The sequence below is a fragment of the Narcine bancroftii genome, chromosome 7, assembly GCF_036971445.1.
Source record: "Narcine bancroftii isolate sNarBan1 chromosome 7, sNarBan1.hap1, whole genome shotgun sequence".
Lineage (NCBI taxonomy): Eukaryota > Metazoa > Chordata > Chondrichthyes > Torpediniformes > Narcinidae > Narcine > Narcine bancroftii.
In genome coordinates, this window is record NC_091475.1 from 100,024,422 (window position 1) to 100,096,510 (window position 72,089).

The window sequence follows — 72,089 nt, forward strand, 5'->3', positions numbered from 1 at the left end:
GGCAACAACGCAGAGTGAAAAACACAATGAGTGTTCCACAGAGACAATGCAAATCTCCATGTGAACCTGATCACTGAATCTCTTCTTATGTCTGACATGAAATCCAACCAGATTACAGCTGATTCAGAAAAGGATATAGTTTTACAGAAGGTCTTCAAGAACCTGAATGAAGGATGATCTAGAGGTGGATGTCAGCAATATTGCAACATCAGAGCAGAGCTGAGTGTTATCAATGAGTTTCTACTCAACAGAGCAGAATTGCCATTCCTCAAATACTGCAATAGATATGCGGAAAAGATTGGATGAGGAGAGACAAAACTTCTGTTTATTGGTCAAGGATAAATGCTGACATTGACAGAATGGTTTCAAGCTGTAAAAACTACCTAAATATCATGCAAGGCAGCCAAAGGAAACCATGATCATAATTGACTTACCAGAGGTACCATGGCAGAAAGTTGGGACTGATCTGCTCCACCTGGATAGAAATAATTACCAACTTGTTATTGACTATCAAATTAAGCTTCCCAACCTGTCTGCTGCTTGTGTGATCAAATATATGAAATCAATCTTTGCAAGACATGGAATTCCTCAAATCATAGAGAATTTCAGAACTTTGCAGAAGAGTATGATTTTCAACATGAGACTTCAAGTACTCTGCATCCCCAGTCAAATGGTAAAGCAGAGAAAGTAGTTCACGTAGTTAAATAACTGCTCAAGAAAACACATCAGATTCTTATCTAGCTCTGTTGAGTTACTGAGCTTTACTACTTGAACATGGCATGTCACCTACTGAACTCCTGATGGGATGTAGTCACTCTGCAGAAACAAGAACAGAGATGTCAAATGGAATCAAAAGCATCTGCAAAGGAGACAAAAAGCAAACTATGACAAGTCAACAAGAAGCTTTGGGCTACTGGCACAGCACGGCACAGTAAAACTCAGAGATTCCAACAGTTGGGACAAGAGGCCACTGTTCTGCAGGAAGTAAATCCAAGATCCTACACTGTCAGAACAGAGGAAGATCAAATACTGAGGAGGAATTGAAAGAGATTGCTAAAAATGCAAGAACAGACAAATGCAGAAGATCCAATTTGTACTGCAACAGAGAAAACACCACCTGTACTAGGCAGTAGTGGACCAATGGAGATGCCACATGCACCTGTGTTGAGATGATCCACATGCATTTTCAAAGCACCAGACAGGCTGAATCTCTAAAAGAAAAAGAACTGTAGACTTAAACAATTTGTGCTGCTGATATTTGTGTTTATGTTTGTGTTTAACTTTAAATTGAAATGAATACCATATTACCATGTAACATTGCTAGATTGAACATCTTAAGAAAAGGGGATGTGGTGATTGGGAGTTAGTGATCCTGCAGATCACTAGAGTGGGTTGAAGATATATGTTCCCTGACAGATTAGATGCAAAATGGATGCCCTGCAAGGCCATGAGCTGTTCACAAAATATGATTAATTCAAAAGAACCCAATAAAATAAACCACATCACAGATCCCTTCCATCCTGCACACAACATCCTTCAGATGCTCCTGTTGAGAAAGATATACAGGAGTACCAGAACCTGCACCACAGGCTGAGGAATATGGGCAGTAAGAATGCTGAACATCCAAAGGAACTGCTGACACTAACCACCTGAGACTCTCAAATTAATGAAGCAATATTTATTTGTATATATGAATACTTTTTCTGCCTATGTATTTTATCTCTATATGTGTGTTATGTCTCATTGTATGTCTGTGTGTTTTGCACTGAGAACCGGAGAATTCGGTTTCATCGGGTTGTACTTGTGCAATTAGATCACAATAAACTTGACTTGATGACAGTCCTTAAAGATTCACTCGTTATCAATGTCTATACCTGAGTGATATACAAAAAAGTTACCTGGGTTTCAGAATCTAGATTACAAAGAAAGATTGAGCAGATTAGGTCTTTATTCCTTGGACCATAGAGGGTTGAGGGGGATTTGATAGAGGTATTTAAGATTATGAGGGGGTTAGATATAGTTGATGTAGATAGGCTTTGTCACTTGAGGGTAGGAGAAATTGAAACAAGAGGTCATGAGTTAAGAGTTAAGGGGTGAAAGTTTAGAAATAACATGAGGGGGAACTTTATTCAGAGAGTAGTGGCTGTATTGAATGTGCTTCTGGGAGAAGTAGTGGTGGCAGGGTCCATTTTGTCATTTAAGGAAAAATTGGATAGGCATATGGATGGAATGGGGAATGGAGGGTTATGGGCAAGGTGCAAGAAGGAGAGTACATAGTTCGGTGTGGACTAGAAGGGCCGAGATAGCCTGTTTCTGTGCTGTAAATGTTATGTGGTTATATAGTTATATGTTTTCTTTCTGTATTTCTGATCCAACCCTGAATTTCCTTTTTAATAACAATTCCTTAATCTCCATTTTACCATCAATCAATTGAAGTATGATTATGTTATTTCAATTGTAGCAGGGTAATGTCTGGTTTGTTCAAAAGAATGCAGTAAGCGGAGGATAGTGATAAATAAATTATGTGAAAAAAATAATCTCACCACTTACAGCTATATGGGTGAAAAGCTTAATTGAAGAGAGAAATGTTCAATAATCTCCATTCTGTATATGTTGGCTGAGGGTTAAATATTGCCAAAGCCAGGAGAGAACATACAATAAATTTTGAGATCTTTTACATCTACCAGAAGGATGGAGGACTTGATTTCAAGACTCTTTTGAAAGACAGTTTTGACAGTGCAATATATCTCTATAGCACATTGGGATGTTAGGCTAGGTTTTATGCTCAGGTATCTGAAGTAGGGTATCAGTTCTTTTAAGTGGAAAATTATTGTTGAAAGGACAAATGCCTTGGTGGCCTTTTTTTTTTACTATGAATCTAATCCATTTCTGATAAACTGAATAAAACTGTGCCAACTTTCTATTGCCAAAATGTCTTACAGTAAAAGACTGCTTGAGACTGAAAAAAATATAAGCAATAGCCTTGCCACTTCCTGCTGGATTAGCTTTCAGTACTTTCAGAGGCTAACATTAACTATTCTTGGTGAATTTATGATTCAATCTACTTGGTTCTGGAATAAAGAAAGGAAATTGTTCATTGATTACCCTTAAATTTTGCTATTTAAAAAATTGGATAGATGATAACATTTACATGTTAAAATAAAACAGAGATTTCCCAAACTTTTATCATTTTTTAAATTAAAATCAGGTCTCACAGTGACTTAAATGTTAATATATAATATTATGACAACAGGAATCCTGCCACCCCTTCTAATATGTGCCAATTAACCATAGATTATAAATGCCCCACCTCACTCTTGAAATTTGCAATCGGACAAAAAGGATTGCTAAAATGCAGATAGAAACCCGATCTAATTAGGAATAAAAGATCCTGAAACATTTCACTCTGATTTAATTAAGTGACAAAAGCTATTTCTGGAGACTAATTTGACAATCGGTTCCATGTCTAAAGTTTAGGTAGCGGAAGAATAAAATTTATTACAAGATTAAATAAATATAGAGGGAGGAAGAATAGTTAGTGGGCTCTTAATGGAGCATTGCAGCCAACTAACCTTAGCATTCTATATGGTGAAAAGAACATTTGGTGTAGGAATCAGATTTAACAACTTTTACAATGGTCCATAAAAAAGAGCACCTTTTAGAGGAGAGCAATGGAGAGAGCTGGACAGTGGCGACTCTACAACAGAATGCCTTCAGTGCAAAGAGCAAAGAAAATAGTCATCAATGAACAGCGATCTAAAAGTAGGTGAATCATTGCCATCATTTTGTTCTTCAATTAACACTGGGTCATGCCAGTCTTTATGAAGCTTTGTACCCCATAACTGCTGATTTGGCACCCAGACCTTGGTAAAGTCAATTATCTATGAAAGGGAAATGCTGTTTCAAATATTTATTGGAATTCTTTGAAAAAGAAACAAATGTATATTTATAAAGGAATAGGTTGATATACTATACTCAATTTTCCAGAAGGCATTTAATAACATGCCACATCGAAGGTTAGTGTGGTATTACAAGCCCAGAGGACCACAAAACCCAGCAACAATAGATGTTTACCAAAATAAATGGTTTCTTAAACAAAAGTTGTTTTTCTATCTTTAAACATAAAAGCAGGATCACACTTTAACTTATACTATTGACTTAACTAACCTAACAACCCCTTTCTAATTCTATGCGCTCGTGTATGTAATGTGTGTGTAAGTTCAGAAATGTTGTTTGATTCACAGTCCAATCTCACTTCTCATTCCTCCAAGTTCACTGGTTGGAGGCAATTCGTATACTGGGCACACAATTTAGCATTTATAAAGTTCACCAGACTTTAGTGTTTGAAATGTAAATAGTTACCACTCAGGAAGGTTCTTATAGGTTTTCAGAGAGAGATTCGTTGCACACTGACACCCACAACTGATTTATTTCCATCAGCTACTTCAGTGTCTTGCTGAAGAAACTTGCCCTCTCAGGGTTCTCTAGATGATAATCTCTTTCTTTCAGGTCACCAGAAACTGCCTTTTTGTTTCTCTTATTCCAAATGATACATTAGACAGCCAGTCCTCTTCTCTTGCATGAACCACAAGGGCTTTGACCAGGCTGAACTAACCACTCACAACCTATCTTACAAATAGGGTTTTCCACAAACTTGCCAGCTTGTCCTGTTCCAGTTCTGGTTGCTCCTGCTGACTGTAAAACTGTAGAACTTATCTCTGTCTGTCTGTCTGTCTGTCCGTCTGTCTGTCTGTCTCTCTCTCTCTCTCTCAGCCTGTTTGACTCGCTCTGATTGGAAAACCACAGGACCCTCTTAGATCAGTAAGTTCCCCTCCAGACTATCTGCAGCTCGAACAAGCTCTTTCATCTGTTGCCTTTTTGTAAACAACAGTCCATTAGTGACGTCTCTTGGGCACTCTCCAAAGCTTTTGCAAAGGCTCTGATGCTAGCATTAGCAGAGTTCCAGTATTTTAAATAAGATCTGTTTTAAAGTGTTTGTGTATGATCTACACTAACAAACCCTGCCCAGTTTATCTCCCAAAAACATATCTATATTCTGTCACAGTGGGTGAAGGAAATAATTTATTGGCTTCAATTAATGACTGGCCAACCAACAGAAAGCAAAGAGTAGCTATAAATAGGTATTGTTCCAGGGTTAGCAACATATAACATATAACATGCAGTGTTCTACAGTGATCATTGCTAGGGCTTGAATATTTTACATTTCATATAAATACCTTGGCTGGTTGCTAAAGACATACAAAATCAATAAGAAAATCGTGAAGCAGTTAAATGGGTCCTGACCAACTCTTGAAACAATAGATACAATAGACTCATTGGGTGGCACGGCTACCGTTGTTGTTAGTGGAGCGCTATTACAGTGGCAGAGACCCAGGTTCGAATCCAGTGCTGTCTGAAAGGAGTTTGAATGCTTTCCCCTTCACCAGTATGGGTTTTCTCCAGGTGTTCCGGTTTCCTCCTACCCCCAAAACATATGTGTATGGTAGGTTAATTTGGTGGAATTGGGCAGCATGCAATTCAATGGCCGGAATGGGCTTTTACAGTGTAAAATTGAAGTAAAAAATACCCTGAGAGGGCAAAGATTTTGTGGGGAACTAGTTTTAAAAATAATTAAAATAGAAATTAACTTTTATTTTCCCTCACAGATTCAATTCTCTTTCTCAAAGGGCAGTTGGAAGCCAAGTGTTCGAACTTTTTAAAAACAGAGATGAATTGATATTGGTGTGAGAGGTTGTATGGGTAGGCAGAAATATGTTGAAATTACCATCAGATTGACCATGATTTCATTGAATGGTCCACTCCTGCTCTTGATTCATCACTTTTTATCTGTCAAAATAGCAACATTCATAATAGAAAATCTTAGTTTTGAAGTTATTCAAGAGTTCAACTGAGCTGTATTAAAAATAGGATGAATCTTGGAGACAATTTTGAAATTTCCTCATCTTATAACAGTAACAACTTACTTTTTGCTGTCTCAAGGAATTAAATTAGTCAAATAGCTTGGCCAAATTATTGAGCAGTAGCTTTATGGATAAGACAGAAGTGTATCGGCATGGAAATCACAATGCAGTAATAACCAATAACATTTTTTTAGTGATGTTGGTTGAGAATTAAATATTTGCAAATGCAACAGCATTGACATCTTGCTGTAGAAGGAATGGCTTGGAGAAATATCAATAGAAATAAGGGAGAAACAATAGTAACATGGTATCAAATATGTCAGCCAGGACAGTAGATTTTGGGTTTGTATGCATTCTGCCTAATATATCTGTGTTTACTGAACTCAAACAATCCTTTAATCCAAAATATAAGATTAGAATCTTAATTTTTAAATCATGCCTTTCTGAACATATTCATGAGAGAAGAAATTAAAAGTAAACTATGTAACTTAGAATGTTCCACAAATGAATCTAACGACTCATATAATTAGCTAGGCAGATCAGAAGTGCTTGAAATCAATAAATTGGCATTTGAGACAGAGATAAAATCTAAATGGAACTGACAGACATCAAGAGGATCAATGTACACAGGAGTGGTTTCACTTGTCTGGAACAGCTCCATGTGAGACGTAATTTCAAAAAGGATCACGAAATAAATCTAAATAACCAGCAACATGTTAGTCTTATATTGTCAATTACATATTAATAGAATCAACAAAGCTGAACAATTTTTTAAATAAAAGCATAATTATGGTTCTAAACTCTTGTGTTGTACCAAGTTGATGATTCCATAAGTCAAACTACATTCTCTTGTGAGTAAATAATATTCAAAGTAGATATTGGAAGGTGTTGTAAGATGACATGCCTAATCTCATGGGGGAAAAAAAAGTACTAAGTTCTATCTTAAGATTATTGCACATACATGAAAAAATGCAAACAGTTAAGAAATAAATTTAGAACTAAGGTGAAGCTGCACTTTTTCAAACAGGTTCAATGTCAAAGTTGGATAATGGAAACTTATTCAAGTCGATCAAGAGTAAAGAGAAAACCACTAAAAGAAGTGATACGGATTGTCAACACCATAAAACTAAATATGGTAGGAGTCATATTATAGAGGGGGAAATTAAAAAGAGGACAAGTAGCATTAAACTTGTATTGAGTCTTGTTTATGTCTCAGAATCCAATGCACAGTCTGGTGTCCATTTCATAAAAGGATATAGAGAGTAGGAAGGATAAGAAGATCATCAAAGATAATATCAGGATTGAGAATGTTATACTTATGAAATTTTATTACGGATATAGAAGGTGTCCTGGCCAATTGCATCACTGCTTGGAAGGGGAACTGTATTTACCAACTTCCCTCCATTGACTCCATCTACACTTCCCATTCCCTTGGAAAAGGAGCCATATATTAAAAGCCTCATCCCACCTGGCCATACTCTCTGCTCCTCCTGACCATTGAACAGAAGGTACATGAACCTAAAAACAAGAGCCACCAGACTGAAGTTCCTCTCCCACCATTATCAGACTCTTGATTGGATCTCTGGTTTGTAAAAGATGATCTCTGGATCTCACAAACACTACTTCATTTGATCTTTGCACTTTTTAACTGTATTTCTTTATGTCACATGATACTCAATGCTCTTGTTTTATATTTTCATTACCTGTTGTACTTAAGAATGAGTTGACTTACCTGGAGAGTATACAAAACCAATAAATTATTGTTCTATTCTGAACTATGAATTTGCTGTTAAATATTCTGATTCGTTACAAAAAAAACAAGAATTTCTGTGTTTACATTTTTCCATTGTAACAAATACAACCTACATTTACACGTTGAGATGGCTCATCATGGAGAACTCGGGACAGTACTGAATAAGAAGCCTGCGAAGTTCAACAAAGGGATGGAGCAAACAAGAAAGATTGAAGATGCTGGAAAACTAGAGCCACACACAAAATGATGGAGGATTTCATTGGGTCAAGCAGCATCCATGGAATGGAATAGATAATGTTTCAGACTGAAAGCCTTCATCAGGGCTGGGAAGTTTAGCAATATGAGATCTGCTCTCAAAAGTAAACTACAAAGCCTCTCTTACAGATTATGACACAAGAATCTTTCTAATCTGTCACAGTTGTCACTTAAACTCCTTGTGTCAAGCACCTTGCAAAGATTTTACTGGCTTCAAACATGGTCATCATCCATTCATTTTTGGATGGAGCCATCTGGTTTCAAATGTTTTGGCAGGTTGTTTCCATCATGTAAACTAATATGCTCTGTTATGTCTTAAAATTTCATAGCTTGAAAATGACTGGGATTGCTACAGAGAGAAAATGTGGCAGATGAAAATATCAACATTTTCTATTAACTTTTGCTTGTTATTGGAGAACATTTGGAAAAGTGTGCACTTGAAGGCATTTTGGATATCGTTGCTAAAACTGAATAGCATTTATAAAAAAATAAAAACACCATGAAAAACAGGGAAGGCAGGAAACCCCAATAAATTATAAGAGAAAGATTTAGCATTGAAGTGCTTGAATTAAGATGGTTATGATATCTCCTTCATATATTTAGTAAATATTACAATTTGTTAGTGAATAGCAGATGTGATACAGGACGAGGTGTATTGCACAAGAATTCTGGAGAAACTCAGCAGGTCACTCTGCAACAATGGAAATCAAAAGGCAGTCAACATTTTGGGCCTAGGGGCATGGCAAAATGGCGTAGAGTCTAGACGTGTAATTTCGACCTCTCTGGCTAGATTTTTAAGAACCCGTTTTTAACTCTTTGTTTTCAGGTTTAAATTTTTTAAAACTTAGTTTAAAGTATCGAGGAATTTTTATGGCTATTAATTGTAAAAAGATTAAACCTCAAGTACAGAAGCAACTACATTTTTGGACTGTTGAAGATTTAGAGCATAAACAGTCTGCTACAACTTCAGGTTTGCTTTCTTTCAAGTCTAAACCACAGAGATTGCCTGTGGGAGCTGAAAAAATGACTACTACTCACCAGGAGAAGGACATCGCTGGAATTACCTGTTCACAGGAGGAAGGTGCGTGTGCCCCCAATGTGGATCCTGATTCTGGCAGCCTGCCAACTTTAATGGAGGGGGCACGCAAGAAGACGACTCCATTGCTTGAAATGCCCCAGGAAGTGTTCCAACCTGAATATCTTGATCTTTTCCGTGAGTTTTTGAAGCAATAACGGCTTGTGGAGGGAGAACAGTGTCGGCCCCCTGAGGAAGTCGGGGTGCCGTCGCTGGGAGTCCAGACTCACAGTAAAACTGTTAAACTGCCTGTTGTTGAGATGCAGCAGGAGCTGCAGTTATCTGGTTCTGCCACTATGCAAGAGAAAGCAGGGCTGAGCTTTTCTGAATTACAATGTAAACAGCTAAGCCTTATCATTCAGCCAATGCTGAATGAAATGTCTCAAAGGCTCAATTTGGAACTGGATACAGTTAAAATACATGTGGAAGCATCTTGTGAGGAGTTTAAACAATTTCAGGCTGATTCTTTGAAATGTCAACAACAAGTGGCTTCTAATACAGAAAAAGTGTTGGAGGTGGAAAAATCTGTTAAAGAATTGCGAGAACATGAGAGGGAGTTAGAGAGGAAAGTAAATTATTTGGAGAATCAAAGTAGAAGGAATAATGTGAAGATTGTTGGTTTGCCAGAAGGTATGGAAGAACAAGACCCTCTTCGTTTTTTTACCGAATGGATTCCACAAATACTGGGGCAGGAATTTTTCTCTGGAGGTCTGGTATTAGAAAGAGCTCATAGAGCCTTAAGAAGAAGACCTTTGCCTGGTCAACCACCGAGACCCGTGATAATTCGATGTTTGAATTATTTGGACAGAGAAACAATAATTCATTTAGCAGTGCAAAATGCGAGACAGTGACAAGCTCTGTTACTGATTCAGAATAGTAGAGATTTTTTCTATCCTGATTTGAGTTAAGCATCGGCATCGATTTAATCCAGTTAAAGAAGTTTTGGGTGTAAAAGTTATAAGTCTACTTTTTGCTATCAGGCAGTGTTGAAGGTGTTTTGTGGAGACTTTCAATCTCGGTTTTTTGAGAATGAGTGTGAAGCAATGAGTTTTGCTGACTCATTGCCAGATGTAAGAGTACAAAGACGTAGCCCACCATTGTCTCCTGAAGAAAACTCTGGTTGTTCTGGAAATGGAAGAAATGGCAGAAATGGGAGAAATGGGAATGGAAAGAGTCCGTTTCCTTCAAATGGGGTTGCCGAGTCTGGAATTTCTTGGATGAAATGAAGAACTTTCTTATTTTTATTTTCTTTTTATGTCATTATGATATCTTGTTGTTATTCTTTGTTTGCCTGGGGAGGGAGAAATTTGCTCTATGTTCTACTAGTCATTAGCCACTGGTGGGTGATCCACACCCAACTTTTGTTTAGGGATTACTACCTTTTGGCAGTTTTTTGGTTTTTTTTTTCTTTTTCTTTTTTTTATTTTCATTTTATTTAGACTTTAATTTATGGTTTCTTTTTCTCCTATTGGAGGGCCTATTTATGTTGATCTGAGTCTTTATATATTGATATTATTAGTTTTTAGTAATATTAGTGGATATGTCAAAGTTGAAGTTTGCTACTTTTAATGTTCAGGGTTTAAACAGTCCGAATGAGCGTAAGCGTATTTTTATCAAGTTCGATCTTTGGTAAAACGTGTTCGGTAGAGATATGATTTTATCTGAAATGATTAAATTTGAGATTTTTGGCATAATGAGATGAAATATTGTTTAATAATGGAAAAATTACATATGTTTTGCAGATAACTATAGTTTTTTTATTAATAGGTGGTTATATTCAGAATATTTACATTTTGATTTATATTGACTAGATTTTAACATGTATGCTTTTCTTTTCTTTATTTTATTTCTTTTTTCTTTATGGCTCTCCTTAGGAGAGTTGGATGAAGGGGGGGGGGAGGGTTTCTTTCCTTTTTTTCTTTCTTTAAAAAAAATATATAAAATATAACATTCATGCTTTGCTTATTGTTCTATATGTTACTTATTATCTGTATTTTGAATGAATAAATAAAGTTAAAAAAAACACATTTTGGGCCTGAGTCCCTTTTAATTTGTGCTGAAAATCAAGCCGATGGCTGAAGGTAGATGGGAAGGGAGAGGAGCACATGCTAACAGCTGACAGATCAATATAGAAGGGAGGAGGAAGAAAGGCAAGAAGTTGAGAGGTAACGGGGAGGGAGAAGAGACCTAGAAAAGAGTGCTCTTTGATAAGAGCGGGGAGTTGAAGGGCATTAGTGGGGGTCAGGAAAAGTGCAAAAATTGGGGATTAATCAAGATTGGAGGTCTATATTGATAGTGTTTTATTTAAGACTGCCAAGATGGAATGCAAGGTGTTTTTCCTCCAATATATAAGCAGCCTCATTGTAGGCCACACGTGAATATTAAGCCATGAACAGACATGTCACTGTAGCAATGGTTGGCCACTGGAAGTTCCTTGTTGTTGCAGCAAACAAAGAGAAGTTACTCGACAAAGCAATCTGCGATCCTGCATCCTGTCTTCCCAGTACAGAGGAGGCTGCATCAGAAGCACTGGATGTAGTAAATGACCTCTATAAATTCACAGGTGAAGGGATACTTCACTTGAAAGTTCTGCTTGGGGTCCTGAATGAGGAAAGGTGTAGGTGCAAATAATTTACCACTTATTGCAGTTGATGGGATAGATTAGAGAAATTAAATTTTTAATAGGCGAATTCCAATAACAGGTAAATTTAATGGAGATACTTTTGTTACAATTCAAGTTTTTGAAAACATTTCTTACAAATGAGGAGATTTTATGAATTAGCAACATTTGTGAGAAAGGATCAAATACTACCATATGCCAGCTCCCAGAGATGTAATCCTAAATTCTATTCCCTCTCTCCCTGTTTCCCTATCCGACATGCCTATTCATTTCCTCTGATTCTTTTGCCAATTAACCACACTGGGGCAATTGTCAACACACTTTTAAGACCCTGAATAAAATGAGACAACGCAGATTAAATCCACTCAGAGGACATGAAAAGATAGAAGAAATTGTTTAATTTGGCATCACTTTCAACACAGTTATTATGGCCAAAGGCTTCTTATTCAGTACTGTCCTGTATTCTCCTTGATGAGGCATCTCAACGTGGAACTGCAGTTTGCACTTGTTACAATAGAAAAATGTAAACACAGAAATTCTTGTTTTCTTTGTGACGAATCGGAATATTTAACAGCAACTTCATAGTTCAGAATAGAACAATAATTTATTGGTTTTGCGTACTTTCCAGGCAAGTCAACTCATTCTTAAGTACAACAGGTAATGAAAATATAAAACAAGAGCATTGAGTATCATATGACATAAAGAAATACAGTTAAAAAGTGCAAAGGTCAAATGAAGTAGGATTTGTGAGATCCAGAGATCATCTTTTTACAAACCAGAGGTCCATTCAAGAGTCTGATAATGGTGGGAGAGAACCTTAAATCTGGTGGATCATGTTTTTAGGTTCATGTACCTTCTGCTCAATGGTAAGGAGGAGTAGAGAGTATGACCAGGTGGGTTGAGGCTTTTAATATACTGGCTGCTTTTCCAAGGGAATGGGAAGTGTAGATGGAGTCGATGGAGGGAAGTTGGTAAATACAGTTCCCTGTCCAAGCAGTGATGCAATTGGCCAGGACACCTTCTATATCTGTAATAAAATTTCATAAGTATAACATTCTCAATCCTGATATTATCTTTGATGATCTTTTTATCCTTTTATTTCTAATAAAGAGAAACTAAGAAAGCATGTTTCCTATAAAAGGATGGATGATTAAAGAGAGAGAAAAAATGTGATTACATCAAGTGTGCCTAGTTGTAGAAATGAAGAAATAGTCCTAGCTCCAAATGTAATACCATATTGGCTATCAATTTAGACACCAGCTTCAGCTTCAGTGTGCTCTTAACTTTGGATTTTTTGTTTTATCTGGAATATCAGGCGTTTACTTCTGCAGCTGTTTATCTCTTGGTGCCTTGATTTTCTAGCAATGCCTTTCACTATGTTTAAATGTACACCTGCAGGAAACCCTTAAACATGTTAGCTGTTTAGCTCTAGGAAAGATTTGAGAGATATTAAGTAGACATTTCAACATGTGGGACTGTTCTAAATTAGGAGGGAAAAGATCAGAACAAATTTAAATTGAGATTCGCAAAAATAACTTTTGTGATTAGAGCAGCTGAGGGACAGTAAACTTATGAAAGAGAAAGGTATATGAGGATATAGTGAAGCAAAACATCACAATATCACAAGATATAGGAGCAGAAGTAGGCCCATTGGCACATGGAGTCTGCTCTGGCATTCTAATCATGAGCTGATCCATCCTCCATCAGTCAACCTTGTGTGGGATATGCTCAGTACCATCCATTATTTTGAAGGTTTTTATGGCATTGATTCAAGATACCAGACTGCACTGAACAGGCCTATGCAGAACATGCCCAGACCATCAATTCTAACCTCATGGCTCTTTCTGTTTCAGAAGTGGCACAGTAGTAAAAATGCTCTATTGGTGTAGAATTCTGCAAAGATGCTTTCATCAATTTCTTTATGGATATTTTCTCAGGGGAAAAATGTCAGACTATCATTATTATTAAATTTGTATTATTTAAATTGTACATTACAATTGTAATGTTGGAAATACAACTGCAAATTTATGAACAGAAATAGACCAAAAACAATGAAGTGACAGCAGCCAGAATTATAGAGGAATAAAATTTGGCCAAAATTCCGGAGAAAGATCATCTACATGGATAATGTCAGGGGACCGTTTAGGTTCACGGGAAAGCTTACATTCTTGTGCTCATTCTGCACCTTGACTGTTTCTTATTGTGTTCAATTATTTCAGGAAACTACCTTCTACCTACTGTCTGTTGTTTGTGACCAAGACTGCATCTAGAAAGCTTCATCTTTAATTCCAAATGCACCAGGCCTTTTGTCCATTCTTTCAGTAACAATATCCAGAGCTTGGCAGTAATTACAAATCAAAGGAACAATGATTGATACAGTGCATATGTATCAATGGGTATCATTCAAGGATTTAAATGGTCCCTTGATTCAATTAAAAACTGCCAACTTCATTGTTCGCCACTTCTTTAGTCATTACAAAGATAGATTTCACTTGGAATGTAATAGTCATATCATGTACATAATCAGCACGAAACTGGTAGTTTTATTTTACTATGGCTGCTCCATTGATTTCTCAGTAAGGTTCCACAATCCAAAGCCATGTTGGCCAACAGAGAACTATTTATACATTTATATATTCTTAGCAAGATACCTGGCATTGCTCGGGAAATAAAACATTCAGTTATTGACTACATGGTTGAAACCAAATACCCAAAACAACAACATGGTAATTCTGCATAAATATATATTTTTCCTCAAACACAAGATTTATATTCTTTGTGACAGAAAATGACGCTGCCCTTTGGCTGGTGGCATTTGTTCGCATTGCTTGGAGCCTTGCTTGTTCTTCCATGAGCAGATTCTTGTCGTCTGCTCATGGAATGCCTGGTGGCATCCACACTGAGGCAGGCTTGGTGTTGTGACTCAGTTTCCTACTGCCTGCTCCTTGTTTGTCTGGAGGCCTGAGCACTGAGGCAGGCTTGGTGTTCTTACTCAGTTTCCTGCTGCCTGCTCCTTGTTTGTCTGGAGGCCTGAGCACTGAGGCAGGCTTGGTGTTCTTACTCAGTTTCCTGCAGTCTGCTCCTTGTTTGTCAAGAGTCATCATCAGTGAAGCAAGACAGAGGCTCCTCTGCTGTCTCTTGCTTTCTCCACCATGTTACTTCACTTTTTTGTGCCCATATAGCAGTGAATTTGGCCACTTGTTTTAATTCTAAATGTACATTGATGCACAGCACCATAACTAATTGAGATGTCCCTGGTGCAAGTTCAGTTGTATAATAAACAGTAATGCAAATCAGTGCAAGCCGGTCAAAAAAACACTTTTAAACTTCATATAACCTTAAAGGTTAAGTTCAGTATGGTCATAACATTCAGCATCAAATGTTACCCCTACTGAACCTCCTTCGGCATTTCTAAAGTGCTCCATATTGATTTGAATGGAAAACAGACAAACAGACATACATGCCAAATAAATATTAGATAGAGTATAAAGTTGGCTTAAGTCTGATGAAGGATTGTTGACCTTAAATATTAACACTGTTTTTCTTTCCACAGACACTGCCCGACTTGCTGAGGATTTTCCTCAATTTGGTTAAAATTTAACCATTAAACCAATAAATGTGTGGGAAGGAAAATCAGGCTGAAGACTGCTACATATTTGTGGATTCCTATTTTCTGGAGATTTATTTCCATTGATGGAAAATGCCACTGTCAGCTAAATCCTATGCTTACAGTGGTAAGTGATTTTGCATCATTGCCTCATAGTTTAATTCAGCAGCCTATAATTCTGAGGCAGCGATCCATGTAATTTTGTATATAGAAACTAATATTCCCAAATACTTGGTGTTTATGGGCAGAACTGTCAGCCATCCTTTGTGTTTGCCAAATTGCTCTATATTTAGCTCTTGGCTGTTCAGGAGTCCAGGTCATTTCCAAGTTTTTCTGCTTCTTCCCTTGGCTTTAGCCAATGCTCAGTTCTGCCATTCCAACTTTTAATCAGAAGATTGATGGCTCATATGTCATTCTGCATGATATACTGTTGGAGTGGGAGACTTTGTTTTGTAGTTGAAATGTTAAATTGAGATATCAGTTGCCCTCTTAGTGAGTGCAAAATACCCGACTGTACTGATGGACGATGACAAAGTCTGTTATCCTGGACAATAGCCAACATCTAACAGGTATCTGTTCATTTATTTAATTGCTGTTTGTTGAACCTTGCTGTTCACAAATTGATGAGCAAATTCCCTTTATTCAATTCTGCACACTTCAGATATCTTAATATTGTGAACAATAATACATTTAAATCTCTTTTTTGGGGTGATATATAGAAAACAAAAGATATCCATGGTTAAAAAGAATATGTCCATCTACTACAAGAAAAGATAGACTCCTACCAAATTCCTTGGTGACCTGATAGAATGCATTCATGGGTGTATGGGGACTTTGGTTAAGGGTGGCAGAGGGGTTGATTTACCTGGAATTTTACACAGGAACCGATTTCGCATAAAAAGTATTTTTTTTTATCAATCAACAATACACAGTCAGCCCAAATCACACAACATGCAACTTAAGAAAATATTATTTCCTGTCTTTCTTATCAGCAAAATTATAAATTATTTGGTCAACATTTATGCCAACAAACATATTGGCATATTTTGCTCAATATTTAGTATTGTTTAGTCACATTTGATCCATTGTACTCCTCAGATATGTCTTCATTTGTCTGAGGCTGCTGAAGGAGTGCTCTGTAGAACACGATGTAGCAGGAATAGTTGCCATGATACCAGCGATTTTGTTGAAGACTGGCCGTATGCCATGAAAATCGTTCTTGTAAACAGTTTCAACAACAGCAGCTGCTGTTGCCTGTAAACCTGATGGATGTGTATGGTTCATGACAAACTTTGGGTAGATTGCTTTTTCTGCCATTAGGAGATCCAGATCAGCACCATAATGTGATGCAACAAGTCAATACTCCTCATCCGATACATCAGAATTTATATTAATGTAGCCGAGTGCAGAAAGTATGACTTGGTCATTACCATTAAATCATGATTCCATTTCCACAATTTACTTCCCTGTTGTCTGCACCTATTGCTGAAATCTCTCTCTCTCTCTCTCACACACACACACACACACACACACACACACACACACACACACACACACGCACACACACACGCACACAGACAGACAGACAGACAGACACACACACACACACACAGACACAGACACACACACACAGACACACACACACACACACACACACACAGACAGACACAGACACACACACACACACAGACACACACACACACACACGCACACAGACAGACAGACAGACACACACACACACACACACGCACGCACACACACACACAGACAGACACACACACACAGACAGACAGACACAGACACACACACACACACACGCACACGCACACAGACAGACAGACAGACACAGACACACACACACACACACACAGACACACACACACACACACACAGACAGACAGACAGACACACACACGCACACAGACAGACAGACAGACAAAGACACACACACACACGCACACAGACAGACAGACAGACACAGACACACACACACACACACACACACACACACACACACACACACACACACACACACACACACACCACTCATGGACATCATATTCACAGTGGCATTTTACTGTGCAGTCTGCCTAGAAATATTTTGCTTCAGCAGATAACTGGGCAGACTTGCACATCTCAGGGATACGTCTTTGTTCTGAGAAAGTCATGGTGCAGAAGTACTGGAGCTCCCCCCTAAGGAGGTGGCAGTACAAACCATGAATTTTACCTTTGCCAGTTCTGAGGTTTTGGTTCTATGGACCCCAGGTGTATGGCCGAACAGAGAGCCACCTGCATCCAAACACAACATACTTCCTGCCCTGACAAGAATAAGGAGCCATAGACTGCCCCTTCCTGGCCTGACATTGAACATTCAAGCCTGCTCTTTGTGACAAAAGCCTGGGTGATCCAGTCACAATGCCACCCCAGTGTTCAACTAACCCTTTACCTGAGTCCTGTTGGGGCAGGAGATGGTGAGCCACGGAATGCCAGGGAAGAGAACAAGTGACATGGTGGGTGTGAGATGCTGTGCAGCTGGCTGCAGAGGGAGGCATTTCACTACACCAGCAGCCAGCTAGGAAGCCATGAGAGCCAACAAAAGCACATCTGGATCTGGACACCAGTGAAGGGGGAAATTGCCTGAGTTCAGAGTCCCAGTTGTTTAGGAAGAGGAGACCAGAAGTTTGCATTTCCACTTGAAGTCGTGAGTTTACCCATGCTAGATGTCCCGTGTCCCTGCTGAATGTGTCCGGATGCTTCCCCACTTCTACCCAGAGCTCCAACCCTAGCTGCTCTCCATTTGCATAACTAAACAAACTTGACAGTGAACTTGGAGAAATAAAAGCACTGGGTTGATTCTCGTACTACTGAAAAAAAATTAATGGGGACAAATTTAGGAAGGTTGTTTATCAAGAATTTTGGTTGACTATTAGCTGGAAATTAATTTGCCATCATTGTTAATTTCTTTATCTTTTTGCTTTCTCTATCTGATTTTATTTTCTTCTTGCTTTGCCCAAATTTTCCCCACTATTTTGCCTGAATTTGAGAGGGCAGTTGCAACATCCCACCCCTCCCCCCCCCCCCCCCCCCCCCGCCTACCTGTGGCAAGGAGGGGTGTTAGACATTTTCTGGTAAATAACTGTGGGTGATGCAATAATGGTTCCCCTACCTCTTAATATTCAACATAGTAGTGATCAAATAATTACTACAGTGCAGCTTGTGAACAACCAATCAGAACCATCAATTCAAATTACCTCTCACAACAGTGTTAAATGCCATTTATACAACTTCCCAAGGCAGAACTCTTCTGCGGTGATTCACTGAAAGAAATTACTTCGTACAAAACTACAGAAAAATGGAACAACCATTGGAAAAATGTGGAGAAAAATACTACAGGGATTTTTGTATATATATAATTCTGACAGATTAATATCTTTTGAAAAGAGAAACCTGGAAGATTTATTAAACATGCAAGCAGGTCTGAGCCCCTGAGTCACTAGTTATACAAAGGAAATAAAACAGGGACTAGAAAAAATTATGTCTGCTGTCCATTCAGTTTAATGGGTAGCTAGTCAGCATTCCTTTAATGTCTGATGTGCATTGTCGCATTTTCTCATGTTTGCCTTTGTGGAACTTCTCACGGGAATATGAATATTTAGAATAAATGTGAGTTTAATTTGTCTTGTATTCCACAGTACGATGGACTCACTTTTCTACTTGCTGGAGGCATCCATGGTAATGTAGATTTAATAGCAAGTTTTTGCACCTTTGAGCACATTTTGTAATTTATTTTAGCCTTTATCATCTCATCTTGTGGGTGTACATCAATATGTATATGAACTAACAAAATCATTTTCAGTGTCCTGCCAACAATAAAGTATGTATGTACTGCTCATTAGTTAAATTTGAGTGCCAATTTCTGCTCATTTTCCTTTTTGATGTCTGCAATTTACAGCATGGGATTTCAAGGTCCTGAATTTCCTCCAGTCATTTGTTGTTAATGCTTTTTGGTTGTTTTTATAGTTGTTTTATTTTTACAAAGTACCTGTTCAGTGGCAGGTATGAATTGTACAATGTATATGACAATAAACTCATTATCATTAGATTGCAATAAAAATATATTTCTGTTGTCCATAATTTGGAGAGGTATTTACCCATATACTTCAAGGCTCTACTGCATGCTTTTTGAAGTAGAAGCAAGAAAGTAAGAACTTTGATAATAACAGCAGGAGGAGGCCATATAGCCCTTCAATCATCTGTTGGTCTTCAGTAAAACAACATCTGAGCCTTCTCCTTTCCACACTCACATACAATCCATATTTCTTTGATTTCTTTATGTCGAATGATTTGTAAATCTCAGCCTTTAATAGAACAAATTTTCTGGAACAATCAATTCTGAAGGTATATAAAGCAAGGTTGTAAACTTAACAACTAAAAAGAACAAATGTTCTCAAAATATTTACCAACCAAAACAAAAGAAAAATTCCTTTGGTGCTCCAGGAAAGGGGTCCAGCTTGCCAACCATGCCCCCTCATTTAGGAATATGCAATTATGCTTGGTATCTCACTTGGCAAGAGTAATGTACTCCTTGTGATTTTTGCTGCATTCTTATCAAGGGATTTGAGGCTTCCATCTATGAATCAACCAGTCCCACAGTAATGGAGGAAATGGTGTGTGCCAACTGAGAAAACCAAAGCAAAAGACAACATAGCTGAATGCCATTAAATTGAGGAAAAACAGCTTTTGATGCAGAACTTTGCTATTGGAGTGGGCGGGTGCTGTAATCTAAGATTCTGAGTCAGATGCCTTTTTATGTTACCTGTGAGGAATTGTTGTGAATGATTTTAAAAAAGGAAATAAAATGGTAAGTGCCAGGTAGTGCATGGAAATACATGTCCCATGTGTTAGTTTGTAAATTTGCTTTTTGAAGTTTTTTAACGTTATCTAGAATTAATCTTAAGAAATGGGAATACCAAATTTTACCCTTCCCTCTCACTGGTTATGTGAGATGTATATGGAGGTCAGTTCTTCAGTGAGATTGAAAACTATTCTGTGGCCTTCTCCTTCCATGCGTTAATCCTTGCCTTTTTTTCATTATTTGTAATGTTATACCTAAATATACTCCTAAATAATAATGGGGAAAGTTATTCCTCTTTTTCTGAGTGGGAAGAGGCAGTACTGTTTTTTTTTAAAGATTTCTAACTTCATTCTGATGCTTTTGATGTGCACTTGCATTAGGTGCAATACTAGTCAATGCTACTCATTTTCTGCACATTTATTCTGTCACATCTCGTTGTCTTTGTTCATGCTCCTGGCCTCTCCCAGAAAAAGATCCAGTTTTTGGGTCTGGAGTGGCAGTACATGGTGTGATGTCGGCTGCTGTCCCTCAGAGGGCCTGGCCCCAGGACAGATTTTCCCCTTTTCCACTGGTGCCCTGTCCCAGGAATTAGTTGGTAATTTACTGGGACAGGGTCCAGTGCAAAAGGAACACTGTTCGAACACTGGCATCAAAAGACGTAATTTCATGCTGGGATTAATTACCTCTAATCCCTACTCATATCCCTAGTGTTTGTTGACACCAGTGTGCTGATAAAACCAGTGGAAAAGGGACAGCAGAAAGTCATTCGTTTCCAGTTGAAGATAGAAGACTCTGATCCCTGGTAGTGTCCCAGTTACGGGTGGCCTAGTAGAAACAGCACAATGGGCTTCCTATCCCGGGACACTGCACAGCCAATTGACTGGGATGCCAGTGGAAAAGGGACTATTGAAAATCTTTGGCTTGTGGCGGCCCGCAATTGCTGGCACATCGCGTGGCAGCAGATGCGGACAGAGATCGCTAAAGCGACTTTCAGGACAACAAATCAGCGGGGGTAGAAGCTGGGACAGCATCAGACCAATAGACCTAAAATGGCATTGGTGAAGCTGCCCAGCTAACTCAGCAGAAACAGGCTGGGGAAGAAGGGCATTCATATGCATGGCTGTTCCAGTCGGCACAGGTACTACCACCCTCTTGTGCAACGTGGCCATCAGGCAGGTCTGACCTATTGTCCCAACGGCATAGAGGTGACGAGTATTTGACTTCATCCACTGGCTGGCACACTCATCCATCAGCACTATGGTCTGGCTGGTGGCCAGCAAGTACATGTGGCATGAATTGCAGAAACAAGTTCGGGAGTGGGCCAAGGCGTGTACTCAGTGCCAAACTGCCAAAGTTCAGCGACACACCAAGGTCCCCCCACAGCATTTCAAGAGAACAGAACGCAGGTTTGACCACATTCCCCTGGCCGACACATCCTCCAGGTTCTGTGACAAAGCACTCCTCTCATCCTGGATTGCAAGATTCGGACTGCCGCAGCACATCACTTCTGACCGAGGCGCACAGTTCACCTCCAGATTGTGGACTGACATTGCCAACCTGCGGGGCGCTCATATGACGGAATATCACCAGCAAGCCAACAGCATAGTGGTGCATTTCCACAGGCACTTCAAGACTGTCCTCATGACCAGACTCAAGGGCCCCAACTGGGTGGATGAGCTACCATGGGCACTACTGGGTATCTGAACAGTGCCAAAAGAAGACCTCCATGCATCTCCACTGAACTCGTCTACAGAGTCCCACTCATGGTTCCCGCGGATTTCGTTCCACAGGCCAGAGGACAGCAGGAGGAGACAACCTGGACAGGCTGTGCGAAAAGGTCGGTAACCTGGCTCTGATCACACCCTCCAGACATGGACAAGCCAAGTCCAACATCCCCAAAGAACTCAAGGACTATAAGTACATTTTGTACGCTGAGGACCACACTGTTCACTACTGCAGAAGCCATACAAAGGTCCCTTTCTGGAACAATGGAGCCACCTTCGAGCTGGACATCAGTGGTAAACCAAAGGTCTTCACTACAGATAGACTCAAGCCTGCCCACACAGACCCAGCAGAACCCAAGGAGCCACCAATACCTCAACGCAGAGGCAAATCACAAAAGACTTTAGGGATTATACCTATGGACACTATAGACTGTAACACCAGTTCTGGGTGGGGCCATGTGGCGGCCCACAATCGGGGAGATCGGGCCGGCACATCGCACGGCAGCAGATGTGGACAGAGATCGCTAAATCGACTCCCAGGACAATGAACCGGCGGAGGTAGAAGCTGGGACAGCATCAGACCAACAGCATTAAAATGGCGTTGGTCAAACTGCCCAGCTAACTCAGCGGAAACAGGATGGGGAAGGAGGGCCTTCATATGCATGGATGTTCCCGCCCGCTATTGTTATTCATATGGATGACTCAGTCAATCAGCAAAGACGGTGGGAACTTGAACAGCATAAAAGCAGCCTTTCCAGCCCTAATAAAGTAGTGAGCTTAACCTGCCACACTGTGTGTGTGTGTGTGTGTGTTTCTTTGTAGCGGTCGGCTACAGGCTGATGTCAAAGCTAGGGATAGAAGTTTATCTCCTCAAAACTGTCAGAAGTTTGTAACTGCTTTTAAATGTTATTCAAATTCAGAGACATTCTAAAAATTGCAAGAAATAATACATAAAAATTAAATAAAATTAAAATCACCTCTTTAAAAATAAAATGAATTAAAATACCAAAATAATTGAATACATTAAAATATAACCAGTGAAAAATGAAACACTTTCACTTTTCATTAAAATCCTTGGATGGGACAGTCCCTTTCATAGAATGTGAAAGGGTAGAATGCCCTACAATGTTTACACTAATCATAATGCTCAAATTAAAATAAAACTTTGTTGTTTGCACATAAAGCACATCCCTCCATTCACTGCATATTCCTGTGTCTATCTGAAATCTGCTTGAATGCTACTATTGTAACTGCTTTCTCTCTACCCCTGGCAGCCTGTTCCCCCAGGCACCCACCCCTCTCTGTGGAGAAAAAAATCATCCTGCATATGTCCTATAAACACCCTCCCCCACCCAAATGGAAAGAGCATGGCAACCCTGCACCAGGTTTGCTTAGCCTACCAGTGGACAATCAGACTCCTCAGGATGACATTTGCTCCCTCATTCTCAGAAACCTTCTGCTGAAAGTATTCAATTGTATTGAGGATGTGGTACTTGGTGACTTCTACAAGTATGAGAAGTGAGAAAAGTGTAAGGGTATGCTACCTTCCCAGTAGCATCTGAGAAGACTGCCTCTGTGGAATCTTGAGCCTAAACTTCTTGGGATCCAGTTAGATCAGTGGTTTTTAAACTGCTCCCTCAACTCACATTCCACTTTAGGTAATCCCTATGCCATCGGTGCTCTGTTATTGGTAAGGGATTGCTTAAGGTAGTTGGTGAGTAGGAAGCAAAAGTTGAGAACTACTGCTGTAGACCCAATTGTTACTGAAATATTTTGCTTGATAAAAATTGTCATTGGTCCATTTCCTTTGGAGTTATAAAACCGCGCACATAACAAGTCAAACAGTGGTTTTCAAACCTTTTTCTTTCCACTCACATACCACCTAAAACAATCCCTCACTAATCTCAGGGCCCCTATGGCATAGGGATTTCTTAAGGAGGAATGTGAGTTTAGAGCACGGTTTGAAAAGCACTGATTTAGATCATGTCAACCGCCCTTTTCCTCAATTAACCATCTGCTGTAAGACCTGGCATAAAACCTGGTTTACTAAGCAGCAGTAATCCTTCCTTCCTGTCCTATTTGTTTCAGACACTTTGAGGCAGTTGAAATACACTACCTGAAAAATCCTTCAGATTAACAACCTCCAGAATTGCTAGTTTTCTTCAGTAGATTCTGAGATCACTGAGAATTACATAAAATATTAACTGTGACATTTGATTCTTTTAATCTATTTTGTGTCAATGCCTTGGGTCCTCTGCAAATTTTCTTTCACCAAACAATCTTGGTGAAACTGACTCTCTAGGTGGGAGGCAACATTCATGGATGAAGTTTGAGAGGCTTTAGAGAGCAATGAATAGCATAGAATGCAGAGCATCCTTCAGACAGGATAAACACTCTGGGCTTTTAAGATCTGATAGCTGGTAATAGTTTACCCATCCGGAAAATCATTTGGGACACAGATTCAGGCCTCAGTGGAATTGTCACATTTGGTATTTCCCAGACAGCACCATATTGTGTTTTATGTTTCTTCCTCAAATCATTGCGCCAGTCAATGATAAGAAGCAAGAAAAAATCAATCAAATCAAATTGAGCAACTGGACTCCTCAAGTTCAAGTTTATTTATCACCCAATTGTACAAGTACAATCCAAAGAAACAGAGTTCTCCAGTCCTCGATGCAACACACCATAAACAAACATACAGAAAGAACATGCATACAGACAAACGATACATATGTACAACACAAATATTAAAATAAATAAATTTTATTGTTAAATATACAGTTGAGTTACAGAGGGGTTGAATGAGCAGTTCATTAGTCATTCAACTGTCTCACTGCCCTGTTGGAAGAACCTGTTTCTCACTCTGAAGGTTCTGGCCCTGATGCTGCTGTATCTCTTTCCTGATGGGAGTACTTGAAAAATACGGTGTGTGTGTGTGTGTGTGTGTGTGTGTGTGTGTGTGTGTGTGTGTGTGTGTGTGTGTGTGTGTGTGTGTGTGTGTGTGTGTGTGTGTGTGTGTGTGTGTGTGTGTGTGTGTGTGTTGGTAGGGGTCCTCACGGATTTTGTGAACCCTCGAAGACACCAATCCTGGTAAATCCCATCTATGGGATTAGGGAGACTCCAGTCATTCTATGACTCTATCTGCCGCTCTTATGGTCCTGTGGATTGATCTCCAATCTGATGCTCTACTCCAACCTAGTGTTAAGGGGGCCAAAGCTGAAAAAAGGTTGACAATTCCAGGTATAGACTCCTATTATAGTGATCATTGCCTTCCTGTTTCATATTTCCACCCACACTGACTCAGTAGACAATACCTCCACAATGTTCTTCCTTTCTGTTTCTGTGATACTATTCCTGATTAGTAATGCTTCTCCCCTCCCTTCATTTATTTCCTTTCCTATCCCTTTTGAAACATCTAAACCTCATTGCCTGCATCAATCAAACCTGTCCTTGTGTCAGCAATTATCTCAGCATTGTAGTTCCATGCAGTGATCCATGATCTGGGTTCATATTTTATTCCACATTCTATTTATATTGAAGTAAATACACTTCAATTCTTCCAATTTTCATTTATGTCCCCTCCATTGCTTGTTCTTCCTCACAATCTTACTGCATGTTGCATCAACCTTTCCTCCATCCCAAACAGCCATAGTAAACCTTTCCACCAGGATACTGGTTCCTTTCTAATTCAGGTGTAACCCTTCCTTTATGTGCAGATCTTACCTTCCCCATAAGAGATCTGATCCTGAAATGGAAACCCTGCTCCTGTACCAATTTTACAATCATGCATTCATCTGCCATATCATCTTATTCTTGCCATCTCTGGCATGTGTCACAGGCAGCAATCCTGAGATTATTACCCTTTAGATCCTGTCTTTCAGCTTCCTGTATCCAGAGACCTGCACCCTGCAGCTTTGACCTGGGCTTAATTTATTCCTTGCAACACATAAGACATTTAAATAATGCAGGATTTGGTACATGTAGTACAATACCATCCCCACACCAGTATCCAAAGCAGTGTATTTATCTTTGAGGGGATCAGCCACTTGTGTACCCTGAATTACCTGCCTGCTTACTTTGCCATTCCCTCTACTGACAGTCACCCATCTACCTGCCATTGCAGCTTCAATTTGACTGCCACCCTGTAATTCTATGAACTGCTCATTCTCCCATACAAGCTGAAGGTCATTGAGCTACAACTTCATTTCCCGAACCCAGTCTGCAAGGAACCATAACTCGAAGAACCTAGAGAAATATGGCAATCAAGGAGCTGGCAAGTCTCCCAGAATACACACCTGACAAGATGAATGCTCCACTAACCTTTTTGTCCACTCTGACTATTCTACTTTGGCAAAGAATAAATAATAATTATATCTCACCAGAGTCTTACCTTAGTATCTATCTCTTCTTGCTGAAGCCTCTTGACCTAAAGACTCAACTCACCATTCCAACTCTGGCCAACTTACACAATGGCCCCTCCCAGGATGACTACTCTGCTTAGACCTTTCACCTCATTAAACTGCCTCACTCTCCAACTCCTGTTCACTGAAAAAGCAGATCATGTACTTCAAGAATTGGGTAGAGCTCACTCCTTCTTGCACATCAATGGCGATCTTATGGGACAGCATATATCTTCAAGTTCTTGGAAGTAAACCTTTCTAATGGCCTAACTTGGACTATCTACATTGTTGCATTTGTAATGAAGGTCCACCAATATCTCTAATTTCTAAGGTGACTGAGGAATTTTGGCATAACCTCCATGTTTCTCAACAACTTCTACCAGTGCACCATCAGAAGCATCCTAACTTCATGCATCATAAAATGGACCGAAATTACTTTGTTCCAAATCTGAAAAAGCTGCAGAAGATGAAGAATGTAGCTCCGAGCATCACACAAATCTTCCTGGTCTCTGAAATGATTCTCGTTCTTGTTTTTAATAATGATGTTGGATTAGTTGGAGACACTTTGTTTGCTTTTGCAGAGTTTGTATTTTGTGTACATGGCAATAAATTGGATCAGTCAGCTTCATTTACACTTCCTGCTGCTTGGAAAGGCAGCCAACATACTGAAAGGCCCATTCCATCCCAGCCACCATCTCTTCTCCTTTCTCTCATCAGGGAGAAGGTTTAAGAGTATGAACAGATTCAATGACAGTTTCTTTCCAGGGGCCGTCAGCCTCCTGAATGAACCTCACATTAGTGATTGCATGATGCCCTTGGTATGTACTAATTACACACTATCATATGCTCTTGCATTTCTAGTTGCACTGCAGTTGAATTGCTGGGCTGCTCACAAAACAAACCCTTCTTACTGTCTTGGTTCTTCTTTTCTTTGGCTTGGCTTCGCGGACGAAGATTTATGGAGGGGGTAAAAAGTCCACGTCAGCTGCAGGCTCGTTTGTGGCTGACCAGTCCGATGCGGGACAGGCAGACACGATTGCAGCGGTTGCAAGGGAAAATTGGTTGGTTGGGGTTGGGTGTTGGGTTTTTCCTCCTTTGCCTTTTGTCAGTGAGGTGGGCTCTGCGGTCTTCTTCAAAGGAGGCTGCTGCCCGCCAAACTGTGAGGCGCCAAGATGCACGGTTTGAGGCATTATCAGCCCACTGGCGGTGGTCAATGTGGCAGGCACCAAGAGATTTCTTTAGGCAGTCCTTGTACCTTTTCTTTGGTGCACCTCTGTCACGGTGGCCAGTGGAGAGCTCGCCATATAATACGATCTTGGGAAGGCGATGGTCCTCCATTCTGGAGACGTGACCCATCCAGCGCAGCTGGATCTTCAGCAGCGTGGACTCGATGCTGTCGACCTCTGCCATCTCGAGTACCTCGACGTTAGGGGTGTGAGCGCTCCAATGGATGTTGAGGATGGAGCGGAGACAACGCTGGTGGAAGCGTTCTAGGAGCCGTAGGTGGTGCCGGTAGAGGACCCATGATTCGGAGCCGAACAGGAGTGTGGGTATGACAACGGCTCTGTATACACTTATCTTTGTGAGGTTTTTCAGTTGGTTGTTTTTCCAGACTCTTTTGTGTAGTCTTCCAAAGGCGCTATTTGCCTTGGCGAGTCTGTTGTCTATCTCATTGTCGATCCTTGCATCTGATGAAATGGTGCAGCCGAGATAGGTAAACTGGTTGACCGTTTTGAGTTTTGTGTGCCCGATGGAGATGTGGGGGGGCTGGTAGTCATGGTGGGGAGCTGGCTGATGGAGGACCTCAGTTTTCTTCAGGCTGACTTCCAGGCCAAACATTTTGGCAGTTTCCGCAAAGCAGGACGTCAAGCGCTGAAGAGCTGGCTCTGAATGGGCAACTAAAGCGGCATCATCTGCAAAGAGTAGTTCACGGACAAGTTTCTCTTGTGTCTTGGTGTGAGCTTGCAGGCGCCTCAGATTGAAGAGACTGCCATCCGTGCGGTACCGGACGTAAACAGCGTCTTCATTGTTGGGGTCTTTCATGGCTTGGTTCAGCATCATGCTGAAGAAGATTGAAAAGAGGGTTGGTGCGAGAACACAGCCTTGCTTCACGCCATTGTTAATGGAGAAGGGTTCAGAGAGCTCATTGCTGTATCTGACCCGACCTTGTTGGTTTTCGTGCAGTTGGATAATCATGTTGAGGAACTTTGGGGGACATCCGATGCGCTCTAGTATTTGCCAAAGCCCTTTCCTGCTCACGGTGTCGAAGGCTTTGGTGAGGTCAACAAAGGTGATGTAGAGTCCTTTGTTTTGTTCTCTACACTTTTCTTGGAGCTGTCTGAGGGCAAAGACCATGTCAGTGGTTCCTCTGTTAGCGCGAAAGCCGCACTGTGATTCTGGGAGAATATTCTCAGCGACACTAGGTATTATTCTATTTAGTAGAATCCTAGCGAAGATTTTGCCTGCAATGGAGAGCAACGTGATTCCCCTGTAGTTTGAGCAGTCTGATTTCTCGCCTTTGTTTTTGTACAGGGTGATGATGGTGGCATCACGAAGATCCTGAGGCAGTTTACCTTGGTCCCAACAAAGCTTGAAAAACTCATGCAGTTTGGCATGCAGAGTTTTGCCGCCAGCCTTCCAGACTTCTGGGGGGATTCCATCCATACCTGCTGCTTTGCCACTTTTCAGTTGTTCGATTGCCTTATATGTCTCATCCAGGGTGGGAACCTCATCCAGCTCTAGCCTTAGGGGCTGTTGAGGGAGCTGGAGCAGGGCGGAATCTTGGACTGAGCGGTTGGTACTGAAAAGAGATTGGAAGTGTTCTGACCATCGGTTGAGGATGGAGATCTTGTCGCTGAGGAGGACTTTGCCGTCTGAGCTGCGCAGCGGGCTTTGGACTTGGGGTGAGGGGCCGTACACAGCCTTTAGAGCCTCGTAGAAACCCCTGAAGTCGCCAATGTCCGCGCTGAGCTGTGTTCGTTTGGCGAGGCTAGTCCACCACTCATTTTGGATCTCCCGGAGTTTGCGCTGAAGATGGCTGCATGCGCGACGGAAGGCTTGATTCTTCTCTGGACAGGACGGCTTTGTAAGGTGAGCCTGGTGGGCAGCTCGCTTCTTTGCCAGCAGCTCCTGGATTTCCTGGCTGTTTTCGTCAAACCAGTCCTTGTTTTTCCTGGAGGAGAAGCCCAGTACCTCTTCAGTGGATTGCAGTATGGTAGTCTTCAACTGATCCCAGAGGGTTTCAGGGGACGGGTCCGTGAGGCGGGTTGCAACGTCGAGCTTTGCTTTGAGGTTTGCCTGGAAGTTTCCTCTCGCTTCGTCTGACTGCAGTTTTCCAACATTGAATCTCTTTCTGGGGGCTTTATTGTTCCTGGGCTTTGGCTTGAAGTGAAGGTTGAGCTTGCAGCGAACCAGTCGGTGGTCAGTGTGGCATTCCGCGCTAGGCATGACCCTGGTGTGGAGCACATCTTGTTTGTCACTTTCTCGCACCAGGATGTAGTCCAGGAGGTGCCAGTGTTTGGATCGGGGATGCATCCAGGTGGTCTTAAGGCTGTCCCTCTGCTGAAAAAGGGTGTTTGTAATGACAAGCTGCTGTTCTGCGCAGAGCTCCAACAGGAGGCGCCCATTGTCGTTGCACTTGCCGACGCCATGCTTGCCCAGGATTCCTGGCCAGGTTTCTGAGTCTTTGCCGACACGAGCGTTGAAGTCGCCCAGGATGACAACCTTGTCGGCTGTAGGGGTACGTTGGATGAGGTTGCGCAGGTCGGTGTAGAACTTGTTCTTTTCTGCTGGTTCCGCCTGGAGGGTTGGAGCATAGACACTGATGAGATTGATGTGACGCTTGTTTTGAAGTGGGAGTCGCATGGACATGATTCGGTCCGAGAGGCCTGTCGGAAGGTTTTCGAGTTTGGAGGCAATGAAGCTCTTGACCATGAAGCCTACACCAGATAGGCATCGTTCATCCGAAGGCTTGCCAGACCAGCAGAGTGTGTAGCCCGCGCCGCGTTCTTGGAAGCTGCCTACATCTGCCAGGCGGACTTCACTGAGAGCGGCTATGTCGATGTCAAGTCTGAGGAGTTCATGTGCAATGAGGGCAGACCGACGTTCAGGTCGATGGCTGTCAGTCTTATCTAGCATGGTTCTGATGTTCCAGCATGCTAGCTTGAGTTTGTGAGCATCTTTTGAGGGGGAGGACGTGGAGGGGGAGGACGTGGAGGGGGAGGACGTGGAGGGGGAGGACGTGGAGGGGGAGGACGTGGACCTGTCCTCGGGCCTGCGCAAAGGAGCTTTTAGGTGGAGTGCAGTGCGCGCAGTACTGGCCCCACCCTTTACACCCATGGTTCGTGTGCCGTGGCCAAGCAAGCTGGGACGTGGCAGCGAGGTCCTTGGGTCGTAGGTTTTATATCGGAGTGGCCTTCTCCTATGCAGGTTTCTTACCCGGGCTGGAGGGGCCTGCCTCCCCTCCTAGGTCGGTCCATACTGCCCGGACCGGGGCCTCCGTCTGCCTCACTCGACCAAGGCCGGGGCCGCCGTCTCCCCCTTGCTCCTGCCCGTATCGGGGCCGCCGCCGTCTACCCTTCGCCCGGACCGGGGCCGGGGCCGCTGCTGCTCTCCCTGTGCCCGGACTGGGGCCGCCGCCTCCCACTCCCTGTCCGGACCGGGGCCTCCGCCTGCCTCACTCGACCGAGGCCGGGGCCGCCGTCTCCCCCTTGCTCCTGCCCGTATCGGGGCCGCCGCCGTCTACCCTTCGCCCGGACCGGGGCCGGGGCCGCCGCTGCTCTCCCTGTGCCCGGACTGGGGCCGCCGCCTCCCCCTTGCTCCTGCCCGTATCGGGGCCGCCCCGTATCGGGGCCGCCGCCGCCGCCGCCGAAACCTGATTACAGCATTTGAAGAATAGAATTCGACGACATCTTTGTAAAAACACTTTGCCCTTGAGCAGCACATACTGCGTGGGCCAATTTTTTCATCTTTGCACATTCTGCAATAAATGCTGTTCCCACTCCTAATGATCCTATCCCATTAATAAATAAATAGAGAAAACCAAGTCCCTATACTTTCTCTTGTAATTTGTTCTCTTTTTGAAAGTAATCTGTAAGGCCAAAAATAAAAGAAGTTACTGGGTGATTATAAATGATTCCAATATCATTTTTATTTTGTGTTTTGTGAGTGACATTAATTTGTCTTGGTGTGCTGACCTCACATTATAGTATGAGTTTAGTTTACTGTGTAACAGGCATATGCAATAATCCCAGCACCTCTCAGCCCGAACCACATGCTCAGCCTTATAGAATATCAATTAGGCTGGAACATATTGCAAGGTTGTAATACATTCATGAAGATTCAGATGGGATTGAAAGCAGGAAAAGCAAATCTAAAATGGTTTGTGAATATCAGATTGAGTTGTAGCTCAGATTTCCTGGCTTCAAGCTAGAGCAGAAACTAACTGCTCTTGCAACTGAGAAGTCTTAAGTTTTTCTGTATCCTCAAATCAGTTTGAATTATTTTGTGTTATATGTGCAGTGTTCCCATGAAATGGTTTGATATGCATTATATAATGGAGAAATAATGGACAGCAGTTTTCTGCACTGCATCCCTGTGTATTAAGTGTGAATGGTATTGTACTACATGTACCAAATCCTGCATTATTTAAATGTCTTATGTGTTGCAAGGAATAAATTAAGCCAATGGGGATAACACCATTTTATTTTGAATTGCATGTGCAATCTGTAAATCCAGATTGACCTGTCATCTGCCACTATTCACCACATAGGCTTTTCTCATTTGTTTGTGCCTGTTGGCAGAATGATGAGGTACAGCTGCATACCGAATAAAGGACTGAAACCCTGACTCTCTGTGAGCCACATTTCTGGCAGCAATGATGTTGGTACTCTCTGAGGCTGATCTTGCTAAGAATCCTGTTGATGGGAATGAGTCATACACTACTTAAAACATTAGTTCCTGTCTCCCATGTATTGGGATATCTGATCAGCTAAATAAGAGCCTATTCTGGCTTTCATTCTCCTACAATGGTTTTAAATCGGCTTTGTTTTTGTTAAGAGTGGGTGAATAATACATTTTCAATGGAATGAAGGCCCCTCTTTTCCAAGTGCCCAGCTGTGACTTATATTGAATACATGCAATAAATAAGCTTACATTTATATTTACATTTTGGTCTGGAGAAATGGGAATTTCTTCAGTAGCTTCTCTCTGACTCTTTGTTCCCTTTCTTGTGAAAAATAAATAAAATCCTTTTGCATGAACATGAAACCCCAGCTTGGAATTGATTCCAAACTTATTTGGAGGTTACCTTTGGAATATCGTGTGCCGTTCTGGTTGCCCCATTACACAAAGGATGTAAAGGTCAGAGAAGCGACTTAGCAGGACCAGAGTAGATGAGCTGTAAGGAGAGATTGGACAACTTGATTTGTTTTCTCTGGTGCTTTGGAGGTAACCTGATAGAATTATAAAATTATGAGAGGTATCAATAAAATAGAGCCATAATCTTTTTCACAGGGACATGCATTTAAGGTGAGGAAGGCAAAGTTTGGAAGAAATGTGTTGACCAGGTCTTTTACACAGAGAATAGGAGATGCTTGGAATGGACTGTCAGAGGTAATAGTAGAAGCAAATAAAATGGTAGCATTTAAGAGGTTTTTAGATAGATACACAAATATGCAAGGAATAGAGAGGTGTGGATCATGTGCAGACAGAAGAGATTTGGTTTAATTTTACATTGTGTAAGGCACAGATATCATGGGCTGAAGGTTAGTTCCTGTGCTGTACTGTTCTGTGTTCTATGTTTCTGTTTCTGAGCCCTGATGTATGATTATATGGATTCAGGAAATAATCAGTAACAGGACAAGTAATTATTACAGGAACAATGGATGAGATGAATAATGCAAATATTCTTAGATATTTAGAGTTTAACTCTTGATTGACCATCCTCCACTTTCTCCCAATAGGTGTAATTTTCCATCTTCTGTTGATAAGCCATGTGTTGCTAATCTTTTCATGGTCAGTCAGTGAAGTTTATAATTCCAGTGAGATGAAGGGGTTCATTGTGTTTGTTCTCTAGATGAAATAATAAACCCTGCAAACCTAAAAATAACAAAAATCCTCTGAAGTAAGTTGCCTTTTTAGATGAGACACTGAACTGAGATCCCATAAGTAGAAAAACTGCCTGACACCATCTTCAAGAAAGGCATCCTCAATAATTAATGGTCATTGGTAACAACAGCAGCTTCTCTCATTATTGTCACACTGATTATTTTTTGCAGGATTTTGCCATGTGCAAATTATCTGGTGTAGTATTTGGCCACACTTCTAAAGTAGCCCTCAGCAACAGCTTGAGGTCTTTATAAGTACAAATGCAGCATATAACTGAAAGCCTTTCTTTTTTTCAAATTGAATGACCTTCCAATTCAGAGTCAAGAACTCCCTTTGTTTAAATTGCTAAATAATTAAATGCATTGATTTTAAAATCGGTGGCTCCGGGTTGTTTTTTTATCCCGAATCATATTTGAAATATAGTTGTAGAACCTGCCAAATTTGCTCAATAAACCTCAAGTGTAAATATTGGAAATAATTTCCTAAACCATGTGGCATGCAGTTTGTATTCACTCAGACTGTTTCTCTTCAATGTTTTTTTGGCTCAGACTCAACCTCCTTGGCGACACACTGCATGGGATTTGGATGACTTAAAGTACTGACGTCCTTTACGGCATGCTGCTCGCTTCATTTTTCCTGCCAGGGTATCAGTTCCAGATTACAATCTTACTGGAGCTTTCGTAGGTCTTGACATTGCTCAAACTGTCTGGTAATTGACAGATGAAATCACTGATGTGACTTCCCATGAGCAAAGTATTCCTTTGAACAGCTGCCAATGGAATAAACTATTTCCCCTCGGAGTCTGGGTATTACACAGCTGCTTCTGGGTCTATTTTTTGGCAACTCATCTGACCTGTCATACGGAAGGTTATGTCAACAGACCAGTCCATTAGAGCAAAGGAATAATTTAGGAGTCAAGTTGCCATGAGGTTAGTTATTCACAGTTATGAGGTTAGATATTCACAGTTATGAGGTTAGTTATTCACAGTTACGAGGTTAGTTATTCACAGTTATGAGGTTAGTTATTCACAGTTACGAGGTTAGTTATTCACAGTTACGAGGTTAGTTATTCACAGTTACGAGGTTAGTTATTCACAGTTACGAGGTTAGTTATTCACAGTTACGAGGCTGGTTATTCACAGTTACGAGGCTAGTTATTCGCAGTTATGAGGTTAGTTATTCACAGTTACGAGGCTAGTTATTCACATTTACGAGGTTAGTTATTCACAGTTACGAGGTTAGTTATTCACAGTTACGAGGTTAGTTATTCACAGTTACGAGGTTAGTTATTCACAGTTACGAGGTTAGTTATTCACAGTTATGAAATTAGTTATTCACAGTTATGAGGTTAGTTATTCACAGTTATGAGGTTAGTTATGCCAGACATGGGTGTAAAAGTGGCCTGGCAGTTTCTTCCTTTGAATCATTTTCATTCAACTCCTACCTGCACCATGGTCAGAGGAAGGGCAGATGGAAAATTTTAATATCGTGATCACATACTCAGTGTATTAATATGTAAATGATTAATTAACTTTTTGAAAAATTGTAATTTTCACATTAATTTATGTTAAGCCTTCAGTGGCTGACTAAATTAGAAAAGATCTTGATTTTAAATAAAATCTGGTATTCGATCATCAGTTCAGTATCTTCATGGTGTCACGAAGATCAAAGCACTTGAACCCTGAAAGAAAAAGGTTCTATTGCAGAATTTACGTAACACCCATGTTTTCAAATGCCATCAACAGGAATTATTGTATGGAAATTTTGAATGTAGAATGAAATAATATTAAATTAGAGAACCTTGCAGTGCTGCCTGACTGATTTTTAATTTGTGTTTTATTTTAATTTTTCCAAATAACTATTGCCAAGCATGTCCATAATGTGTATTTATTCGGAAAAGTGACTTAAATAGGACTGTCAAAATCTTCTAAACAGCCTTACAACATTCTAGTCACCAGTTTTGTTTCCTTAAAAAAAGTGAGTATTATTACAATTAATAGATTGTAATGAGTGTTCTTTGTAAGCTTTGAAATAGGGACTAAACTTGATTGACATGAACAGATCTGGGGGTCTGTTCATTAAATGGTATTTTAGTGTCCACTTTGCTTATGGCTAAATAACTAAAATGCCTTTGGATGTCAATATGATTCATTAATTGTCTAAAAAATTATGATTATGCCAGTCTGGTGCTTGATAAATTCAGAATCTTGATATTATAACATCAAATACATTATCTTGCACTATTGATCAAAAGTAGAGGCTTGAAGTACTTTGTCTCAAGGATGCTTGGAAATGTTTATTTTTTTTATGTAGAAAAATTCCTTTGAAATCACAGAAGCATTGAAATAATTAAACTGTTGTAAACTTATAATGAAGAGATGAGTTACCAAGTCTCAGCCCATGACCCAGGTCCACAAGAAGGTGAACAAGAAAATCTGCACATGCTGGGGTCTTGTGAGTACTCAAGAGAGCTGGAGAAACTTAACAGGTCACCCAAGTATCTATAGGAAGTCAAACACAATCAATGTCTTGGGGCTCCTGACTATTTTAATCCATACCCTACATTCAGGATCCAGAGGGTATTAATCTTTTCCCCTAGTTACATGGAATTATGCTAAGGACACATTGAAGAAATGGGTTTCTGCTGTAGAACTTATATCTTTGATCTTTTCCCTCCAGCATTGTACTGCTGAGCCATTCATTGTGTGGTGTGGTTTGCCCTGACTGCACTTCCTCAGGAAATCCACTTTCAAACTGTTCAGAAATAAAAGGTGGTTGGAGACCAAAATGTCATCAGAGGTAACCTCAAATACCTACTTGGTATTTTAAAAAAAATCTGCTGCCTATCACACAGCTTCTCTCAGACTGTACTCCTTTAATATAAGAGATGACCGCAGATAATTAACTGATCCTAGACTCCAGAATACCTTAAGTTCAAACATTTCATCACTGACCTCCGTGAATTCAGCAGGCAAATGCTAAAGAGCTGAGGATCCCTCCTTATATTTATCTGTCCTTATTAAAATCTTTGCATATTGGTTATTTGCAATATTTTTTCATTATATAGTCTGGCAGATTGGCTCAGGATGTTTTCTTGTGTTAAAACTGCTTTTCAAGAAGTGGCTGTCATTGTTAGAGGACGAGTGGACATTTTGTTTATGTCTTTGGAGTTATGTTATTCATGCTGCTATTGAAGTCCTCACACTTACCCTCATTTTTATACTCTGACATGATGCCTTTTTAAAGCATCTGTTCATTTTATCCTCTGTGTTTCTTGGTTATGTTGAAGGTTAATCTTTGTTTCACTTATTTAACTAAAAATACTCGCTGAGCAATTTGTTCCACACAAAACCATTTAGCTTAATGATTATTAATTCCATAATTATTCATGTTGTGCCAAGAATAATTCCACTAATTATTACTATACATCTTACTTCATGCTTTTGATTTTCATTATACCCTTCTCAAAACATTTAATTTTCAAGTTCAAATTGTTTCTTTGGACTGCTAAGTTCAATTTAGCATTTGGTTTTCATTAATGAAATATGATTTAGGCTATTAAAAAACAGTTGCAAAATTTTCAATGAACAACTGTTACTTAGACATGCCCTTGTCTATTTGATTTCAGTGATAATTTGAGCTGTTGAAGGATGAGAGTGAAATGTTCCATGCACTTCATAAGGCACCTGGGATTTGAATGAGCAGGATTCTATCCAATCAGGCCAGAGGGATATTGAAGTAACAACATATGATGGAAATTTGTAAAAACAAGTCAAAATTATGAAATGCTCAAAAAGTTTAGAATATCCCTGGAGTAAGAAACAGTTAACATTTCATTAGGATTAGGAAAAGTTGCAAAATGAACCTGAAATAATTCAAGATTCAATATTCTTTTATTGTTATTGAATAAAATAGAAAATGCAATATTACATAAAATTTCCTTTAGACTGCCATAAGGCAAAGTGTTTCCATTGGTATTGCCTGGCGACCCTTACAGTAAGAGAAAGAAAAACAAAAGAGAGTCTCTTTAGAGTCGCTGACTCCAGCCGAGCTCCAGATCTAAGTCTACATTATGATCAGGAAGCCTTCAGCGCCTGAGGCCCTTTGGGAGGCCTTCTTGCCCTCAGTACCCTGGTTTCTAGTCTGCTGCTGTGATCACTGACTTGTCAAGTCATCTCCATCTGAACGGGGGATGTTGTCCCCATTTCTAGTCCCCTGTGCCAGTCCACTGCTCCCAACCCCTTGAGGCTGCTGCCAGCACAGGCCCTGCTATCTTGGGAACAGACCCTGTGATTGCAGGATTTTAAATAAAAGCCTGTATAGGACCACCAGCAAAAGAACTGGGTGGTTGGACCCTACCAAGCAGCACTGTCTCTCTGCTCCCCACTCTCTCCAGGTCTGCACCATCAGCAGTTCTGTCATTACAGAGAAATGGAGAAACTGCAGAGAAGTGAAGGAATGACAGATAGAAGAAATGAGAAGAACCATGGAAACCCTTTGGTCCAACTCAACCATATTGAGCAGTTCTCATTTACCTTCATTTTGCCCATATTCCTCTAAATATTTCCTATTTGTGAACTTGTCCGTATGTTTTTAATGTTGGAATAGTAATTCTTTGGCAGAATCATGCCATATTCCCAGCATGTTCTTTGTGAAAAAAATGGCCTCTCATGTCCTTTTTTAGTCTTTCCCTTCTCACCTTAAACCAATGCACTCTAGTTTCAAAATCCCCTACCCTGGGGGAACAAAAAAGTATTTATTTATCTTGCCCCTCATTGATGGTATAGACTTCTCCAAGGTTTCTATGCTCCCGGGAGAAAAAAGTCTAAGCCTCTCCTATCTCTCCTTACATCTCAAACCAACCAGTCATGGTCATATCCTTATGAGTTTCTTTCTGCACCCTTTCCAGTCAGCTGACTTTCTTCATATAGATAAATGACAAGAACATCACAAAATGTTTCACGTGTGGTCTCATCAATATCTTCCACAACTGTACCATAACATCTCAACTCTTGTACCCAATTGATGAAGACAAGCATGCCATATGTTTTATTCCCCACTCTGTTTACTTGTGTTGCTATTTTCAGGGAACTGTTGCTCGTACACCTGGACCTCTCTGTTCTACAGAGGCTTGTTATTTTCTGTCTATAACCTGCACGGGTTTAACATTCCAAAATGCATCACTTCAACACTTCCGTCTGTCATTCCTTTGCCCACTTCCCCAATTGATCTAGATCCTGTTGTTACCTCAGACCATCTTCTTCACTATCCACCACAACAACAATTTTTGTGTCATCTGAGATAGTGGAGACCAAGAAACCAGTGATGGCTTTTTTTCCTTCTGAAGGGTGAGAATAAAATCATTTCTAGGCAAGGTGTGAAAGGGATGAGCTGAATAGAATCTGAAATATCAGTAGATAATCCATAAGGAAGATCTTAATCTCCCAATTAATTGTTCCACCCATTCATCCTCTTATTTGCTTTTCAATTTTTCTAATAAATTGTTTTATAACTTAAAGGACAATATCTGATCTTCCAACCAGGCTCACTGCAGTCTCAAGGACTCAAAAATGAATTCACTAATTTCAGATAATTGGCTATGCTATTTTATTTCCAATATTCAATTTTTTTCTCACTCTTTGAATTAATCTCATATTTTCTCCTCATGAGACCTTCTCTAGATATACATTTCTCCCACCGTCATCCAGCTCCACTTGTCATTTAATCTTTCCCGAGTTTCACCTTTTCACAAACTTATTTTTGTTTCTTCCCATTTCTTCACAACTTAAAACCTATTTCATTTTAAACATTCCCTCAGTTCTAATGAGAAGGCATTGGGGTTAATGTTGAGTATTTTCAGATATTCTGTCATGGTCATATCCTTATGAGTTTTTTTTCTGCACCCTGGAAAAGGTGCAGAATTCACTGTCCACTGAAGCAGTGGAGACTACCTCAGTAAATATATTTAAGACAAGGATGGACAGATTTTTACATTATAGAAGAATTGAGGGAAATGGAGAAAAGGCATGTGGGTGGAGATGAACCTATCATCAGACCTGCCATGATCTCATTGAATTACCATCAAAATGGTGGTGCTGCCACTGGTGCCAACCCGTGGAGATGAGGGACCGCAACTCCATGGGGTCCAACTGCCCAGTCCAATTGCTGTTGGCGCTGTACAAGTTTTAAATGGCATCTTAAGATCCCTTATCCACAGAGTCTGGCATAAGATGATGGTGCCTATGATTGGCAGCGGCCACAAGGGGTTTCAGTCTCTGGGCGAGTGGAGGACTGGTATAGGGCACCAGAAAATGGAGACACCACCCCACTCCTGTTTGAGCGGCAACAGAGGAGATTACTCACAGAATGGTTACCAGTGACTGGCTCTGAGGCTGATGAACACACAGGAGGTGAGTTATTGGGTCTCAAGATGAGGTAGAGGTTGATGAATCTGTAGAATTTGCTGTCCACTGAAGCAGTGGAGACTACCTCAGTAAATATATTTAAGACAAGGATGGACAGATTTTTACATTCTAGGAGAATTGAAGGATATGGAGAAAAGGCACGTGGTTGGAGATGAACCTATCATCAGACTTGCCATGATCTCATTGAATGTCAGAGCTGGCTCGACAGGATGGATGGCCTACTCCTGCTCCTATTTCTTATGTTTTTATGTACCCAGGGAACCGGGATACGAGTAAACATAGAAACATAGAAGCTAGGAGCAGGAGTAGGTCATTCGACCCTTCGAGCCTGCTCCGCCATTCAACGAGATCATGGCTGATCTTAAAGTTCAGTACCCCGTCCCCGCCTTCTCTGCGTAACCTTTAATACCCTTATACTGAAGAAATAGATCTAATTCCCTCTTAAATATATTTAATGAACCTCTGGAGGCTTCCTGATCATGTCAGAAGTGTGCAACTGGAGCTCGGGTTGTTGCTGGTTCGGACTGAAGGCTGTATGGCTGTGGATGCTGCAGGAGCACTGGCAGTGGAGCCATGGACATTAAGTGACTGTAGGGGATTCTCATTTGCTTTTCTTTCTCTGGCTCTCAGGAGCACTGGGCAAAATATTTTCTGTTAGCAAATCTTTGCCTTAACCTCAAGGAAATTTTATGTATGATCACATTTTCTGTTTTATTAAATGACAATAAAATAATGTCCTGCATCGGACTTGTCAGCCACAAACGAGCCTGCAGCTGACGTGGACATTACCCCTCCATAAATCTTCGTCCGCGAAGCCAAGCCAAAGAGAAAAGAAGAAGAAAATAATCTTGAATATTGAATTCTAATTTGGAATAATACATTCAAATCAATTTCAGAGAGAAAAACACCAGAAGAAAGAATAGATCAAAAAATAATGAAAGTAACAGAAAGAATTTTTAAAAAGTAAAAATAAAGGTTTATTTAGAAAACTCAAAACTGGAAATGGGGTAATCCACTGCCAGATAAAGGTAACTGGCCATCATATCAGTTGGAATCCTTTTATATGGGTATATAGACTTGAAGATGCTTGATTTAACATTTTGTGGTGAAGTAACTTTGCTCCAACAGTGCAATTGTCGCACTGGTCAGTGCACGGCACAAGTTGCTGCTGCTTTTAGCAAAGCTAATTGTAGAATATTGGAAGTTCTCAGGAACCTTTGGATTTCTACATTTATTTGCACATACGGTCTCACCTGAAGTTGAAGCGATATTTACACTGGAATAAAAATGACTGCCATGAACTGCATTCTACGTTGACTCAACTTTTCAGCCTGGTATGCAGAGAATTTGCCATTTGTCAAATCATTTTCAATCCAATAAAACATGCTCCAATATATCTTACAGGTCTGTTTGGAGAAGGTCTGCTAATTCACACTTTGAGGACAAGGCGTTATTCTAATGAGGCTGATCTAGAGCTGTAGAAACCATTCAGCAACTTATGATGTCTCATTTACCTGCCGCAATTTGGTCATTAATTTGGCAACATAATAGAGTTCCACACAAGTTTATTCTTTCTAAATATTAAGTACAAATTAGTATACATTTTTTTCATTTGACTATTTTATAATTAATATTTACCATTAATAAATATGCTGACATATATTTAAGACAGTCTGACAAGACAGGAGCCCTGCTTTGCAGTGGCAGATCACATGGTTTTTGTTTACTTTCACTTCTTGACATTTGCTATGCCCTTATCATTATGCATTATACAAAACCCTATTTGGAAGAGGCCAAAGCTGCTGCCCCTTGTACACACAATTTAAACACCTGTATAAAATCAGTTTACTTTAATGTACTCAAACAGGTTCGCAGCATCAACATGACTTGGGGTGACTGTGCCAAATGTTTTAATGGATGTATGCTGGAAATTCAATTATTTACAAGCTGCACTTCCAGCAAAGATCAATTGTACTTGGCAAGACCCTATTGCTATGTTTCTTTTCCTGTAAATCATTTGGACGACTATGAAAGGAGAAATCCTCCAGCACCCACTGCCCAATGTCAGGAAGACCTTGCATCTCAAGTTATGCTATTATGCCTTTGAATAAGTCAGTACAATTCCCCAATGTATGATGTAATCAGATTGTTTGCTTTAATTCTATTTCAAGATTTTTGTCATGGGAAGTTACACTTACTGTATCTTTCCTAAAAGCTGTGCCAAAAGAAAAAAAAAACTCTGGACAAAAAAGATTTTGCTTCCTGAATATTTTTGGGTGTATTTTATGGATTTTGGTGACTGATCATGAACATCACCTTAAATTTTTCCTATCACATACAATTATTGAGATATATTTTTGTGATCTTCTGTCATATTATAAGTCTACTTCAAGCAAACAAAATCATGAAATGCAACGTGTTGTTAAAAATTAATTTTCTGCATTCGTACTTCGATGTCTTTCCTGCTGACAAACATGATAAGAGGTTTCACCAGGACATTATGACCATGAAAAAGCAATATCAGTGCAACTGGAATCCATCAATGCTGGCCAACTATTGTTGGTCATTGACAAGTGAGACATCAGATGCTGAGTACAAATGAAAATCAATGGCAAAACATTTCTAGGCCAGTTGTGTCAACATCATTATGCAATTAAACATGCTAAATTCAGTAACATTTAATTTAATGTTTTTCAAACTGCCTAAATATAACAACAAATCAAAAAAAAAAATTTTGAATTTGTTTTCACCCTTGAAGTTGTCTATCATGATCTCCATTTTTTTTTTCCGGAAGAAAAACTTTAAAAAAATTTGTTATTCAATGTTTTGTGCCAGTAGGGGTAACAAGTAAATATCACATTTTTAAGTTAGGAACATAGGAACATAGGAAGTAGGAACAGGAGTAGGCCAAAAATGGCCCATCGAGCCTGCTCCGCCATTCAATACGATCATGGCTGATCTAATTTATGACCTAACTCCAACTACCTGCCTTCTCCCCATATCCCCTAATTCCTCTATCATGTAAAAATTTATCTAACCGATTTTTAAATATGTTTAATGAAGCAGCCTCAACCACTTCCCTGGATAGAGAATTCCAAACATTCAAGCAGTTTGACTGTGTGTTCTCTCAGATTTGTTTCCAATTTGTGTAAAAGTTTGATGATCTGCATTGTACTTGAGCAGATGAATTGAGAACATTGTACAATTTAATAATATGACAAAGTATTGCAAGGTTCATCTCACTCGATTTTAACTCTACGGAGAAATTGACTATAACTTCCTCTAATCACAGTAACTATAGATCCTGTGCTACTTACCTTAAAATATATTAATTGGAAATATAGAAAGTCTTTAATTAAGCAACCAACAGTCTTTGAGATTGACTGAATAAAGTCTGCAAGTCACTGCACCCTGTCTTCTAAAATGTACTGGAGGGTGTTCCCCTTTCCTGGATCCCCTTGGGGATGAAGAACTTGGAACCCGAGCACAACACCTCAACTTTTCTGGAGGTTTCAGCCACTCTCTGTCACATATTGAGAAGTTGCTGGAGAAATGTCTTCACCTTCGTGGCAATTGTCAAATACTGGGCACATCCCACAAGGTTTCCTCATCAGATCAGTGAACTGGATGATTGGATTGACTGTTCTATACAGTTTCATTTGCCAATCCACAATACCAACAGTGCCTTCTGCTGTAGCTATAATAGTTATCTCTACCTTCGCATCATATATCAATCTATTCAGAATGGTTTCTGCATCTTCCATTGACAGTTCCACCTTGCTGATTCCCACCTCACAGATGTATTTCCACACTTCATGAAATGAAGCTTATGAACTGTTCTGCTGCACCAGGTGACTTTATTCACTCTCCCTTGCCACCTCAGCCATATTTTGTAAGAACTTGAAGCACTGTTGGTTCAACACTTACAGAAATCCTGGCCTTGGTTTCCCCCACTGTCCCGGCCCTGGTTTCCCCAGTTTCCCCTGCTGTCCCAGCCCTGGTTTCCCCAGCTGTCCCAGCCCCAGTTTCCCCGGTTGTCCCAGCCCTGTTTATTCCGGCTGTCCTGGCCCTGACTCTTGAGTGTTGCCGCTTACTGTCCTGGCCCTGGTTTCCCCTGCTCCCCCAGCCCCAGTTCCCCCCACTGTCCCGGCCCCAGTTCCCCCCACTGTCCCGGCCCCAGTTCCCCCCACTGTCCCGGCCCCAGTTCCCCCCACTGTCCCGGCCCCAGTTCCCCCCACTGTCCCGGCCCCAGTTCCCCCCACTGTCCCGGCCCCAGTTTCCCCCACTGTCCCAGCTCTGGATCTTGAGTTTAGTGTCTCACTTTCTCTTTTTAAATTTACTGTTTCTCTTACTCACTTTTTTGTTGTTTCCTCTCGAGTCTCCTCCTTTTTTCCCCACATGCTTTTTTTGTCCGTTGTCATTCCTTTTGTCGTTCTTTTTTCACCAAATTTTCACCTCCAATGTCCCTTTTTAGAAATCCTGTGGATTCCATCTTCTGGAGTGTGGAACTTTCATCCTCGTTGCCACTACTGTTCACTTGAGACTCAGAGGAGCTGTAATTCTTTGAAGATAGCACTGAATGGATACTCCCCTTACAACATAACTCCATGTATCTGATGTCACGCACACATGACTTGTTCATGTGCATTCCCATAACACTCCCCGTTCCCCACCCCAACACCCACTTCTGCAAAATCCCTGCTGTATTTAATATGCAGCCACTGTTAATCTCCACTAGTTTAAATTCCCAGCTTGTTCATTTTGTCTTTTTGTGCAGAGATGCCGGTGTGAAGTTCCAGCGAGCTCCAGCAGTACTGCACCCCAGAATACCTATGGCTGCATATATCCCAAGTGATTGTGGGTTGAGGTAAAATGGAACAAAGAAGATCTAATCACTTTCTGTGAACTTTGCACTGTTTCTGACAAAGATTCTCTTTTAATGGCTGTTGCATTGAAAGCTTACTCTCTTTACTTCTAGGGCCTGAGGCATTTGTTACCTCTGCTGCTTCAGGATGGAATGTGAGATTAAACCAAGGTGCTCAGTCGTGAGGTCCTTGTCCTTCATTTACTTGTCTACCCCAATATTGCTGCCTCTAACAAATATGACCTATCCTCCTTCCATTCTTGGCATGCCATTTTTCTGCAATTGATATGTATTGTATCTGGGAAAATAAGTGTTGTACATTCAGAAGAATAGATTTGCTTGAGCAGGTGGGGGAGAGACTGTAAATGTCATTAGTTTGCTGATACTCCTTGTTATGTTGTCAGGATAATGTGAACAATTTTTAAAACCGCGTAAGAATATACCCTTCTCACTGTAGTGCACCACTGTGAGGCAAATGTGTGTGTGTGTGTGTGTGTGTGTGTGTGTGTGTGTGTGTGTGTGTGTGTGTGTGTGTGTGTGTGTGTGTGTGTGTGTGTGTGTGTGTGTGTGTGTGTGTGTGTGTGTGTGTGTGAGCAAACAGTTTCCTGAGATGGTGGAAGGCATTAGTAAGTGATATCTCTTCTGTTATTTGAATCTTGCTTCTCTAAGTTATTTAAGAAGTCTCCTAAGTAACACAGAGACATAACATGGTAGCAGCAGTATAAGAGAATAAGAATAAACCATACATTTGATTGTAAGTCACTGAAATGTGAAGGGGAAGAAGAGAAAAAACATGACTGGAAAAAAATGGCTGGTGCAACAGCAGTTCACCAAGTGATGGACTTTGAGGCTGAAACCATTGTTGAATCATTTAACAAGTTTCAGCAGAAGTGCAATTGAGCATTCAAGAGCAGAGGAGACAATGCAACACCAGAGGAGAAGGTCAGTTTATATACTTCTCTGGACAGGGGAGCGAGGCCTTGACTTATTTAATAGCTGGGAGTTTACAGAGGTGGAGAAAAATGATCCAGAGCAGATATTTGCAAAGTTTGCTTCTCACCTTGAACCCAGGTTTAATCATAGAATTTAATCCTATGAATTTCAAGGCTTAATGCAAGAGATTGATGAAACTATTGATAACTTCCTCAATAGACTAAAACTTGTTGCTGTAAAATGCAGATTTAAAGATATAGAGGAAAGATTAGTTGATCAACTAATATGGGGGAGGTGCCCATCCCAAAGTGCCATCCTTATAGGGAAGGATGGCTTGAAACTGGCCGAAGCTATAGACACAGCCAGAGTCTTCGAAGTCACGAGGATGCAAATGAAATCCCTAACTATGCAGACACATGCACAGCAAAGAGAAGGAAGGGTTGATGCTATAAAGAACACAATCAGAAAAGTGCAAATCCCCAAGACCTGCAGGAAGTGCGGCAGACAACACCCCTTCGATGAACAAAACAAATGCCCTGCACACGGTTCTAAATATAGAGTCTGTGGCAAAGCAAACAAAACAGTGAAGATGTGCAAGTCTGGTATGAAGAAAACAGTAATTCTAGTGAAAAACGAAGACAAGAAGAAGATCCACCACAAAAAATGGAAACAACAATGAGGTTTCCGATCCCCAGATGTCGGGTGAGATGAAAGAAGGAAGTGAGTTGCACACAAGGATCCAAATGCAGGGGACAATCTAGAACAAGCCTATGATATTTAAACTAAAGATGAAGCTGGATACTGGATCACAAAGCAACATCCTTCCACTCAGACTGTACCACCAGATGTTACCAGAGAACATAATAAAAGGGATTCCAAAAGATGATGCAATGGAAATGGCAAATGTCACATTAGTACAAGAAGGAAAACCAATAGCTTTTGCCTCAAAAGCACTAACAACAGCAGAGAGCAGATATGTCAATATTGAGAGAGAGCTGTTGGTGGTCATATGTGGATGTGAAAAGTTTCACAAGTTTCTGTTTGGAAGGGAGTTTATATTGGAATGTGAACATCACCCACTGGAACACATCCAGAGAAGGTACCAGCTAGGCTGCAGAGATTACTTCTATGACTACAATGCTACAACTTCGACTTAAAATACATTCCAGGCAAAGAGATGATGCTTGGTGATACCTTGTCATGATTTTCCATGAATGAAAAAAAATGAAATGGAAGACATAGGGATCAAGATACAGCATCTTGTCACTGTGACCAGTAATAAATTAAGCCAGATCAAAAAAGAAACCAGTAAGGGTGATATGTTGCAAATGCTTTGTCAACAAATAATACAAGAATGACCAGAGAGGATAAAGCAGATACAGCCTTCAATACGTCAATATTGGTCTATCAGAGGTGACATATTGTTGGAGAATGGTGTTCTACTGGTTGGATCAAGACTGATTATACCTGAAACAAAGCAGAAAGAGATTCTCCAGAAAATACATGAAGGCCACATGGGAATGGAGCAATGCAAACTCAGAGCGAAGTCAGCCGTATATTGGATTGGTATATTGAAAGACATCTAAAATATGGTGGTGTAGCTATCTGCTACGAAGAAACACACACATTCGCAGTGTGGGAGGTTAAGCTCTGAGTTTATTGAGGCTGGAAATGCTCCTTTTATACAGTTGGAAGTCCTACCGATCGGTTGATTGGCTGACATCAGCCACATGAATAACAATAACGGGATTCACGCCTGTGGAACATTCTTGCATATGAATACCCTTCTTCCCTAGCCTGGTGTTGCTCTGTTAGCTGGCCAGCCTGGCCAGTGCCATTTTAGGGCTGCTGGTCTTGTACTGTCCCAGCGTCCAACTGCACCAGTTCGCTAAGCTCGGGGTCGCGTTAGTGAGTTATGCCATTGTTTATTACCGCACGTTGTGCCAGCCTGATCTCCATGGTTGCCGGCCACCACAGTGGCTACATGTCAAATATGCCAAAAGTATAGAAACACACAACAAAAAGAGGAAATTATTTCCACAGTTGGATCATACAGGCCATGGGACACAGTGGGAGCAGACTTGTTAACCGAGAATCAAAAGTGGTATTTAATAGTAGCCTGTTACTACTCTAAGTTTTCATTTGTCAAAAGGGTGAAAGGCCTGAGAGCGTCAATTCTCACCTCAGAAATGAGTGCGCTTCTTGCTGAACAAGGAATACCGGAACAAGTAATATGTGATAATGGAATACAGTTCCCGTCACAAAAATTCAGAAAGTTGGCTGCAGAGTATGGGTTTGTTATCACTACATCATCCCTTCACTACCCCAAAGGTCATGAGTTCATTGAAAGACAAGTACAAGCTGTGAAACTAGTTAAATATTGTGAAACAAAAGAAGATCCATCCCTAGCTCTTCTGTCATTACGAGCAACACCTTTAAAGGCTGACATGAAGTCCCTGGCAGAACTTCTAAATAGTAGGAGATATAAAACAACTCTGCCATGCAAAATACACCCTCCAGAAGACCAGGAGGAAACCAGAAGATTACTGGCTGACCTGCAAGAAGAAGGATGCCAGCATTATAACAAACATGCTCAAACATTGCCAGAACTCTTCAGAGAATAGCATGTGCATATTCAAGAGCTGATGCTGAAAACATGGATCCCGGCAAAGGTCATTAGAGAAGCTGAGACACCAAGATCATACATTGTCGGTACACTCTGGCAACCAGCTGAGGTGGAACAGAATTCACATCCATCTGACACAAGATGTGATGAAACAGAAAGCTTTAATACCAGCAAAGCCTGCAACAACAATATCAAGTGAGGTATCAAGTAAAGAGACCACAACCACTAATACCAAAACATCAATTGTCAGGTGAAACACAACAAGCCACATCACCTACACGTGTACCAGCAACACAGAGCCCAACGGTCATAGCCAAATCCACAAGATGGCGAAGCAACATACTGCCGCCAGTGCTATATCGATAGAACTATGAAAAAATAGTTGTGTAAATAAACTATTGCACAAGTTCAGTTACTTAAGTTGCACTGGAAAGAAAGTGATAACACTAAATCTTTCTTTATCTGGAGAAGGAGGGATGTCATATAGTCAGGATAATATGAACTATTTTGTAACCACTTAAGAATGTACCCTTTTCACTGTAGTAACTCTAGTGCCCCACTGTGGGGCGAATGTATTTGAATGTGTGTGTGAGCTGTTTCCTGAGATGGTGGAAGACATCAATAAGTAAATCTCTTCTGTTATTTGAATTTTCAACCTCTAAGTTATTTAAGAAACCTTTCAAGTAACAAAGAGACATAACACTCCCGAATTTAAAAAAAATCAGTGGATTAGAATATCGTGAAGAACAAGTTAAATGGAACAGGGTGGTTACAGACAGTATTTTTAAAAATATCCTGGAGAAACTCTCATGATAAAAAAGAATGGATGAAACTGAAGATGGCAGAAGGATCTATGAACATGTTTAATTTATATGTTCTGTTCCCCTGCTACCTTGTAAATAGCACTGTGGGATTTTGTTAACATTTAAAATGAAAGTCAGAACCTCTGGCACAATGGCATTCCCACTAAAGCATCGGCAAGATTCAAGATCATCAGGCAATAGTACAGAACATGTAATTTTATGTGAAGTTGCCTTCACCCTACCATAAAGCAGACAAGATCGCCATTACTGCCTCTGACAGTACAAAAGAAAAAGAAGCAAAAGATTTGCTTCCGAGACACTGAGTGTCCGTGGATTCCTTTGGGGAAAAATGCAGAGTTAGAGAGAAGGATGTCATAATATCCAAAGAGGTCAGACCTGAAGGTAATTCGTGCCAAAGAAGGGTTAATGCTATGAATTTGAAGGGTCAAAATTAGTGCTTATGGGGTGGCTCTGATATAGGAAGTGTAGAATGTGATACTTGAAGCCATTGATATATATAACTATATAACAATTACAGCATAGAAACAGGCCATTTTGGTCCTTCTAGTCCACACTGAACTAAGACCTCTCCTCTAGTCCCACCTACCTGCACCTTACCCATAACCCTCCATTCTCCTCCCATCCATATACCAATTGAATTTTCCCTTAAATATATATAATTATTGATATATGTGTGTGTGTGTGTGTGTGTGTGTGTGTGTGTGTGTGTGTGCGCTGTGGGATTTTGTTAACATATATAACATATATATATAACATATATATATAGATACACACACACATATATATATATATATATATATATATATACAATATATATGTATATGTTATCTCTAAGAACACTATCCCTTAACTTACCTACCACAGACATTAAACTTACAGGCCTATAATTGCTAGGCTTTCTCCTCAAACAGAGGAACCACATGTGCAATACCTTATCCTCTGGCACTATACCCTTCTCTAGTGACATTTGAAAAATCACTGTCAGAGCCTCAGCTATTTCCTCACTTCACTGGTTGTGGCATCTTGTGGTGGAAAGGGAAGCGTTGCTACCTATCAGTCAAACAGACAGGAGCCTTCATCAAAAAAAGATGAACTGAAGCCTTCCTGCTGGGGAGGAGGACTATAAATACCGAATATTCCCTCTAAGATATCTCAATAAGCTGCACATCAAATCATTGAAGACCTGCTGCTGTAAAGACGGAAGATTTATGGGTTGGTTGACTTTCTGTCCATAAGATCCCTGTACACCCTGACAACATTCTCAAGACCGCCATCATCATCCTGTTTGGCTTGTTTGAATTCCTACGCATGCCATTCGGGCTGATTAATGCCATGCAAACCTTCCAGAGGCTGATGGACGTGGTGGGCCAAGACCTGGATGGCACTTTCGTTTATATTGACAACATCCTGGTGGCGATCAAAGACGAGCAAGAGCACTTGGTGCACCTCCGTAATCTCTACACCTGGCTGAGGAAGTTTAGATTTATGATCAACAAGGCCAAATGCCATTTCAGTTGGAGACCATTGATTCCTGGGCCATTGGATAACCTAGGAAGGGGCCATATCACTACCCAGTAAGGTGGAGGCCATCTGAAAATTTCCTAGGCCCAGCATGACCAAGGGACTTCAGGAGTTTGTGGGGATGATCAACTTTTATCACAGATTCATCCCCTCAGTGGCCAGAATCATATGGCTGCATGGCAGACAAAGCCAAGGACATAACGTGGGACAGAGAGTTGGCGGAGGCCTTCGAAAAGGCCAAGGAAGCACTGGCAGGCACTGTTCTTTTGGCACTCCCAAGGGCGGACACTCCAACTGCCCTGATGGTGGATGCCTCAGGAACGGCAATTGGCAGAGTGCTGGAGCAGCAGATCGGAGGGAGCTGGCGGCCACTGGCTTTCTTCAGTCAGCATCTGCGACCTCCACAACTGAAGTACAGCGCTTTTAACAGGGAGCTACTGGTGCTGTATCTAGCCATCTGCCACTTCCAATACTTCCTCGAGGACAGGACTTTTATGGCCTTCACCGACTATAAACCCCTTACCTTCACCCTAGCCAAAATCTTGGAACCTTGGTCAGCTCATCAACAGCGTCAGCTGTTATATATCTCTGAATACATCACAGAGGGCAACATGCCTCAGGCAAAGACAACATGTTGGCGGAGTATCCATGCGCAATCGAAGGGAGTGTATCTCCTGGCATTGGCAAAGGCGCAACAAGATGACGAGGAGATGCCCCAGTACAGGACAGCCATTTCGGGACTGCAACTCCAGGATATCCCAGTCAGTGCAGGTAACACCACCCTCCTGTGTGATGTGGCCACCGGACAGGCCAAACCTATCGTCCCCGTGGCTTGGAGACGACAGGTTTTTTATTTCATCTACGGACTGTCTCACCCATCTATCAGGACCATGGTCCAGCTGGTGGCCAGCAGGTATGTCAGGTATCTCCGAAAACAGTCAGCAGATGGGCTAAGGCATGCATGCAGTGCCAGACAAGGTACAGTGGCGCACAAAGAACTCACCACAGCACCTTGAGCCCGCAGAATGAAGGTTCAACCACATCCATGTGGACATTGTGGGACCCCTACCAGTATCCCAGGGGTTCCACTACTTGCTCACAATGGTCGAACGCTTCACCAGATGCCCTGAAGCAGTCCTGATGGCCGACACCTCCACGACCTCCTGCAACAGAGCACTCATCTCCTCTTGGATAGCATGGTTCGCCATACCATCCCACATCACATCGCGCAGAGGTGCCCAATTCACCTCCAGCCTCTGGACTAACCTCATGATTCTGTGGGGCACTCAGCTACACCACACTACAGCCTATCACCCACAATCGAACGGGCTGGTGTAGCACTTCCACAGTCACCTCAAGTTCCACTCATCGCCAGACTACAAGGTCCCAAATGGGTGGATGAGCTACCATGGGCACCGTTTGGGATCTGCACTGCACCGAAGGAGGACCTCAGCACCTTTTCCACAGAACTCATGTATAGAGCAACACTGGTGGTCCCCGGAGAACTTACACCATCTCCAGACAAGCAACACTCCTCCGCAGGCTACGGGAACTAGTTGGAAACATGGCCCTGACTCCACGGACCAGGCATGGGCAGGTGAGGATCAACGTACCCAAAGATCTGCTGGACTGTGAGTATGTTTTCATCCGCAGGGGTCCACACCATCCACCTCTACAGAGGCTGTACGAAGGTCCATTTGAGGTTGTATGAAACAAAGGTCCCACGTTTGAATTGGAGGTCGGAGGCAAGATGAAGTCTTCACTACAGACAGGTTGAAGCCGCACACCTGGACCTGGCATGCCCGTCAAGATGCCAGTACCATGCAAGAGAGGCAGACCGCCAAAAACGACAGAGATACTGCCTTCAGGAATCATAGACTAAAATTTCAGTTCGGTTGGGGGGGGGGTCATATAGCGGCACGCTTCCATGGCAATCAGGCTGGCGTTCCAGGCAGGGAGCACTACCATGAGCTAGCAGAACGTGCAGTAGCACTGGCCTCAGCAAGTGAACAGGCAGTCATACAGCTAAGGCAACAGAGGAGCCAGCATCCTCAACATGGGGCTGGTCCCTGTTGCACAGCCAACAGCTTGGGGATAGTGCACAGGGAAAAAGGCATCCTAATACAAGAAGGGGACCTGCGCACGGGAAACTCGCTATTGTTATGTGGGCAGTGATGTCAGTTGATGGAATGCCAATAGTATAAAGCCGGGCTTCAGCCCCAATAAAACCCAGAGCTGTATCCCGCTACACCTGTGTGTGTCTTTCTTCGAGTAGTGTGCAGCTACAGTGGATTCAAATACCATTCCAAATTCCTAATCAGAGCGTTTCAGCTGAATCTCCAGAGACTGCAGAGAGAGTGCTTTATTGTCTTTCCACCCTGTCTTTAGGGTGGTACGGTCAGCATAGTAGTTAGCACATTGCCTTTACACCACCAGCAATTGGGACGGGGGTTCGAATCTCTGTAAGGAGTTTGTACATTCTCCCCGTGTCTTCATGGTTTTTCACCTGGGAGCTCTGGTGTCTGCCAACTATTTGAAATGTACCAGTGGTTGTAGGTTAATTGAGTGTAAATTGGGCATCATGGACTCGAAGGGCTGAAACGACTGTATGTCTAAATGTAAAATTTAATTTAAATTAAAAAAAATAAAATTCAAGCAATTCAGTGATGCATTCTGGAATTTTTTTTATCCTTTGTGTGAACAAGGTTTCTCCTTTCTTCAGTGGGGTTTTAGTTCAATACTGACATTAGATAGATTAAAAAGATAGCTCATAACCAAAAATAATGTTCTTTCCCAATGAAAGCAACATTTTTTTTCATTTTTCCAAGTGTTGAGTGGGTGAGATTGTATTAAGATTTAAAATTGTGTTTCTCTTGGTATTTCACTATGCATTTAGATACATTATATAAAAGGTTTTATTTCACAATATATTTAACACAGCTCCATTCCACATTAATGTTAGGCAAAAGGAAAGAGCATTCGAAAATGTTAGTGTCAATATCAAGACAGACCAGGGATAGGGTTAAATTTTATCTCTTGATGGAACCAGGTTAGTCTTTTATGTCTCATCGTATTTCACTTTTCACTGTCTCCAATTGGAAGTAACCTCCAACAGTCAATCTGATCCCATCAGTATCTCACTGAGTACTTCAGGTTAAACAGTTCCCCATGGGTTCAGCAGTACATTGTGATCTACCAAACAGTCTTCCCTACAGGAAAAGGTGAACAGCTTTAATTTCAAATGAGTTGTCAGCTTCTGCATTCCTTTTCTAATGTCAACAGACATAGCAATCTGAATAAACAATGAGAAATACTGTGGCTTGCCATAATTGCTGTGTCTTCAAACAATGCCTTGCATTTGTATAGAACTTTTAAAATGGTGAAACGTTCCAAAATGCTTCAAATACCATCTGCCTGCATAATGTAAAAACACAAAAATGCTGGAGTAACTCAGCAGTTGCTGCCTCCAGAATTTTCTGACTCTACAATTAGGCAGAGCACAGAACCATGCATACTGTATATTGTACCTGTGGTCAATCCATGTTGAATAAATCTGTTCGCCAAATCTCACCTCAAAAATGTTATCACTCAAAATATAACAATTGACATTATGTCTCAATTATAGTATAATTATAGAAATGAAAGCTAATATTTTATCAGTATATCACAGGCAAATTGCCCATATCTTATCAAATATTCCACTAACATATACTTAGAAAACAATTTAAAATACATTTATTGATCAGAAATCATTCATCACAGTATTAGATGAAGCTTTTTTATTTACATTTGTTATTATACACAATGCAAAATATACAGTACTGCAGAGGCCATGGATGTCTTACAAACATTATATTTTTCCTTTCATCATTCTTTTAACAGGGCTGATAGAAAATTTCAAGAAATTGCCATATATCCAACCCACCAACATTATTCACAGCAGAATTACCAAAAAAGATTAGCTCCAAATTGCTCTCTGAATTAAATTTCTCATTTCATTATTCATAACCAGTGTATTGTAACTCATTAGAGAAGTCCCAGGTGCAATTGATAGCATTGATCTTCAATGAAAATAATTGCACAGAATCAGGTATATAATTAAAGTATTTTATTTATTTTTATATAAACATAAAGGAATATTCATTCCCTTGAGCATACACGACTATTCAAATAAATCGTGCCAGAAGTGCACTTTCATTCCATGATCCAGATGTCATTGCATCTTCGTCCATCAAAAATCCAATGATCTCAGATTTAAATTGTCCCATCTCAGAAGTGAATGCTTCAGATTTTGATTGCTTTCATGAGAAACAAGTGACTGCTTTTTCTCTTGACAACTTAGTTCTAATTTTAAGTTTACGATCCTTAATTCTGAACCAGGCAAAATGGCTTCTCTCCAGTTCCTTGTATTGTTTCAACATCTCCATTGACTCATCCCCTCAATCTTCTGAACTTACACGATGGTCATTTGTGGCACTCAAACTATATCAAATGTTCAAGGAACAGTTCATGCTCTCAGTCATCTCAACTAAGTAAGACAACTTCCCACACACATTCACATGCATTTTCATCCATCATCTCTTATTTCAACATGGTCCTCACCACGATATGCAGTCTGTAACCCCTAGCTGGGTTACAGCTCATTCTTATGATGCTAAGATCCTCCAGCATTTTGATTTTAGCTCCAGATCCCAGCATTCATGGTCTCTTGCTGCTGATATACCATTGGCCTATGAAATACTCTCTCCCATATGGGAAGTGCCAGATCCTGTTGGTGGATATGTCAATGGGTGCATTGATGTAATGTCTTCTCTGTTCTTGCCAGGCTCTCAACTGCCAGGGATTTCTTGACTACCCAAAATGAGAAATGTACAAGAAATTTGATGAGAAGAAGGTCAGGCAAAGGGGCCATATGTAAATCATTTGGATGTTCATGGTAGGCAAGGTTATGTGAAGAGGTCAGAATAGATTTTGTAAAGTATCATTGCTGTTTATTCCTATACATCTGCTTTGTAATTTTATCAGAACAGGTCGTGTTTCATTCTAGTGAATCTGAGGCTAATTTTTGTATTTTACTCTAAAATGACTGCTGTGCAGTTATAAAATGAACTCTTGAGGTTCAACTTACAGAGTGAGTGACAAATGGATAAGAGGAGGATGTTCATAGGGGCTATTAGGCTAAGGTGGGTAGGGTGGTTTCTTTTCCTCATCCACCATAATTTTAATGGCAAATTGAATCAGTAATAATACCATAAAGGGAAGTAATTTAGATTAAATTAGATGCTATTTATTGTCATAAATGTAATATAACACAAAATTGCCTTTAGTCTGGCTTAAGGCAGACAAAGATTCGCCATTCACATTAGCATTGCCTGGCGCCCCTTATAGCCAGAGAAAGAGAAGCAAAAGAGAGTCATCCCCCCCCCACCCAACCAGACTCACTGAGTGCTCGTGAATTCTCTTCCAGTGTTTCCATAGCCTTTAAAGCCGCACAAGACCCCAGTTCATTTCAAAGCATCGGCAACCTGATGCAATATCCAAATCTCTGACACTATGATGAAACCTTCAGCACCCAGAGCCCTTTGGGAGCCCTCCTAGCCTTTTGCATCCTCAAAGATTACAGATCAATTCCCGCAAGTCATCAACAGCTCACTGCCTGTGTGTCTGCCTCAGCTGCAGAGCTCCTTTCTTGTCTGGCACAGTTGTCACCATCCTTAGAGTCACCTCCTCCGCTTTTCCTTCTCAATGTGTGGAATGCTTTGTGTCTCTGTTCTCCACTCTTCTGGGTCTGCACATGCGGGAGCCCTGCCTTTACAACAGCTCTGGAAGTGCTGCCAATTTTTTTTTAGATATCTAAGCCAGCTATTTTAAGTGTTGATCTAATCAACCCTATTCCTTCCCCTTGGATTATAACATCATCCTTTCATAATTGGAGCATAAGCCATTCCTCCAGAATTTCTAGAGATCTCTGCTGAACTGAAGAAGTGAACTAACAAAGAACTGCATTCACTCACCATTCTCAACCCAGCACTCCATGCAAATTTAATCATTTCATTATGTATGGGGAATTACTGCTTTTAAAATGAAACAATGCTTTGATAGCAGCATGTCAATATAAACTCATTGAATGCAAAAGTAATGGACAACATTTGTCCAAATCTTGTTATAACTATTATTTCTGACAGAAGTAATATTCATGATGTCAGGCAGCAAAGTAGATGGGAATCTGATGGATGATAAGTTTTAGCTTCCAATCTGAGGAACAGGAAGTCCAGACTGCCTTAGCTCTATTTCCAACATTTGTAGGCCTAGCCTTAGGCCACCAAAGGTCCTGAAGCAATGTGCAGAAAAAGAACAAGCAAAAGTGAAAACATTTCCGAGTTTGGTTTCTTTATAACAGGTGTTTCGATTCATCCGATTAGCATTAAGTTGTTCTATCACTTCAGTGCAAAGCAACATTTATCACAAAGTGTGAAGTCAGGAAATGAAACTTCCACATCAGAGTTTTGCTTCCAAATGTCAAATATCAGCTATTTTTACAAAATGCACCACATTTTAAATATACCTTCTTTCTTTAATTTCACAACATATTTTCCCAGCCACTCTGTTAATTCCATCTGTTGGTGGCTGTTGATCGGGGTAGATCTGAATTTCTTGTGTGTGGGTTTGTGCCCCATCCAATAATTTATGCACGTAAGCCCAACTGATACTGTACAATAGTGAGAGAATGCCACATTAAAGATTTACAAATTAGGTCCTAGGAACCCATGTTTCCAACCTGTGCAGTGAGCCCCTATAGCCCCTTACACACTGGGCTTTAAAATGGGTGGTTGAACTGTGACTGGCCAATTTAAGGGTGATCCCACCCTTTGGTGAGGCAGATGCATCACACACCAACCGTACTCACTGGTATCCCTGCCGGAAGTTGCTAAAACGGATTTATATTTACTTTATGGACATGTGCTGATCATCACATTGACTTACCCTGAGCTACTCACTTTCCACACTCGGACCTCCCTCCCGCCAGCGAGTCACTGATGATGCATGCACGCACGCACTGATGTTCTAATATTCACTGATGTCATCTTCCTCCCGGGCAGCCATCTATCGATTACAAATTGAGCAACAGCAGCTACATGATATGTCTGCATGGGTCGGAAATCACTTCCAAGGTGGTTTTCCAACATATGCAGTTATTTTTTTTAAATTCTACCCATCAATTGGCCTGTTCATGGGTAGATAACCTCCCAAATTGGCAGGTTAAACTCATGTTACAATCCAATTTGTAAACACTAAATGTCTTTAACATGAAGCATTGAGTTCACTTAATCTTTTATTTTGAAAATTTTATGTTTGATTTTTATAGATTCACAGAATTCAAACTTTCTAACATCCATAGATATGAACACACACAGAATCTGAATTTATTCATACCCCTTCCCCCCCCGCCCATCGCTACAAATACACTTGAAAAGTTTATCTCAATACCAGTCATCATGGTGTCTACGACCCCAACCAAAACCCAAAAGAGAAAAAGAAGTAACGATACATACGCCTCCAAAAAAAGAACTAAAAACCTGAAATTAGAAGAAAAGCACATCGTCTGCGCTCGGTTCCTTTTCCGTATTCACACTCCCCGCCTTATCATGATGGGGTGTTAACTTATTCCTTTGTTTAAATTTTTTTTAAAGGGGGAATTAATCTATTCCATTACCTCAGGACTTCCCCAGTATCCTTACCCCCTCTTCCTTCTCATCTTATCATTCATCCCTTTTGTTTTCCACCAACTCCTGGCGCAAAAGTTCAGCAAACTAAAAAAAAGCTAAAACTAACAATTCAAAAAAGTGTATTAAATAGCCCCAAACCATCCCCCTCCTCCTTTCTACCTCCTGTTTACCTTTACCCACTCCTGCACCAATAGCCAAGCTGTTTGCGCCAACACCCCCACCATTTTTAAAAGTGCCCAATGTACCCATCTACTGTTCAGTCTTCCCACCCTTAACTTGAACTCCCTGTATTCATTCTTTACTTGAAATATATCTTGATTTTTAAACAATAACATTATGAAAATAGCTTACCTTGCTTGTAGTTATCACAATTAGAATATCTACAGTCCATCATTCCCCGGTTCACTCTTTCCCCTTATTTACATTTACATTTCATCTTGAAATATGAAGTCCATTGTCTTCCTTGGATCTCTAACTATCTTGAGTGTTGCTGAATGAAGGAGGGTAAACTCAATTCCTTTTAGTTTAAGGCTCATTTTGACTGGGTCAAATTCCTTCCTGCGCTTTAATAGCACTATACTTATGTCTGGGTAGAATAGCACCTTCCCCCCCCCATATTGCACCAGACCACCCCCCCTCCCATCGTCTTCCCTCCCATTGTCACCACCCATAAAATCTTCTCTTTATCCTGGTAGCAAAGGAGTTTCACCAGAATAGAATGTGATCTTCGATTTAGCCCCGGAAGGAGCGGGGTGGGTATGAGAGATTGGTGGGCCCATTCTATTCTTAGATTATTTTCAATTTGTTCCCTCCCCAGTATATCTGGGATCTACTTTTTTCAGGAACTCCACTGTGTGTCTCCCCTCCAATACTCTCCTTCATCCCAACTATCTGAACATTATTCCTCTTGCTAGTTTTCTAATGTATCTATCTTCTTCCACATCCTCACCTTGTCCCTCTACCATGCATCCATTTCAATTTCCGTCTTATCCAACCTGTCTTCCATCTTCTCAAGTCTCTCCTCCATTTCTGATACCCTATCTGTCAATTTATCCAATCTTTATTTAATCGCCCCTTGCCCTGCCACCAGTGTCTTCAAAGATTTTTTTGATTTGGTCAATAGCCTTCAATATTTCATTTGCATAATGCATCAGGTCCTCTGCCTCCTTTCTCTTTGCTTTTCAACCACCACTGATGTTACCGTCATCTCGGTGCCGGCCGGGCTCCCCCAACTTCCAGTCTTCGCTCACGTCACACCCAACAGCACTTCCACTGTCTCGGTCGCAGCCATTTCCTGATGCTGCCCTGCCCATGACAGCACTCCTGCTTCCTCAATCGTGGCCTTCTCTCAACACTGTCCCATGCCCAACAGAGTTCTTGCCACCTTGGTCGCAGCCCTTCCCTGATGCCATGGGTCAGTTCCTCTCGGGCTGTCCTCACTCACCTCCTCCAGCGAGTTCATCTCTCACTGGTTGACCCATAGGGATATTCCCTTGGCTACCACTGACTTTGCTGTCATCTTCCTTTCAGCCCACCTCCCCTGACCTTGGGCCTCTGTTCATGTCATGCTCGATAGCACTCTTGCTGCCTTGGTGGAGGCCTTCTAGGTCATTCTTTCCCAAGCTGTCCTCGGTTGGCTCCTCTAATGAACTCTCTTCCCAATGGGGCCTCTTTCATTTGGGCACCGGTGTCATTGCTTTTTGCTTCTGGGTGGTCCTGAAGCATTGTGAGTTTTTCTCTATTTTTCTCAATTTCTTTCCCCATTTTCTTATTTTCTCTTTATTTTTTGATTTCTTTCTTATATCCTACTGATTTATATGTGGTTCTATCTGTTATTTTTTATCCTTTATGATGCTTGCTATGAGAAGCCCTCTAAATCTACTACTGCTCTACCACCTCCATTTTCCTCCCTTTAGCTCAATCAATCTTAAGTGCATGGAGAATATCCCACATCTTGACTTGAATAAGAAACATTGGGTGAGAAAATCTATCAGGCAGTGCAATAATATTGTCATGACGATCTTCCTATGTAATGACCTGGAGAGATGAGAATGTCATTGTTTATGACTCGTTCAAAAAAGATCCATACCAAAATTCTGTTGAGTTTCCCCAGGTTTGTTAAATCTTATATGGGTTAATATATTCTGACAACTTTGTTATACAATTAAATGAACCTTAGAATGATACTTAAAATGATACTTAAAACAATACTTAAAACTGTCAATAAAAGTTTTTAGTCTATTCCAAGTCCCTCCCTTTGCAGAACAAAGGAAAATTAAAATTAAAATGCTTTATCTTAAACATGCAGGAAAAGAGAGTCCTTGGCTATGAGTATGTTTCTATGGAGACACTAAAAGACTGTCAACAATGTCTTCAAAGACTTCATGCAAAATCTGCATTTTAACCATTACGCAATATTTAATAGATATTGTAAATCTAGCAGAAAAATAATTGCTAACAAGATAAAGTAGTTAATTTATATTAGTATGCATTAATAAATTATGCTATTCTCTGTATTCTTCTTTCTTTCTTTGGCTTGGCTTCGCGGACGAAGATTTATGGAGGGGGTAAAAAGTCCACGTCAGCTGCAGGCTCGTTTGTGGCTGACCAGTCCGATGCGGGACAGGCAGACACGATTGCAGCGGTTGCAAGGGAAAATTGGTTGGTTGGGGTTGGGTGTTGGGTTTTTCCTCCTTTGCCTTTTGTCAGTGAGGTGGGCTCTGCGGTCTTCTTCAAAGGAGGCTGCTGCCCGCCAAACTGTGAGGCGCCAAGATGCACGGTTTGAGGCGTTATCAGCCCACTGGCGGTGGTCAATGTGGCAGGCACCAAGAGATTTCTTTAGGCAGTCCTTGTACCTTTTCTTTGGTGCACCTCTGTCACGGTGGCCAGTGGAGAGCTCGCCATATAATACGATCTTGGGAAGGCGATGGTATATGTGACATGTAAATATATAGAGGACACGACACATTCATTGTGATGCCAATCAATTTGTATACAGTATATTATATTTTCTACTATATTCAAATAAATCATGGAGACTTCATTAGCAGAAATGGTTCTTCAAGATTCAACATTCAAGATTCAAGATTCAATTTATTGTCATGTAATAAAGAAAGTGCAATATTACATGGCATTCATTTTCATCTGCCTTAAGACAGATTCACTATCAGCAGAAATTGCCTGAAGCGCCACTTGCAGTCAGAGAAAGAGAAGCAAAAGAGAGTCCATTCAGAGACACCAAGTGCCCGTGGATTCACCTCCAGTGCTTCCCCAGTCTCCGCAGGCTCACAGAGTCCAGTCAAAACCATCGGTAACCCGAGTCCAGATCCAAACCTCCAAGATGATCAGGAAGCCCTCAGCATCCTCAGCACCCTTTTCCATCCTGGTTCTGATACCTGGTATCCCTTCATCCAGTCTTTCATCCCGGTGTAAATCCCATGAGTACAATTGCCAGCAGTCTGCGACCTGTCTGCAACCTCACCCAAAATCTCCAACAGCCCGCAGCTTCTGTGTTTCTTCAACCGCAGGGGTCTTGCTTGTCTGCCGCCGTGGTCACCATCCTGTGGGTCATCTCTTCTGGTTCTCCTTCTCAAATGGGGGTTGTTCTCTGCATTTTCTGGTGTTCTGTTCCAGTCCTCTGCTTCCCTAGAGTCTGCAACACCTCATGGCCTGCTGCTGATCAAAACGATCACTGACCCTTTGGTTACACATTTTAAAATAAAACCACTGTCAGCTTCATTTACAGGGCATTTAAAGCTTGTAGAGAGAGCTGACGGCAGTTAAACTTGGCAGCTGGCCCCGGCAGGAGCACCGTGACTCTGCTCCCCACTCTCCCTGAATCCGCACCAGTGGCAGCACTGCTGTTGCAGCAGGTCATCAGAGATCTGAGAGCTGCTCTTGCTTTTTCTTTTCTTCCAATTCTGGAAGTGAAGAGTTTTTCAGAATCTTCCTCAAACTGTATCTCTTTCCTTCAAATGTCCTCAGTGTAAGACCCATTCTAACCCCATTATGATTAGACTCCTACTCCCTACTTTTGAACTCAATGGGGCTTTGGATGTCTTCTTAATGATCCAATTTATTTTTATTATACAAGAACATAACAATTATAAATTGGCCACATAGTCCTTTAAGCCTGTTCCATCAGCATCTAACTCAACATTATCCCCATATTCCTTGATTCCCCTAATTCTCAGAAATCTATAACCATTAGTTTTGAATAACTCTTCCAGACAGAAAGATTGAAATGAAGTATGTCCACTCAGCATGAGGGTGAACCAGTAACTGATGTTATTTGAATCTCTTACACTGCTTTTAGGGAATGACCCACTTCCTATCTGGGGCGCACTGGTTTATGGGAGTGACGTCAGCACATTGCAGAGTCAAGGCCTGCCCAGCGATGTGCAACCAGGAAGTCCCGACATCTCCCAGTGCGTGTCACCAAAAGCGGGGTTCTCCTGAGAAGGGAAGGGGGTCCCGCACCATCTTGTACCGAGCGACTGAGGCGACGATTAGGCTTATCTAAACATGCAGTTGCTCGGCATGCTACCATATTATATTATTGATGTATTAATCTAAATATTTCTTGAACATTACAAAAGTGTGTGCATCAACCACTTCCTCTGGCAGCCTATTCCATACACTTACCACCCTCTGTGTAAAAACATTACCTCTCAGGTCAGTTTTCTTTAAATCTCTTCTTGCTCACCTAAAACGATATACTCTGATTACCTATTAACCTACATTATGCAAAGACTCTCTGTGTTCACCCAATCTATTTCCCTCATGATTTTGTATACCTCTATGAGATCACCTCTCATCTTCCTGCATAGCAAGGAATAAAGCCCTAGCCTGATCAACCTCTCATTATAACTCAAGCCTTGGAGTCCTGGCAATATCCTTATAAATCTACTCTGCACCTTCTCCTGCTTGACAACATCTTTCCTGCAGCACACTGACAAAACCTGAACACAAATGGGGCCTCATTAATGTCTTATATAACTGCAACATGACCTCTTCTATTTTCAAGATTTGAGATTCAATTTAATATCATAGTAATAAAAGAGTGTCATATTACATGAAATTTCTTTTTGCCTGCTGCAAGGCAGAGAGATGCTCCACTGGCAGGAATTGCCTAAGTGCCTCTTACAGACTTACAGTCAGAGAGAAAGAAGCAAAAGAGAGTCCGTAGTTTCGCCTCCAGCGCTTCTGCAGCCCCTGCAGCCATACAGAGTCCAGTCTAAACCAATGGCAACCTGAGCTCCAGATCTGATCCTCCGACATGGTTAGGAACTTGACACCTCCTCACATCCCAGTTAGGATACCTAGTATCCCTCCAGCCAGTTCGAGCCATTCTCCAGCAGTCCGCAGCCTGACGTGAATCTCCAAACAGCAGTCTCCAGCAGCCCACAGCTTCCGTGGGTTCCTCGCCTCAAGTGCCCAGCATGCACTTGTCTCTCTGCCACAGAGCCCCCTTACTGGTCCGCTGCTGTGGTCATTGTCCCCATGGGTCATCGTGCCCGCTTCTCATAGAAACATAGAAACATAGAAGATAGGAGCAGGAGTAGGTCATTCGACCCTTCGAGCCTGCTCTGCCATTCAACAAGATCATGGCTGATCTTAAAGTTCAGTACCCCGTCCCCGCTTTCTCTCCGTAACCTTTAATACCCTTATACTGAAGAAATATATCTAATTCCCTCTTAAATATATTTAATGAACCTGCCTCTATTGCCCTCTGTGGCAATGAATTCCACAGATTCACCACCCTCTGTGTAAAGAAATTCCTCCTCATCTCGGTCCTAAATGGTTTGCCTATTATCCTCAAACCTTGGCCCCGGGATCTGGATTTTCCCATCATTTGAAACATCCCATCTGCATCCATTCTGTCCAGTCCTGTCAGAATTTTATATGTCTCTATGAGATCCCCTCTCAATCTTCTAAACTCCAATGAGTACAATCCCAATTTGCGCAATATTTCCTCATGTCATTCCTGCCATTCCAGGTATCAGCCTGGTGAATCGCCTTTGCACTCCCTCCATTGCAAGAACATCCTTCCTTAGATAAGGTGACCAAAACTGCAGACAATACTCCAGGTGTGGTCTCACCAAGGCCCTGTACAGCTGCAGTAAGGTATCCTTGTTCCCATACTCAAACCCTCTTGATATGAAAGCCAACATACCATTTGCCTTCTTAACCTCCTGATGTACCTGCATGCTCGCCTTCAGAGACTGGTGTACAAGTACCCCTAGGTCTCTCTGCACTTCCCCATCTCTTAATCTATTGCCATTCAAATAGTAATCTGCCCTCCGGTTTGTATTACCAAAGTGGATAACGTCACATTTATCCACATTGTAGTGCATTTGCTATGTATCTGCCCAGTCCCTCAATTTATCCAAATCACACTGGAGCTTCCTGACCCCCTCTTCCGTGCACACAACCCCTCCTAGCTTAGTGTCATCTGCAAATTTGGAGATATTACATCCAATCCCCTCATCCAAATCATTAATGTAAATTGTGAACAGCTGGGGCCCCAGTACAGATCCCTGTGGCACCCCACTGGTCACCGCCTGCCACTCAGAAAATGAGCCATTTATCCCAACTCTCTGTCTTCTACCTGCCAGCCAGTTCTCAATCCACATCAATACTTTTCCCCCAATCCCATGAGCCTTGATTTTGTAAGCCAGTCATTTATGCAGGACCTTATCGAAGGCCTTTTGGAAGTCCAGGTACACCACATCCACTGGCTCTCCCCCATCTATTTTATCTGTCACCATCTCAAAGAATTCCAATAGATTTGTCAAGCACGGTTTACCTTTTGTAAATCCATGTTGACTCTGTCCGATCCCTTCTCTGCTAGTCATATGCTCCGCTATTACATCCTTAATAATGGATTCCATCATTTTGCCCACTACTGATGTAATGCTCACCGGCCTATAATTCCCTGTTTTTTCTCTACCCCCCTTTTTAAATAGTGGGGTAACATTAGTTACCCTCCAATCCATGGGTACTGATGCTGAGTCTATCGAGTTCTGGAAAATAATTCTTAAAGCATCTGCTATCTGAATGGCCACTTCCTTAAGTACCCTTAGGATGTAGATTATCAGGCCTTTGGGATTTATCTGCCTTCAATCCCATCAATTTCCCAAAGACCATGTCCTTGGAGATACTGATTTCTTTCAGTTCCTCCCTTGCATTAGTCTCTATGTTTCCCAACATCCTTGAGAGGTTATTTGTATCCTCTCTTGTAAAAACAGAACTAAAGTAAGAATTTAATTGTTCTGCCATTTCCTTATTCCCCATTATATATTCCCCTGATTCCGACTGCAAAGGACCTACTCTGGATTTCACCAATCTTTTCCTCTTGACATATTTATAAAAGCTTTTGCAGTCGGTTTTTATATTTGCTGCAAGCTTACTTTCGTAATTTATTTTTGCTCTCTTGATTAATCCCTTTGTCCTCGTTTGGTGCATCTTGAACTGCTCCCAGTCTTCGGTTGTGGTACTTTTTTTGGCCAATTGATATGCTCTCTCTTTGGACCTAATGCTGTCTCTAATTTCCCTTGTTAACCATGGTTGAGTCACCTTTTTGGTTTATTTTTATGCCAAACCGGTATAAACGATTTTTGCAATTTCTCCATTAGATCTGTGAATGCTTTCCGTTGTCTATCCACAGTCAACTCCCCCATAAACACCACCCAATCAATCTTACTCAACTGCCATCTCATACCATCATAATTCCCTTTATTTAAATTCAGGACCTTAGTCTCGGTTTTAATTTCATCACTCTCCATGTTGAGTGAGAATTCGATCATATTGTGATCGCTCCTACCCAAAGGGCCTCGTACAACAATATTGTTGATTAGCCTTCTCAGATGGAAGTGATCTTCCCATCCTATGGTGCCCTGCTCCAGTCCTCTTCTTCTTTAGTTTCTACTGCCTCTCGTGGATGCTGCTGATTAATAGGCACCGCCATCTTGGGTGCTGAGCCATGGTCACTGGATTTCAACTATGTCCACCATTGGCTCCCTCAAAGGGGTGTTCAAAGCCTGTGTGGAGCTGATGGCAGCCAACTGGGTGGATGGACCCCCCAGGAATGCTGCATCTCCACTTCTTCACTGCCTGTGGGTCTGCACCAGCTGCACTGCTGCCGCTATAGCGTGACAGCATCTCCGGCAGCGCTGCCATCTTTAAAGTTTTTTTGTCTGATGAAGACCAATGTGCCAAAAGCTTTTTTGCCAGTTTCAAGGTACTTTATACCTGAACTCCTTGATCCTTCTGTTCTACAACACTCCCCAGATCACTACTATTCACTGTAGGGTTCTACTCATGTTTGACCTCCCATAATGCAATACCACACATTTCTCAGACTGGCAAATTTTTGATGTACTGCATGGCAAGTACACTTTTTTGAAAAGCAGAATAAAATAGTAAAATAATTTAGATGTGGGCTCACAAATGACCAATCTAATAGATTTTATCTCTGTACTCAGGAAAACAAATAAAGGCCAACAAAGCATTTACCCTCCATTTGCCATATCATTTGCCTGGCCCACCCCATGAATTATTTTGTGGTCACCTCCTCATGATCTCCTTGAGATCCTGCTCTTCTTCAGCCTAATCTAACCTTTTCACCTTTGTTGTTAATCTTCCTGATCCATCTGCCAATTCAAACCTCATCAGATGACACCCCTCCTGATTTGTCATTTCTATTTCCCCATTTCCATCTCCAGATCCAATCTCCCACTTCTTCAGCTTCCTTGCAAGAAATGCATTCTCCACCTATGCTGGTATTCTACTCCACTGATCTTTTCATTGTCTCTTTTAATGTTCCCTGTCCCCAAGTTACACTCCCCTCCCTGTTGTTCTTCTTCATTAATTATCTTCCTCCAAATCTTCACCTCGCATTACCTTTACTTCCCTGCTTTCTCTCTTTCCTCAACTCCACTGGAAGGGATTGGAGATGGTAAGGCCTAGTACAGTGTTTGTGTGCAACTGCATGTACAAAGCCCAGATTAAAAGCTGGAATTCACAAAGATATTTTTCACAAAATGTGCTTTAGAATCTGAGACATTTAATGTATTGCTAAAGTCTCCTCTTGCAGCACCACCTCAACGTGGAAACCATTCCCAGCTCAGGGAGTTCTCCTTGCTGTCCTGGCAAACATTTAACCTCCATATATCACCAAACCACATCTGGCTGTTTCTTGTTATGAGAGCTTGCTGAGTGGAAAATGATCACGATTTTCTCTATACCCAACAGTAATTCCTCCACAAACTGTAATTTAGCTTTAAGTATTTTGAAATTTGGCATGATATTCTCCAAGTGCATTTTCATTCTTACAGGTCTCTATTCTCAGTTTGCATCATATTACTGGTACTGTTAGGATGGGAATTCATGGTACTTAGTCCTGCACAGCAAGTTCTTTCAAGCAGTAACAAAGTAGATAAACAGAATGAAACCCAATTACATGACAACCAAACATAAAATGTTGAAGAACAATAATCTACATGCAGTTAATGAATTGTGCTAGAAAAGTTTTACAATATGAGCATGGATGATAATATTTTTCTATTCATCTGCATTCCCTAAAAAGTTTTAGGTTAATTATTAGATTTTAAAGATTTCCATTCAGCTTTTCATTATTAGTCTACATTTGCCTCAAAAATTGTTGCATGGTGTCTGAGATAATTTAAGATTAAATCCTTGCTCACATAATGAAATGGGAATACATTTCTTTTGTCAATCAAGATTTTAATTGACTTTTAAAGAAGAAATGATCAATCTACATTATATGAAATTGAGTTGCTGGCTGCTTCATTTAGAGAACATTCATAGATGAATTGGCAACTACCTGCAGGCACTGTTGGATAATACAGCACACTAGCCAGTGACAGGGAAGTTCATACAGTGAGCTAAAATATCAAGAAATATTTGGAAACCATACATCATCATTAATGAGGGGCATGTCCTTTTCTGATGTATTTTAATGATGGTGACCTTGAATTCCCAAAGGTGCTTGTTCCCCTTCAAATGAAAAGCTTTCGTTCTCTACCAGATATTTCCTGTGTTAGATTTCATCACTGGTTTGAATAAGATGGTTAACCATCTTTCTGATGCCGACTTTTAATTTAAATACACTGTATCGGTCCCTCCATCAACACAGGTGAGGCAACTGAAAGTGAAATCATAGCTTTCTGAAGGTAGTACTTGAAAGTCAGCCCATATATATGCAAAGTCAAGCTTATCAGAAGCACACTTGCCTCTTGCTACTCCTACTGATGGAATTATCACTCAATGGAATACCATCAAAATACTTGTTGTGAATGCAAGGAGGGTGGAAACATGGGATTAGAAATTCTGGAACTGCTTCAAACATACACTAAAATGTCACTGCATGGAAAACATGTCAATTGTTCCATTTGCCTTATTCAGGTATCCTCCTTGTGCAAGCTTGCATGCTTTAGAGGACTTATTTGCAATTACATTTATTATCAAGAATCCAGCAAAGTACTGGAAATTACCTGTGGGAACTCCTATAACAATGGCATTCTTAAAAGGTAGGAGAGCATAGGATCTGCTGCTAGGAGTGATGGAACATGTTGTGAACACTCACAGCAGGGATGTCTGCACAGGATGGAATATGAAACCTCTGGTAATCACAGTTCTGAAGATAGAGGTATCTTCCAATATATACACCACTACATCCAAACACTTATCAGACATCTCACACTTTAAACAGACTTCCAATGATTCAGACACCCTATCATAACAATGGAATAAATGCACCACATTCACATCTTGGTGGAGAAGGTTGCACCACAACTGGATGGACTTCTACTGTGTCAATAGATCCAGTGGAGAGGATGTTGGTGATAATGGACTCACTGCCATAGAGGCAGAGGCAAGATGGAAATTGAAGATCATTGAGGATGACTGCATGAACTTGTCCACTACTTTCCTCACCATCTATTGCAACTTCTTCCCATTATCTCAGATGCCATTAACATCCAAAGGTTCAAACAGGGTCCTTCTCCCTGACCCTCTCCACATTATGATCACACATTTATTTATTTGTCATTTTGAGCATTCAAAAATTCCTGCTAGCTGGGGAAATAGAGTGAAAAGTGAAAGAAGAAGCTGTTGTATCAATGTATCTGATGTCATACTAACCAGTCAGGTTCTGGCACTTCACATGTGGCAGTGTTAGGATGGGAATTTACGGTACTTAATCCTGCACAGGAAATTCTTTCAAGCAGTAACAAAGTAGTTAAACAGATTGAAACCCAATTACATGACAACCAAACATAAAATGTCAAAGAACAATAATCTACATGCAGTTAATGAATTGTGCTAGAAAAGTTTTACCATATGAGCATGGATGATAATATTTTTTCCATTCATTTGCATTCCCTAAAAAGTTTTAGGTTAATTAATAGATTTTAAAGATTTCTATTCAGCTTTTCATTATTAGACTACATTTGCATCAAAAATTGTTGCATGGTGTCTGAGATAACTTAAGATAAGTTTATTGGGATGATGTGCAGATGGTAATCTAGCAGGCAAGATTGAGGTGTAATCAGGAAAGGGGGAAAGACTCCAGAGGACAAGACAGCACCACACAGTGAGGTATTTGGGGAATTGTTTGACTTAGATGAGGTTTGGGAGCAAAGAATGCTTCTTTAATTTGTTTTACATATGTTTGAATACATCTTGAAGTTGACTTCTGAGTTTGGACGTCATGAACAGTCCCACAACAACAATAATTAACCCTAAAAGACTGGTGAAGCCTCCTATGCAAATATCTGAGCTGCCACAGTCCAGGAAGACATGAATCTTACAATGGATCTTCCATCTTGTGGCATGAAAGCTCAACTTGTTTCCAATGTAATACCTTCTACTGTTGCCATGAACTTTTAAGCTCTAATGTGGTTCCAGCAGTCTGTCATCCAGCAGATTCCTTCACCAGCTTGGGGTGTGTTCGTGAATTCATGAAGTATGGATTGACTGTCTTCTATCAAGATGAAAGCATTAATACTTCCACCAACTGGCTTTGATAATCTTTAGAGATCAGCTGGTCCAGATTGATGCCATTCATGGTGAAGAGTGTAGTTCAATTCTGGACCAACCAGAACTTACCCTTAAGGTCCATGTGTCAACTCTACCTTTCCAAGGAATATTCAGGCCTGTTGTGATATACAGTATGTGGAAGACCAGCACGAAGCAAGTTAATAATTAACAGGTTCTGTTCTTGATTGATTGTGTAAAAAGATGTTTGTCATGTTGAATTACTTTGTTTAAGTGTTCATGATTTGTTTAGGAATTGTCACAGGAATGACTACTACCTGAGAGATGCCATGGAAAATGTGCTGCTATCAGAATTTGTCATTCTTTTTATCATTCAAATTTGTTCAAGTCAAGTTCATTATCATCTGATCGCACAAGTTCTTTCTTTTCTTTGGCTTGGCTTCGCGGACAAAGATTTATGGAGGGGTATGTCCAGCCTGCTGCAGGCTCGTTGGTGACTGACAAGTCTGATGCGGGACAGGCAGGCACGGTTGTAGCGGTTGCAAGGGAAAATTGGTTGGTTGGGATTGGGTTTTTCCTCCTTTGTCTTTTGTCAGTGAGGTGGGCTCTGCGGTCTTCTTCAAAGGAGGTTGCAGCCCGCCGAACTGTGAGGCAACAAGATGCACGGTTGGAGGCGATATTAGCCCACTGGCGGTGGTCAATGTGGCAAACACCAAGAGATTTCTTTAAGCAGGCCTTGTACCTCTTCTTTGGTGCACCTCTGTATCGGTGGCCAGTGGAGAGCTCGCCATATAACACGATCTTGGGAAGGCGATGGTCCTCCTTTCTGGAGACGTGACCCACCCAGCGCAGTTGGGTCTTCAGCAGCATGGATTCGATGCTTGCGGACTCTGCCAGCTCGAGTACTTCGATGTTGGTGATGAAGTCATTCCAATGAATGTTGAGGATGGAGCGGAGACAGCGCTGATGGAAGCGTTCTAGGAGCCATATGTGATGCCGGTAGCGGACCCATAATTCAGAGCCGAACAGGTGCGTGGGTATGACAACGGCTCTGTACACGCTGATCTTTGTGTGTTTCTTCAGGTCATTGTTTTTCCAGACTCTTTTGTGTAGTCTTCCAAAGGCGCTATTTGCCTTGGCGAGTCTGTTGTCTATCTCTTTGTCGATCCTTGCATCAAATGAAATGGTGCAGCCGAGGTAGGTAAACTGGTTGACCGTTTTGAATTCTGTGTGCCCGATGGAGATGTGGGGGGGCTGGTGGTCATGGTGGGGAGCTGGCTGATGGAAGACCTCAGTTTTCTTCAGGCTGACTTCCAGGCCAAACATTTTGGCAGTTTCCACAAAACAGGACGTCGTGCGCTGGAGAGCTGGCTCTGAATGGACAACTAAAGTGGCATCGTCTGCAAAGAGTAGTTCAACCTGACAAAACAGTGATCTGCCGTCCTTGGGGCAAAAACATGCAGCCACATAACCAGACATAACACACATACAGACAAGCAATACATATGCAGGGCAAGTATTCATATATAAAAATAAATAAATATTGCTTTGTGAAAATGAGAGTCTCGGATGGGAAGTGGGAAATGGATATTGCAGTGAGGTCATCATTTGTTGCATATTCCTGAGGCAATGAGGCTTGATGCTTTTGAGACCAGTGAAGAGCCAAATCCTGAACCTTCTGAAGTGGTAGACACTGGAAAGCCTACGATAGAAGTAATAAATGAGCAAGAATAAAGCAATGGAAGAGCAATATTTTGTGATTTTAAGACAATGGATCCACATTAAAGTAGCTTTATAATGACTGTTGTTTACATTTTATGTGGGCCAGGTT

The 72,089-nt window shown here is 41.1% G+C and overlaps 1 long non-coding RNA gene across 7 annotated transcripts; it reads left to right on the forward strand.

Annotated features, from left to right (window-relative positions):
* The first annotated feature begins 17,404 nt into the window (after positions 1 to 17,404).
* LOC138739915 (uncharacterized) lies at positions 17,405 to 44,791 on the forward strand. 7 transcript variants are annotated; one of them, XR_011342556.1, is made up of 6 exons: positions 17,405 to 17,932; positions 18,924 to 18,963; positions 35,997 to 36,116; positions 43,513 to 43,593; positions 44,520 to 44,609; positions 44,721 to 44,791. It is a non-coding gene; the product is annotated as an uncharacterized lncRNA (long non-coding RNA). The 7 variants fall into 7 exon arrangements; XR_011342558.1 differs by lacking the exon at positions 18,924 to 18,963 and having other exon boundaries at positions 17,406 to 17,932; XR_011342559.1 differs by lacking the exon at positions 43,513 to 43,593 and having other exon boundaries at positions 17,408 to 17,932.
* The last annotated feature ends 27,298 nt before the right edge of the window (positions 44,792 to 72,089 follow it).